At 44.2% G+C, this 70,521-nt stretch overlaps 7 protein-coding genes, 1 non-coding gene and 1 pseudogene across 8 annotated transcripts; 5 read left to right on the top strand and 4 right to left on the bottom strand.

Annotated features, from left to right (window-relative positions):
- Window positions 1-13,261: 13,261 nt before the first annotated feature.
- Window positions 13,262-14,422, bottom strand: LOC133904649 (uncharacterized). The gene is made up of 2 exons (XM_062346111.1): window positions 13,543-14,422; window positions 13,262-13,299 (listed from the first exon to the last, which is right to left on the bottom strand). Exons 1-2 carry the CDS (start codon window positions 14,420-14,422, stop codon window positions 13,262-13,264), a joined length of 918 nt encoding a protein of 305 aa, XP_062202095.1.
- Window positions 14,423-22,365: 7,943 nt separating this feature from the next.
- Window positions 22,366-22,504, bottom strand: LOC133905613 (small nucleolar RNA Z247). The gene has a single exon (XR_009907664.1). It is a non-coding gene; the product is annotated as a small nucleolar RNA Z247 (small nucleolar RNA).
- A 1,161-nt stretch (window positions 22,505-23,665) lies between these two features.
- Window positions 23,666-26,293, top strand: LOC133904931 (purple acid phosphatase 2-like). Its single transcript, XM_062346583.1, has 5 exons — window positions 23,666-23,809; window positions 23,892-24,133; window positions 24,262-24,462; window positions 24,551-24,662; window positions 25,199-26,293. The coding sequence occupies exons 1-5, from the start codon at window positions 23,806-23,808 to the stop codon at window positions 26,089-26,091; spliced, it is 1,452 nt and encodes a 483-aa protein (XP_062202567.1). The 5' UTR covers window positions 23,666-23,805; the 3' UTR covers window positions 26,092-26,293.
- Window positions 26,294-32,571: 6,278 nt separating this feature from the next.
- LOC133904844 (purple acid phosphatase 2-like) lies at window positions 32,572-34,586 on the top strand. The gene is made up of 3 exons (XM_062346436.1): window positions 32,572-33,018; window positions 33,121-33,456; window positions 33,567-34,586. Exons 1-3 carry the CDS (start codon window positions 32,626-32,628, stop codon window positions 34,272-34,274), a joined length of 1,437 nt encoding a protein of 478 aa, XP_062202420.1. The 5' UTR covers window positions 32,572-32,625; the 3' UTR covers window positions 34,275-34,586.
- A 452-nt stretch (window positions 34,587-35,038) lies between these two features.
- LOC133904647 (uncharacterized mitochondrial protein AtMg00810-like) lies at window positions 35,039-35,449 on the bottom strand. The gene has a single exon (XM_062346110.1). The coding sequence runs from the start codon at window positions 35,447-35,449 to the stop codon at window positions 35,039-35,041; it is 411 nt and encodes a 136-aa protein (XP_062202094.1).
- Window positions 35,450-40,208: 4,759 nt separating this feature from the next.
- On the top strand, window positions 40,209-41,701 carry LOC133904646 (purple acid phosphatase 2-like; annotated as a pseudogene).
- A 4,356-nt stretch (window positions 41,702-46,057) lies between these two features.
- On the top strand, window positions 46,058-51,499 carry LOC133904754 (ubiquitin-conjugating enzyme 15-like). Its single transcript, XM_062346278.1, has 6 exons — window positions 46,058-46,215; window positions 46,347-46,450; window positions 46,693-46,795; window positions 46,905-46,968; window positions 50,949-51,037; window positions 51,128-51,499. The coding sequence occupies exons 1-6, from the start codon at window positions 46,186-46,188 to the stop codon at window positions 51,221-51,223; spliced, it is 486 nt and encodes a 161-aa protein (XP_062202262.1). The 5' UTR covers window positions 46,058-46,185; the 3' UTR covers window positions 51,224-51,499.
- Window positions 51,500-53,022: 1,523 nt separating this feature from the next.
- On the top strand, window positions 53,023-55,127 carry LOC133905180 (uncharacterized). Its single transcript, XM_062346908.1, has 4 exons — window positions 53,023-53,402; window positions 53,506-53,682; window positions 54,404-54,642; window positions 54,721-55,127. The coding sequence occupies exons 1-4, from the start codon at window positions 53,118-53,120 to the stop codon at window positions 54,971-54,973; spliced, it is 954 nt and encodes a 317-aa protein (XP_062202892.1). The 5' UTR covers window positions 53,023-53,117; the 3' UTR covers window positions 54,974-55,127.
- A 7-nt stretch (window positions 55,128-55,134) lies between these two features.
- Window positions 55,135-56,702, bottom strand: LOC133905181 (uncharacterized). Its single transcript, XM_062346909.1, has one exon. The coding sequence runs from the start codon at window positions 55,906-55,908 to the stop codon at window positions 55,312-55,314; it is 597 nt and encodes a 198-aa protein (XP_062202893.1). The 5' UTR covers window positions 55,909-56,702; the 3' UTR covers window positions 55,135-55,311.
- Window positions 56,703-70,521: the final 13,819 nt, after the last annotated feature.

The raw sequence follows: 70,521 nt of genomic DNA, 5'->3' as shown, positions 1-70,521 counted from the left end.
GTGAACGACGCGCGGTGATGTTTTGCGCATCGGCAATGGCGCTCGGCGCATTTTGCAATGGGGTGAGGGAGAAAAGGAGGATGGCGGGGTGCTATAGAGGCCATTTTATAGCACGGGGAGGGAGCGGACCGCTGCAAAGATGTGGGATGCGAGGGTGAAGGTGTGCGTCAGCGGTTTCGGGCGAGCGATTGCTCACGTGACAGGAGGTGGAGGAAGGGCCTCGCGAGTGGGCCCGACGCGGCAGCGGGATGGAGAGAGGGAGGGAGTGGGTTGGGCTTCGGTTGGCATCAGCCCATGGCGCGCAAGATGAGCCGGCACGGTGGGAAAACAAAATGGGTGTAATAGAATATATCATAATAAAAGAAAGATGTGCATACATGAAATTCACAACAAGATCATATAATTTTAGGAGGTGGGATAATAATGAATACCTAGACATGAGGGTGGAGAGGATCGTATCGTTCAAAGTTGGTCATCCCTTGCAACGCTATAAGGAGGATCAAGATGTTGACTGATTTGTGATGAGATAAAAATAATTCTCATATAGTATCCTATGAAAAGATAGCGGGACAAATGTGTTCTCTGTGGTAGACAACGGTGGAGGTGACGTGAGGACCACGGCGCACCCTCTCCAGAAAGCCAACATTGTAGGCGAAGTGTGGGAGACGGTGCACCCTCTGGAGAAACCCAACGTTGTAAGCGAAGTACGGGAGGCAACGCACCCTCTGGAGAAATCCGACGGTGAATGTATAAAAGATAAATATTAGACATCTAAATATGTAAGACAAATAATAGGAGATTAAATATATTTTAAAATGTAGGAAGATAAATATTAGACGTCTATGTATGGAAGGTAAATAATAAGAGATTAAATGTATTTTTGGAAGGAGAAATTGGGCCCAATTTTACACGATAATGGTTTGATCAACTTAGATGGACGGTGAAGATCGATCAAATCTATCACAACTTATGTATTTTATGAGTATAGATATAGTTACAGACTGAGCAGTCTTATTATTAACTTGTAAATGGTCATCTTGTTGGCTCGTGTACTGTATGCTTTCTGTTGATACTAACAAAGTACTACGATGGTGAATTATGCACGATTGCAAGACCTGCAATGGTACCAAGTTCCAATAGTGAATTGCGGGGTCCTTTTCTAAAACACTTTTTAAGGGTGTTTGTTAAGAGATTAAGATAGCGAGGCATAACTTTCCTTATTTATTACATAGTAACAATCTCCTCCCCTCCTGTCTATTTATAAAACCCCAATAAAACTCTTGATATTATGAAAGTACCTTTTGACGCTAATAAACGCATATGATTTTGATGTATCCAATCGAAACATTAAAAGGATACTGATTTGCCATGGGGGAGGTTCTGTGGCCTGAACATACTGGTCTTAGGTTTACGAGAATCAGGAGGATAAACAAGTAAGGATAGAAGTATGTTTCTAGCTAGGATCATGCCTCTCTCTCTCATACATGAACAAGTTCATCCGGAAAACCTGGGAATACACAGGACTTGGAACAGGCTCGTCTCTATTGGCTGGCCGCGCTCGCCAACCAGAAACAGCCCTCCACCTCTTTACTGGCATCGACTCTCTGAAACCAACGGCATGGAAGAGTGGACCAGGAAACATAAAACATGAGTACTGTTCACCCTTGTTAGAGAAGATGTAATCCGTGCTGTTTTGTTTGATGCAGGTGAAGCAGCAACGCTGTTGAGAACCAGGGTCAGCAGCAGGAAGTAGAAAGGAAATTAAGAGGTGTGGCTGCTGTTGGGAAGAGTTTGATGGCCTGGAGTAGAGTGAGCCCTTGTTATGGATCATTTTGGTTGCCTCTAAATTCAGTTACATATGTTGAAGACAGTAACATTATCCCGTATCTGATTTTGGCAATCCTGCAGTGAAATTCATGTGTTTCTTGGTCCCCTCTCCAACATAACCCAATTGGTTATCTGTCTCCACTCCACTAATTTGTTTCTGGCGAGGCCTGATCTCTAACGTCTTCACTTGGATTCCAAACCGAGAACGATGTACTATACGGGTCCCAAGGGAGGTCCTGGATGCCAAGAAAATAATGATATCAGTGGCCTGTCTATTGACCTCGTGGACAAGTCGATCAAACAGTGTAAAAAGGCGAAACAACTGGTGTTCCTCAATTGCTGAGTGCAATTGCATCGTCGGATACCGAAGGCCTTAAGAATCTGGCCAGCCATCTACAGCTGATCCAGCAAGCCCCTAGAGATTGGTTCCATGAGAAGAGATGCGGTGCCGTGCAGGATAGTCAGCAAGTTTTTTATCATGTTACTCTAGAGCGGGACAATATCGATCTATATTTTGGTGATGAAAAGGCTGTGCCGAACAAAGCCGATGGTCCTGTCGATCCAAGTGCTCTTTTTAGTTGGCTATGCGGACCAGATCGGCATGAGGCACAACTGTATTGCTAACGATACTGAGGTCCTTGGGAGTACAGAAAAAATAGCAACTTCCCTGAAAGAATGACGATGCGATGTAGTTTGACGGAGAAAGATGACCATTATTTCTGTCGGAAGATTTATTCTGATTTACCTTGAACTTATTTCCTCGCTACACACTTCTAATGGTATTTCTGTCTTGTCGAATAGTGTTTAAATATGGCTGTGAAATATGCAGGCGCCTATTGATGTCGAGATCTTACGAATGACTGCCGGGGTGGAATATCTAAAAAAAAGCTTGTTAATGTTTACAGTTTTGATTATCATGCAATTATCGTACCAGTTGCGATCGCTTACCTAAATATTAGTGGTCAAGTTGGTGTATGTTGTATAACTAAGTACTTAATAAGAACTACTTTTTGTCTGAAAAAAAGCACTACTTCTTTAGCTCTCATGCCGGAGTTGCGGCACGCCAATTTTGTGGCAGAATTGAGCTATATGGTTGGCTGACATATCTAACTTTAGTTGTGACAAATTTGAATGGGGCTACTATTTGAATTGCTGCTGCAGAAACTGCCATAAGTTTGGTAAATATATATGGTAATTGTTTGGTTCACTAAGAGACTTTGCAATTACCTTCATAGTGACAAACGGCTCTTAGGCTGTGACGGCTTCTTACTAGGGGACTTAACTCCTATCCTCTTGGTCGCTTCATTTTAGATCAATGTGTGCTAGAAGAGATATTATCTCCACTTGCTACATAATTAGAACTAGTTTTGTTCCTTTTAGGTGATGGTATTGTGTCGAAGTCATCACCATCAAAATCAACAGGATGTGCATAGCCAGATATATCATTGATCCCTCCACTGTCGTCACTATCAGAATTCTTACCATCATCGAAACATGTTTCTTGGTCACGGCAAGAGAACCATCTGCATTACTACCGTGGAAGAGCTCTTGAATACAAGACAAAAATTAGGCTGTTACATGTGAATACAGGGCTGGTTTAATTTCAAGAAAAATTATGAGGCATACATGAGTTGCATTTTTTCAGATTCAGAAATAGTTATCTTGCATCTAGTGGTATCAAATTCATTTCCACTCTTATTTAAAGCTATCGCAATTATGTTTCATTTCTCTTTGTAGTCCTTATAGTGTCGATCAACTTGTGCAATTGTTACATCTATACCAAACTCTTTATTTAAGGTATCATCATACTTCATATAGTGTGGCTTTTTTCACACAAAGCCTACATGTTGGTTCTTCTTATACTCAATATACCGATTCAGCATGAACTTGATGTGTTCCTTGTCCCAAGTGATGGTTCTCTCACGTACATGCCCATCAACATATACCTTTCCCTTTCTCTTCACTATTTCTTCCCCAATTAAAAATCCATATTGTCAGCATAATAAATATTTAAATACAATCATGTAATCAGCATAAACATGTAGTAGAAGCATGGGAAAGGAACAAATATTAGAATTAACGGTTCTAGACAGAAATTTCAGTACATGGCATAAACGGCAAACACATGGGCAAACGACAAGGAATACTATGAATACAATCATGAGCAAAATTACTATATGCCATCTTCAATATTTATATTCTCGGTGGCCTAATTAGCTTTTGAACTGGATTCGCCTACTTTATCTCACAACATGCTATAAGCTAGCTGATCTCTTTTAAGAACCCAAGCCCGACTATCGATACATATGTCACGATAGGACTTATTACTCCTTGGAAGGACTCTGTACTAGAAATCATCATCATAGACATACTCATCATCACCATCCTCTAAGTATCCAATTAAGAAGTGCAAGCATACAACTACAATCTTTACTTGAATTTTCAAAGGAAAATTTGGTTAACTTTTAAGGATGTTAAACCAATACTTCGCTCCATCTAGAAATAATCTAAGCATAGCTGTTTTCTTCGCTCCATCTAGAAATAGAAAATATTATGCCAAAAAATAAATCAACATTGTTCTACATAGCAATTAAACAAAAAAGAGAAATGGAAAGCATTCCATAGCTTCTCTAAGCAACGGACACTTGCAATTTGTCCCCTAGCTATACACTTTTATGCATAAAAAACTGATGCTTCTATAAATAATTAAGAGAAAATAGAAAAAAGTTACAATTTATTTACCTCAGAGCCACAATGATTTGGCAATTGAAATAGATATGACAAAGAGGCAGCACTGACAACAGCAAATACAGGAATACATAGGCTGCACAGACCGTGATATAACATTCGACAACAAGCAATGAAAGAAAAAAAAATGATATTTGCAAGGATCGCCATCGTAGTAGCTAATTGACTTGTGGAACCACCATGGGGATTAGAAAGGGAGGTTAAGGAAACCAATCAGAAGTAGAAATTGTTTGTTTTACTTGTGCAAAATAGTAGGTGCTACGATGCTGCTACTCTATTCAGTTTGTTTCACTCACACCCAGTGTTTGGATCCACACATACGAGACGCTTAGCCCTAGCACGAGCTACGTACAGATGAGATCGTGGAGGTGTAAACCGGCAGATACGTGAGCCCTCCAATTCGGGACCGGTAGCACTTGCAGTATGCGTGGTGGGGTGAGCAGGATTCAGGACCGGCGATGTCTGCGGACTCCCGTAGAGTGGTGACACCCTTCAATGGAAAGCCTAAGCGGTGCGCCCTCTGATGGCAGGCCTCAGCGTTGCGCCCAACCGTGTGATGTGGAAGATAGGATAAGGTGGGGAAGGAAGACATGAGACGTTGAAGAGAGGTGGAGAAATATCCAGAGGGAAGTTTGCACCACTGAGATGTGTACGCGCCAAGAGTGCGCGCCTTTTCCCTTTTTTTTCCCAGACAGTGACCATAGCATGCTCGTGAACCATCTTGCCAAATGTTTGGCGAACGATTCGCTCGCCGCTCCTTAGAGCATCTCCAACCAACTCTCTAAATCTCACTTCCTATATCTCTACATAGGGAGCCTCTTCAAAAGATTCTCTCTACATTTCTCTACACACTCCAATCGACTCCCTAAATCTCGCTCTTTGAATTTCACTCACCATATAACTTAGGGTTAAAAATAATTTTAGAAATTAGTTCATTGCATAAGAATAATATTTGTGAATCTTTTCAGATTTTTGGAAATTATTTGTGACCCTAACAATTGTTACAAGTTATAAAAGTAGCTATTTTTGAAGAAATTTAGTTTAAATTTTACATAGGTTTTTTTAAGTGAATCTAATTAAATGGGTTGCACATGATTATGAAATATGAAAAAAGTTCTAGAATTTTTGAAGTAACAAGATCCCTGTTTTGAATTGGTCATAATCATCTACAGTGTCATAGCGAGCCCTCTCCCATTCCCTGGATGTGGCGAGGCATGCGGAGCGGATAGCAAGCTGCCAAAATGCCGAGTGCTATAGTGAGCTGATTGGAGTTTTTTTTTTTGCCTAAATTGCCAAATTTAGCTTTGCCGAGCTGGTTACCGAGTCCCTTGGAGATGCACATATTCTTAGGGCGGACTACATAGAAGCTGCCTAATTTTCTTTGAGCCTAATGTTTGGAAACGAAACAAACAAAATGCTAATGTAACAACTGACCATGGTTTCATGTTCTTTCCTGATTTAGAAGCAACAATAGTTGTGATCTAGTTTCATTCCACGCATCAAAGTATGAACAATAGAATGTTCCAACCCCCTCCTCCCCCCCCCCCCCCCCCCAAAAAAAACAAGTTGAGTTACACAGGTGAAGCAAGCACACAACCGTAAGCAAGCTTGCTCCCTTACACTGCTTGTTTATTGCATAAATGGTTTGGTATTGCCACTTAGTGTTTTCCTAGGATTTTCTCCAAATAATTAGAGACTAGCCTTTTGTCATCCTGTTGACCCGGTGCCTATTGGATGCTATATCTCATGGAAGGAAAGCCTCTCTGGAGCTAAAATAGACAAGTTTGGGATTCATTTTATTGACTCTCTTCCATTGGAATAAAATCTAATGTTATGTATCATATGAGTTACTCGAGACAATACTTTATCCGTTTGAATAGCCTCTCAACAGCCAAAATAGAAGTCATTCATTGGCTCCTTGTCCACGTGCAAGTGCACCTTTCAAACGATGAAGCATTATATATCAGTAAATAGTAAACTTTTAACATGTGATGCATACCTTTAATTGTTATTTTTTAAATACCAAGAAAAGTTATGTTGCAATTTTGCAGACGGTGAATCATTATGAGAATATTGGAGGAAATTTTCTTAAATTTCTTAAAGAGTAAGATCTTTCCTGTACTTGTATGGATATTTAGGTTGTGTGTTAGGTTTTTGACCTGTATAATTGGTCCAGGTTTAAAGTTACTCGCAATGATAGTCCATTCTATGTGTGTGAACTAAAGGCAATGATATCCCACAACTTGACAACTTTTGTGTTTACTATGATCATGTGACTGAACAAGATGAGAAGCTTAGCAACAGCATGTGCCGGTCTTATCTCAGTTCTGAAGCTTGCTATTTATTTGCATTAAGGCTTTCCGAAACTCGCTATTTGTCGTTTACACAAATTCTTGCTATTTTGGGGCAAGATTGAACATTTGTTACATATGACTTAAAAAGACATATAAAAATGAACAAAAGCTAGATAAGGAATATAAGAAACACACTTCAGCTTCCGAAGTTGCATATCGTGTGATGAGTCTATGGCTCTTTCGGATATAATCAATACCATCAATAATTCTCAAATCTTACAAGTTTTAATTACAAGAGCACATGTACGATAATTAGACCACTAGGTGAACTCGTTCATTACTGTTCATGCTTTTCTGAATGGATTACTACTAAATTCTTGTAATGTTTTATTGTTTCGGAACGTGTGAGAAGTACCACAACCTTACCCAAACATCACCTCTCGATGAACAAGTTTACTCGGACTCAAGGCTGAGCTCGAGGTTGTGGTCGTGATCGAGTCCCAAGATAGTACGTCAGTAAAACGGGCATAACTCTCTCATACGAAATCCGTTTTAAGCAATCTTGGACATTCTAAAAAGCTTACGACGAGCACTTTCCAATGGATATAAGCTTGACCAAATATTCCTTTTAGTTTAGTCAAGATCAAAGAAATAAGGTGTTACGCTACCGTATCGGACCCTATTGGACCTTATAATCGTGTCGGGGTCGGAGTCCAGGTTATGCACACATCTTTTCATAGCTGCACAACCCTAGATCGACCTCCTCACGTCCCTCCTATATATGCACAGTAGCTATCGTAGTTTAGGCTCGTGTTTAGCTTAGATTATTCTGTTTTAGACAGTTTCGTCGTTTATCAGTTTGTTGAATCCAACTCAAGTATTTCATTGATAATTAGCAATATTTAGATTGTATCTACTTGTTCTTACTTGTATTCTCGATTTACTTGCAGAAAAAGACTTTTTGGCGAGATCAACCATATCTTGTCACGGTTAATAACTACGGAGTAGTGGTGTAGTGGTTGCGATGTTTCTCGATCTAATCTGTTCGGAGCCTTTGGATCATCAACGTAGAAGCTCCACCAATCAACTTATCATATTACCTTTTAAAAGATTGGGCAAACGCACATAAAATGGTATCGGAAGAGAGAATGTTTCCCTTTTTCCTCCCTGAGCTATCAAAGAGCGGGAACGTATGTCATATTTTTATTTGGTATCGGTGAAAAACTAATTGTAGTAACAAACAAGTTCACCCAGTTTTTTTTGGCATTCGCTGTTTCAAAAATAAAATGAAAAACCGACTGAAATCAAACAAAATTGCAATTTTTTTTTTTTTTTTTTGCTAGGGGTAAAGATATTGACAACAATATAGATTAGAAGCAATCGATTTTCCGTGATTCACTAAAATGAGCTGCATTACGTGTCAGTTTCCTATTGGCCAAAAATCTGACTACAATGCAAAAGAAATTTAGCTAACTATCATGTAGACATTTAAAAAAAACATAGGCTTAGATATTGCCTGCCCATTGCTTGTTTGGATAATTTAGGGATCTTACAGAAATTTTACAGTAAACCATGTAAATCTGGCAACTAGAGGCGGAACTTCTCTATGACCAACAAGGGCCATGGCTAGTGACGAATTCAGAAAATTTACGTAGCTTAAAAGTCACATTCGCACTCTAAGTTGTTTGTGACTTAGGCTTTTGCTTTCTGTTGTGTCTTATTAGTTTTTTATTATGAATCTTAGTATTTAAGTATGAAGTTTAACTATAATACTACAAATGTTATACTGTGTATATCAGCTACTTGATTCAGGAACTGATACAGAGGAGACACAAGAGATTCCGGAATTCAATGTCTTACATCAGATTTTTATTTGGTCTGGGGGAAAACTAACCGAAGTAACAAACAAATTCAGCCAGTTTTTTACTTGGTATTTGTTGTTTCCAAAATGAAAGGAAAAAATGCTGCAATCAAACAAAATTTTAATCGTTTTTTATTTTGATGCTAGTGGTAAAAAAAAAAAATTTGACTGCAATATAGATTAGTAGCAATATATTTACTGTGATTCACTAAAACAAGCTGCATTACGTGTTAGTTTCCTATTGGCCGAAAATCTGACTGCGATGCAAAATAAAGTTAGCTAACTATCATATATACAATTAAACAAAAGCAATACACAGGCCCAGATATTGCCTACCCATTGAATGTTTGTATAATTCATGGATCTCACAGGAATTTTACAGTAAACCGTGTAGTTCTGCCAACAGGGGCCATGGCCCTTCCTGAATGCCCCGCTCCCCCCACCACCACTGCTGACAACATAAAAAAAAAACTCTCATTCTCTTGGCTGAGGCCTTTTTTATGCTTTTTCAAGATTTTTCTGATACCCTAAGAGCTCTCCGTCGAATTAAGCATGATTGCAATTGTGTTCTTGTAGGAACATTGGTGCGTTGACAAGCCACTCGCACTGTTATAAGCTACAAAACAATTGTCTGACACAGCTGTATTAGCTGGTCTATGTACAAAGGAAATAAGGAAAAATCACTAGAATTCTTGCCACGCTCGTGGTTTCCCTTGGAATTAATAGGGAGAATATCAGCTCAGACTTGATGTTGTTTCTTCCACAATTTTTTTTTATGTGCGAAGGCTTGATTCAAAAAAGTTTTATGTGTGCAGGAATTGTTAGAATATTTATGGGCTTGGCCCATTTTGTTTTATGAATAATTTTCAATAAATCTTAAAGGCCTAATAAGCAAATAAAGTGTGTAGTGTTTAGTCCCATATTATTAGTGGAGGTGGAGAGATATCAACTTAAAAATACCTGTGTCCCTAATCCCATTAGCACATATGGATAAAAGAACTAGAAAAATATGTGTGCTCGCTCATTGGCACCGGTGATCAAGAGAGCAGATATTTGAAATACATCGTCTTATGCATCGTCATCACGAGAGCATCTGTATCTTTGTTACCTTACGCTCAATCTTTTATTTAATCATGTTTGTAATGATGAGTAGTACTATGATACTCCTGTTATCGAGTATATTAGAAAGTTGTATATACTCTTGTTATATACATGTCTAGAATGTATTCTTGCTACATCATAATATTTATATTCATGTTTTATTAAGAATCTAATAAAATCTAAAAGTACATATTTATCTAACAATCCAAAAACTTTACTCTGACCAAAAGAAGAAGACAAGGCTTCAAGATTCCTTCCTCAACTGACAATATATACATGACGAACCTCCCATTTGGACAGGTTTAAAAGCGGCTTTTCTCTAAAAACTATCTAAGCGGGTGGCTTTTGGTCCCGTATTCTAGTAATTTTTAGCTAGCTGAGGAAGTAGTTGTGGCTAAAATGGACTAAAAACTAAGAAATAGACTGAGATGAGTTTTTCTAGTTTTTATTATGCTGAGAAACTAAATATTTATTATAAAAATTGAAACAAAGTGCACAACCACGCAGGTTCCATTCATTGAGCAGGCACGTATACATGTTCTCCAACAACCCCCCTCAGCCCGGACGTTCCCAAATGTGCAGGCTGTGCTTGAAATCATGAAATAGAACTGACGGATGGCCTTTAGTAAATATGTCGGCGAACTGCAGTGCAGATGGAACATGAAAAACCTTGACCTCACCAAGAGCCACCTTGTCTCGGACGAAATGAAGGTCAAGTTCCACATGTTTTGTTCGTTGATGCTGCACTGGATTTGTAGACATATACATGGCGCTCACATTATCACAAAACACGACAGTCGCTCAAGGAGGAGGCCGATGGAGTTCCTGCAGGAGCTGTCGTATCCAGCAGGCTTCTGAAACGGCATTGGCAATGCCCCTGTATTCCGCCTCAGCGCTTGAATGAGATACCGTGGCGTGTCGCTTAGACGACCATGAGACCAAATTGTCACTGTAGAAAACACAAAACCCCAAAGTCGAGCGCCTTGTGTCCGGGCAGCCGGCCCAATCAGCGTCCGAATAAGCCATGAGGTCTGAGGAAGCAGAGCGCAAGAGGTGCAGGCCATGCTGAGTGGTACCGCGAACATAACGCAAGATTCTTTTGATGAGCTGCAGGTGCGGTTCACGTGGAGCATGCATAAATAAGCACGCCTGTTGCACAGCGTAGGTGATGTCAGGGCGTGTCAAGGTCAAGTATTGTAATGTGCCGGCAATGCTATGGTATTCAGTTGGGTTGCTAAGAAGGGTTCCCTCGGTGGCTGACAGTTTGGCTCTGGTGTCAATGGGGGTGCTGACATGATTGCAGTTTGACATGTGAGCACGCTCAAGGATGTCATGGGCGTACTGTTCTTGGCAGAGGAATAAGCCATTGGCAGTCGGAGTGACATGAATGCCGAGGAAATGCTCTAACGTGCCAAGATCACTCATGGAGAATTCCTGACATAGACGAGAGATGATTGTGTGCAAGAAGGAGGTGGAGCTGGCTGTCAAAATGATATCATCCACATATAAGAGCAAGTAAGCTGTGTAAGTGGGTGTGTGAAGAATAAAAAGGGATGTATCAACTCGTGATGCGCAGAAGCCAAGTGTGTGAATGAAGTTTTTGAACCGCAAAAACCAGGTGCGAGGAGCCTATTTAAGGCCGTAAAGGGATTTATTCAGCTTGCACACATGGGTAGGATGCGAGGTGTCAACAAAACCAGAAGGTTGAACACAATAGATGGTTTTGGAAAGATTACCGTGGAGAAAAGCATTTTTGACGTCGAGTTGATGAATGGACCATGAAGAGGAGGTGGCAATGCTTAGAACAACTCGAATTGTGGCCGGCTTGATGACCGGACTTAAGGTTTCATCATAGTCGACTCCGTGTTCTTGTGTGAATCCACGTACTACCCAGCGAGCCTTGTAGCGTGCCAGTGAGCCATCAGGGTTGAATTTGTGTCAAAAAATCCATTTGCCGGTCACCACATTGACACCTGCAGGTGGGGGAACAAGACACCAAGTATTGTTCGACATCAATGCATTATATTCCTCGAACATTGCTTTGTGCCAATTGGGGTCTTTGAGGGCAACACGATAGGTGGAAGGAAGGGGAGAAATGGTTTCTATGGTGTGGAGGTTCATAAGATTGCGTGGACGCTTAATTCCCTGCTTGGCTCGAGTAATCATAGGATGCTGTGTAGGATTTTGGGGTTGCACGGAGCGTGATGGCGCGGGAACAGGTGCGAGTGAGACAGATGGTTTGTGCTGGAGCAGGTCCGCCGGTGCAGGACTACATGGCACAATGGGATGGGGGGAAACCGGATCGACCGGCGCGACAGGAGGGGGTGAGGCCAGTGCGACGGGCTCGGTGGAAGGCAATGCTGGCTCGACGGGATTGGCAGAGGCGTGATCAGAGGGGATCCCGGGGTACGAGGTTGGAAGAGGGGGCCCTGGAAGCAATCCCGAAGGGGATGCGCTGGTATCGCGTGTGGCGACAGGATCAGGAGGCCCAGCTGTGGCTAGCGGAAAGGAGTGTTTGTTGAAAACAACGTGACGTGAAATTATGATGCGTCGTGAGCTGAGATCCATACACTTGTATCCCTTGTGTTCAGGCGGATAACCCAAGAAGAGGCATGGTGTGGATCGGGGGGCAAGTTTGTGAGGTGTGGAAGAAGCAAGGTTTGGGTAACAGAGGCATCCAAAAACTTGGAGATGGGAGTAATCTGGAGGTTGGCCGAACAGCATGTGATAAGGCATTAAGAACTGGAGGGGTTTGCAAGGGCGACGGTTAATGAGGTAAGTGGCCGTATGCAGGGCGTCCACCCAAAATTTCGGAGGAAGGTGGGCTTGGAAGAGTAAGGTGCGGAGGACGTCGTTGATAGTTCGAATAGAGTGTTCGGCCTTCCCATTTTGGGAAGAGGTATAGGGGCAGGAAAGGCGGTAGGTGATGCCCTTAGTTGTGAAGAAAGAGCAGAGAGTAGAATTGTCAAATTCTTTCCCATTGTCGCATTGGAAGGACTGAATGCTAATGTGGAATTGGTTGAGAATGAGCGCATAGAAGGTTTGTAGTGTAGTGATGGCGTCTGACTTCTAGCGAAGGGGAAAGGTCCACAAATAATGGGAATAATCATCAAGAAGCACAAGATAATATTTAAAGCCAGTAAAACTCTCAATTGGAGAAGTCCAGAGGTCACAATGCATAATTTGGAAAGGAAAATAAGTGATTGAAGTAGAAGTGGAAAAGGGCAATCGCACATGACGCCCTTTTTGACAAGCATCACATACGTGACAGTCTTTATTGCGGCTAGAAACTGAAAATTGAGATAGAATGCTATCTAAGCAGTGGTGACCGGGATGCCCGAGACGACGATGCCACAGTGTGGAGGTAGAGGCGGTGAGTGCCGTCGAGGAAGGAAGCTGCCGAGGACTGAAAGGGTAGAGGTCACCATGGCTACTGGACCTCATAACCACTTTCCTGCTGTGAAGATCCTTGATAGAAAAGCCAAAAGGATCAAATTTCAATAGAACAAGAATTATCTTTAGTAAACTTGCGCACCGAAATAAGATTCTTGATTAATTGTGGTGTGTGGAGAACCCGAGAGAGGTTAAACGTGGCATGAGGTGTAGACAGATGAACAGAGCCGGTGCCAAGAATAGGAAGGGTAGACCCATTGCCAACGACAATATGAGAGGAATTAGGCACTGATGAGGGACAATAGTTGGGCATGTTACCTGCATCGCCGGATATGTGGGCACTGGCTCCGGTATCCATGTACCACTCCTGTTGAGAAGAGGTCTGAGGGAGAGCAGCAGCTTGCAGGGCCTGGAGAAGACCAGTCATGTCGAAGGAGGGAGCAGCTGGCGGCGCAAGCTGAGTCGTAGGCTGCACGAAGCCAGCGTTGTAGGCCTGCCCGACGGGAGGCCGGGATCCAAGGACACCGGGTCCAGTAGCACCGGTCCACGGCGAGCGCCACGCGGAGGCTGACGTGAGCCAGGACGCAACCCACGGCGGAATTTGATGCATCCAGGCCGGGTGGCCGTTCTGGCCACGACCGTTGACGGTGCCGCGGCCACCGCGTCCGCGCCCCCTACCGCGAGGCCCGCCGTGGCCGCGCGGAGACGAGTAGGACGAGCCGCGGTCAGGTGCTTGGCGCGGAGTGGGCGCGTTGGTGGAGGCGTTGGTTGTGTCGGTGTTGGTGAGCGTCGTCTCTTGCGTTGGGGCGGGCGAGGAGGCAAGAGTGTTCTCGGTGACGATGAGCTGATCCCGGGCCTCCATGAACGTGGGGAAGGAAGGCATGGCCGGCAGCAGCTGGCGAAGCACATGGTACTTCGGGTTGAGCCCACGGATCAGCTGGTGGACGAGGGCGCGATCCCGCACAGGTTGATCACAGTCTGCAAGGGCGTCTGCAAGGGTCTTCAGGCGGTGACAATAAGCATCAGCGGACATGTCACCTTGAGAGAGGTTGTGTAGCTCCTGTTCAAGTTGGACGGCACGACTGGACTTGTTGCCGAGGAAGAAAGCGCCGATCTTGGTCCAGACGCCGTGCGCGGTGATGTCGTCGTCCATCACCATGTCGAGGAGGTCATCGGTGAGGGTGGCATGCAACCACATGAGGACGGTTAAGTCCTCTTGGAGCTAGACTGGATCATCAAGGTGAGACTCGGAGCTGTCGACGTGGTGGCGAAGATTGAAGCGCCCGAGCACAACGAGGAATAGGCGCTTCCAGCGACGGTAAGAGGTGGACAGCATGTCAAGGCGAATATTGACAAGGCTCGTGATGTTCACGGACTGAGCAGCACTGGCAATGGAGGAGGAGACAGTGCTGGACGTCGTGGAGGAGGACATGGCGGCGACTGTGGCGCTCTCGGTGGAGGACATGGTGTCCGACATGAGGGAGGGAAGCGGTAGGCAGAAAAGAGGAAGGATCTCACGCCGCTCTGATTACCATGAAACAAAGTGCACAACCACACAGGTTCCATTCATTGAGCAGGCACGTATACATGTTCTCCAATAAAAATTAACAATTAAAATTTAACGGACACATCCGCTTACTAAACTTATCAGAAGCTCTGAACCATATCCTATTTAAACTGGGCCAAAGACAGATCTATCTAAACTGGGCCGAAGACAGATCGATGGATAGATAGATATTGCATATTGGGGGCAGGTGACACTTGAGGCTCAAATCACTGAATACATCGATGGCTGGTTCGCTGATACTTGCATATATACATCGTACTCGGTCGGTCCTACACCGGCCGGCCGTGTCGCTCACAAGCTCAGCAGGCTAGCTAGCTGCGGCGAGCTACCTGGTGGTCAGCATGCATTTGGCGGCGTCATGTGGCTGCTGCACTCGCGCTCGCCGTCGCCGAGGTGCACCCGTGCGGGGTGACGAGCAAGCTAGCTAGTACCGGCGGAAGCTGGGAGGCCTCCGAGGACATGTCGCTCGACGCAACGCGCCGCAGCAGGTGCACATCACGCTGGGGGACCAGGCAGGCACCGCCATGACCGTGTCCTTCCTGGGTCACCGTGGAGGACGTCGGGAACAGCACCGTCATGTACGGCCACGCCAAGGACAAGCTCGACCTCGCCGCCGTGGGCACCACACGCGCTACAAGTACGACAACTACACCTCCGGAGTCATCCACCACTGCACGCTCACCAATCTCGAGGTAGAGATTCTGTGCCTTGACTGGTGCTTTAATTTAATTTTCGCTCCTGCCTGATCGATGGGACCGAGTACAACGACGCGATGCGCTTGGGCGACACAGTGCGGACCTTGTGGTTCACGACGCCTCCCAAGCCTGGCTGGGCCTGATGTCTGGGCACTCCCACATCGGCGACCTGCGGGCTGGGGCAGACGCCCGACCGCCGGGACAAGTATCAATCATGTCCAAGCTCCACCTGAACCTATCACCCGTAAAAATGTGCAAATTTTCAAAATGGTCTGCAACCGGCCCAGCCCAGCTATGCATGGTGGTGTCTTTGCTCCAACGATCACTACCGAACTGATTCGATTGGATTCGATCTGAATGAATTCAACCTTTACGTCTCTCAACCCTGAACAGTACGTGAATCGAATCGATCCTTTTTCCATCATTGTTCAAGTGGAATTTCGCAGAGGAAGATAGAGGAAAAAGGGAACAAAGATACGCATGGACCCATCATAAAAAGATCCATCTTTTCGGCTCCATCGACCGGTGCTCTTTATCTCCTTTTTCAGCCGTGGAAATTGCCACAAGTCCACTCTCAAGATGCTTTGGTGGTGAAATTGGCGACATGGGAATCTCCTGCGGCTTGTCCGGCCAAAAACATTCATTCAGCGAGACAGACTTAGGATTTCTAAAAAAGAAATGAATTACAGTCCAGACTCGGCTCGTTCCTGAAAACATTCGTTCATCTAGTCAATGCCTGTGCTTCCAATTCATATCTAGCAAAGTATATATGCTCTAGTCAAGTCGATGGCGACATGACGTGAGGATGAGATGCGCGAGGAATATCAGAATATGCTTGCCAAAATGGTTTGGTTGGTCGCACAAGCTAGATAGACTCTCCATTGAATGGATCCATCAAATTATTGAAGCCAACTTGTGACCTCTCTGAGGTTGCCTCCTCCTCTTCTTGTTCTTCTTCTTTGCCATGCATGCATCATGTGACAGCCTGATGATGCCCGGTCAAGCACGACAAGGACTTCCATACAACCAGCCTCTGCATTCATTCACGACTCCTTGTCCTCGAGGTTGACAAGCTTGCCAATCGATCATTGGAGCCAAGAAACATGTAACAGATATCCTACTCCTACCTTTCGTTCAGAAAAAAAACGAAAAGATGAGAGCAAACAAGGTGATATGCCTCTTGTATCGTATGCATGGTTTACACGTCAATTCTTTTTTTTTAAAGGGTGACTTTATTAGATCAAGTGAAACACAAACATTATAAATACGAACATGGGATGAAAGAAAACATAAAGAAACAACACAAACCCTATTATCAACACCCCGAGCTTCATCTCCGATTCACCATCGCCAAACATGCTCGAAGGAACCAGAGCCGAACTCTGTACTAACGAGAAAGGGCCATTAAAGACCATTGGATTTTTCGCAACCACCAAGAGTAACATCCTGCAACTAGGATGCATTGAGAGCGGTGAATCCATCGGACAAGCTCGCCAGCTAGAAAGGAACTCGGCGCCGTCAAACACGCCGATGACTCGGAAAGGAGAACAGATGCCTCTGACGAGCATATCGTCGACTCGGACTTGAAGCTCGCATCCCTTTATAGAGATGCAGCACAACAAACATACATACATAAACACATACACATACCCTTCTTTCAAAACACAACAAACAGATACAAACACTTCAACTACGAACCTAACTACCAAGCTACATAGTAGATAAACTAACCTAACGGCCGGAGGGCCAGGCCACCCTCCAGCTCCAACGTCGGGAGACTATCGGAGGGGAGAGGGCCACCAAGTCACCGAATTGCCTCGAAGTTGCCTCGAGTCGCCTCTCTGAGTCGCTCCTAGTCTCTCGAGAGCTTTGTTTACATGTCAATTCCTAAATGATGGTCCAGAATTTGTAAGGCTAGCATGCATCTAGTATGATCTCAAATCTTTTTTTAAGCAAACTAGTAGTAGGGGGGAAAGCCAAAAAGCTGAAAAAGAACAGGTCTTTATGCCACCATTCCTTTGCCACAAGTTGTGATCTCCTTTTGTTCATGTCCACCGGTCCTTCAAGATCTATGCTATGAGTAGGTTAGGTCAGTATTTGCTAGCCTAAGTTGACGAGGCCGATTACGAGTATCTGTTGAGTTGTTGCATGTATGAGCCAGTTCATACGAAGCTTGAACTAACAAGAAAATATGGACAATATAGTTCGGTCATATTACCTCCTCACCCAACGGAAACATCTCAGTCATCTTATCACCATCACTGTTGTGGTTACTTTAGATTGGTCAAACTAGGGGCGGGCAAAAAAACTACAAACCAAACAGATAAACCAAAACCGAACCAATTTAATCATTTTGTGGTTTATTTTGTTTTTGGTTTATTGTTCGGTTTCTAAAATCATTTTGTTTGTTTTTTGGTTTATTGTTCGCTTTTTAGCTTTTAGAAAATGAATTAACCTAATAAATTGAACTTATAGTGACAATCATTGTCATTGAACTTCTTATTTCCTAAGTGTGAGGTTATTTGAGTTAGAGTGTTGAATTTATTGTGAATTTGTGATGTTGTACGTGTGTATCTGTATTATAATGCTCTGTGCTTTTGTGACTTTGCTCCTTTATATTATTAGACTATTTAAAATTGATGCGTAACAAAATATTGTGGTTAATTAGGTTTATTTTCTATGTTTTCTTCGGTTTGTTCAGTTTCCAATTTTCAAAAACTAAAATTAAAAAACAAACAAATTGGACCGAGATAACCGCATAATATTATAAATTCATGTATACGAGCGAATGGCTCACTGGCAGGATGCACGAGCACTGTAAAAGATAGGGAAAACGTGGTTACCAAACTCGGTTCACCACGGGTACATGTTATATAGTGGCAAAAGCCGATAGGATTACACCAAGGCTGTTGTGTTTGGTTGGTTTGTTGTACAACTTGGTTGAGAAGGAATCTATCTCTAACTCTATCTCTAGAACAATCCAACCGAACCACCAACAGCATTATCACATGTTACAAGGAGAATCTCAACTATTTCTAACAGCCCCTCTCAATCTAAACTTTTCTTGCCTTGAAGATTTAGATTGCCTCGAAAGTTTTCAAACTTGCGGACTGGTAATGCCTTTGTAAAACCGTCAGCTAGCTGATCTCCAGAAGGTATCAACCGTATCTGTAGTTGCTTGTTTGTGACTCTCTCACAAACAAAGTGGAAATCAATTTCTATATGCTTTGCTCTAGCATGAAACACTGGGTTGGCAGATAAATAAGTTGCTCCTAAATTATCACACCATAAACAAGGAGGCTGCTGCAAATGTATTCCAAGTTCCTTCAACAAAGATTCTAGCCAAATTACCTCAGCTGTTGCATTTGCCATAGATTTATATTCTGCTTCGGTACTTGACCGAGACACCGTTGCTTGTTTCCTAGCACTCCAAGAGATAAGATTAGCACCAAAGAAAATAGCAAAGCCTCCAGTGGATCTTCTATCATCAATACTTCCAGCCCAGTCAGCGTCAGAGAAAGCACTAATCAACATTGAACTAGATTTCTGCAGCTTTAAGCCTATACCAATCGTGTGCTTCACATACCTCAATATTATCTTAACAGCAGTCCAATGAACCGTGGTAGTAGAGTGTAAAAATTGACACACCTTGTTTACCGAATATGCCAGATCGGGTCTTGTGAGAGTAAGGTATTGGAGTGCACCAACTATACTCCCGTATCTCGTGTTGTCTTCAGAATCGAGCGCTGTTCCTTCATGACACGACAGCTTTTCTGTAGATGACAACGGTGTGGGAGATGGCTTACAATTCTTCATGCCAACACGAGAAAGAATTTCCCTTGCATATTTTTCTTGTGACAACAATATGCCATCCTTTTCTTTGCGCACTTCAATACCTAGAAAGTAGTGTAACTCTCCAAGATCCTTCAAGGCAAAGTCCTTCTTGAGATCTCTAAGTAAAGCTGCAATTGCATCTTGAGAGGAGCTAGTAACAATTATATCATCAACATATATTAACATAAATATTGTCACATGTCCCTTTTGATATATAAAGAGTGATGTATCTGACTTTGAAGTCTTAAAACCAAGATCAATGAGTTTAGAGCTCAACCTAGAATACCAGGCCCTTGGCGCTTGCTTCAATCCATATATGGCCTTGTCAAGCTTGCACACAAGAAGTGGTGCATCTGCACTCTCAAAACCTGGAGGTTGTCTCATATATACCTCTTCTTCCAGAACACCATGAAGGAACGTGTTCTGTACATCTAGTTGCCTAAGGCACCATCCTCTAGACACTGCAATAGACAAAACAAGCCTGACAGTAGCAATTTTCACTACAGGACTAAAGGTGTCCTCATAATCAATGTCATACCGTTGTTTAAAACCTTTCGCTACTAGCCGGGCTTTGTACCTGTCAATAGTCCCATCTGCCTTTCTTTTAATCTTAAATACCCATTTGCAATCAATGAGATTTTTACCTTCTTTCTCAGGAACAAGATGCCAAGTATGATTCTTTAACAAAGCTTGATATTCATCTTCCATGGCTTTCTTCCACTTTGGATCACCAAAAGCTTCTTGTATATTCTCCGGTTCTCCTGTCGCACAAAAGTTTCCATACCTAATTATCCCATCATGAAATTTTTTGGGCTTCACAATACCACCCTGCAGTCGTGTCCTCGGTCTCTGAATCTCAGGTGGAACCTGGACCTCAGCATCTGGATTGCTTGGACCAGGCGCTGGAGAAGACGGAGGAACAAGCGGAGTAGTCTGCGTGGCCGCACCCGATCCAGAACTCGGTGTAGAAGATCCGCCTGCCGCAGGAGACAATCGCCTGGTCGGCGCGCTGTGATTCGTCGAAGCAGGGCCAGGGGGCACTAGCGCGGTCGGGGGCGCAGGTCCATCCCCCCCACGCATCGAGTCGGGGCTGGTTCCCGTACGCCCGACAGACGCCGAGTCCGTGCGGCCGCCGTCAGGAGCCGTATCCTCCTGGGATCGCGCGCCTGACACCGCAGGGGAATCAGTAGGGCGATCTTCATCGGATCCACCACCGGGATTTGCTGCGGCCGGAGGGAAGAACATACCGCTAGAGCTGTGTGAACCATTTGAGGCCGAATTTTCTTGTAAATTTTCCTGCACATCATCAATCTCAACAGCAGGATTAGTAAATATTGGATTAGTACTATCTACACCCCCTGTAGCGAGGAGATTTTGTGGAAGAAGAAGAATCTCCTTGCGAAGAAGAGCTCCTGCATTAGGATGGAGTTGAGCGAAAGGAAAAATTGTTTCATCGAAAACAACATCACGAGAGATGTAGACTCAGCCTGTAGATGGTTCAAGACACTTGAAACCTTTGTGCATGGCGCTGTAGCCAAGAAAAACACATCGCGTGGACCTAAAAGCGAGCTTCCTATTGTTGTAGGGTCTCAAGTTTGGCCACACCGCACATCCAAACACTCTCAAGGAGTTATAATCTGGTTTCTCTTTGAGAAGGCGTTCAGCAGGAGTTTGATACTTGATCACACGGCTAGGGAGGAGATTAATAAGGTATGTTGCTGTGAGAAACGCCTCGTCCCAAAATTTTAGAGGCATGGAGGCATTTGCAAGGAGAGCCAAACCAACCTCTATTATATGGCGGTGTTTGCACTCGGCTGCTCCGTTTTGTTGGTGAGCATGAGGACAAGAGACTCTATGCGAGATGCCTATCTTTTGAAAGAAGGAATTTAACCCTTGATACTCACCCCCCCCCCCCCCCCCAATCCGTTTGCATAGAGAGAATTTTTCTATTGAACTTTCTTTCAACAAGGTTTTGAAAGTTATGAAAAACTTGGAAGACCTCTGATTTCTTTTTCAGAAGATATATTCAAGTGTATTTACTGTAGTCGTCAATAAAACTAACATAGTAAGAGTGACAACCTACAGATAAAGGAGCCGGACCCCAAACATCCGAAAAAATTAAATCAAGAGGACTTGTAGATATGTTGGTTGATATAGAATAAGGTAGCTGATGGCTCTTGGCCATTTGACAGGAATCACAAATAGACTCTTTATTCTCACTACTAATGAAAGAAAGTTTATTCTCTCTAAGAACACGATCTACGATAGGAGAGGCAGGGTGACCTAGACGGCTATGCCATCTTGAGGATGACGGTTTATTGACTCCATGGGCCTGCTTCCTTGCGTCCTCTTCTACTGGCCGGGACGTCAAGGGATACAAGCCACCTTTGCATCTACCCTGATGGAGGATTCTTCTCGTTTCCTGATCCTTGATAAGAAGGAAATTAGGATGGAATTCAAGAAACACGTTATTATCAGAGGTTACACGATGAACGGAAGCAAGATTTTTTGTTGCACTAGGAACATGAAGGACATTATCAAGGTGTAAATTTCTAACAGGGGTATGTAAAATAGTACTACCAATATTACTAATTTTCATACCTGCACCGCTTGCGGTGTGCACTTGATCACGTCCATTATAGCGGTCACGAACAGATAGCTTCTCTAGATCTCCAGTGATATTATCCGAAGCACCACTATCCATGTACCAATTGGTGTCTACTCCATAGCCCACGGTTGCTGCTCCTGCTGTCTTGTCATTTGGCTGCTCCTCATCTTCATCATATCTATACCAGCAGATTGACGCCTCATGACCGACCTTCTTGCAGATCTAACAAGTGGGCTTGGAATTGGACTTTTGGCCTCCTTGCTTGGAGGATCCTCCTCCACCAGAGTTGTTGCTGCGTTGTGGTCCGTCTCTACCACGACCGCGCCCCCGGTAACTGCCACGACCGCGAGAGCCACCGCGCCCACGATTTGCAGCATTAGCCGAGGAGTTGTACTGTCCTCCTCCTCCTTGATTATCCTGGTACAACTCCAAGCGCGCATCATATGCCAATAATTGGGCATAGAGCTCATCCAAGGAAGTCGGATCAGCTCGCCCAAGAACAGAAGACACAAAAGGGTTGTACTCGTAATCAAGGCCATTCAAGATCTGATTTACAACTTCCTCATCATCTATAATCTTACCAACTGCAGCAAGCTCGTCCTTGATCCCGATCATCTTGGTGAAGTAAGCCGATGTAGACATGGATCCCTTCTTGAGGTTGGCGAGTTGCATGCGCAGATTGGACACCCGCGCCCTGGAGTGCGCAGAGAACATGTTCTCAAGCGCCTTCCAGAGATCGGCCGACGACTCCAGTGTGGCGACTTGCGCCAGGACGTCTTTGGCGACCGAGTTGATCAGGTAGCCTAGAAGCTGCTGATCTTTGGCCAGCCATCTGTCGTACTCCGGATTGGGTACGACGACTTTCTTCTTTGCAGCATCTTCCTCTTCGATGGTCTTGAGAGGTGCTGGAGATTTTCCTTCAAGGATGCCCATGAGTTGGGCTCCACGGATGGCTGGGAGCACTTGCGCCTTCCAGAGGCGAAAGTTGTCCCTGGTCAATTTTTCAGAGACCGGGGGACCAAGGGTTGGCGGGGTGTAGCTGGATGATGACGCCATTGGCGACTAGGGATGGAAGGTAGATGTATTAGGAAGAAGATGCTCTGATTACCATGTAAAAGATAGGGAAAACGTGGTTACCAAACTCGGTTCACCACGGGTACATGTTATATAGTGGCAAAAGCCGATAGGATTACACCAAGGCTGTTGTGTTTGGTTGGTTTGTTGTACAACTTGGTTGAGAATAAATCTATCTCTAACTCTATCTCTAAAACAATCCAACCGAACCACCAACAGCATTATCACATGTTACAAGAAGAATCTCAACTATTTCTAACAAGCACAACCTTACCGATCCGGAGTTCAACCTGGAGCGCAACTCCACTTAAAACCTGCAATATAAACCTCGGAAAGTGGACCTGGCTGTAAAAATAATAACTGCACAAAATCACAAATTCATTCAACACTCTAACCGAGTGCCCATCCCTATGTCAAATTGGCCCACCCTATGCCGTGCGCGCCCACACGGCAGGACGGCGATGCATTTGTCCGGCCTCGTGAGAACCCGTCACGGACGCAATATTCTTCTTCCCAACGAGTCCAAAACTAATTTCAAAGTCAACCTCTAAGTCCTTAATCAAATGTATGCGCACACTGATCTCCACGTCAATTAAGTACGGAGTTTAAAAGTCTTGTAAGCACAGCACAATTCATGGAATATTCTGCGAACGCGCTCTCGCACCAGTGCTTGCTCTGTAAATAGATTTTTTCTGAAAAGCTTTGAGCATTTGTGGACTATAACAGGAGAACCAGAAACTTCATAATTATTTTCAATAGATATGTACATATAGATTATAGATCTAGCGTATGCTTTAGAGTATATGGGTATACATGTTTAAACCCAAAAAAGCAGTGTCTGTTTAACTCTGAAGGGATCTATTTAAACAACTCTGCATCTCCATTGCAGTGCAGACTGTGTTTCTGAAGTCGTTGGGGGAGAAAACAGAGAAGCAGAGTAGTGCAAGCAACATGTTGCGGGCTCGCCGGCGCCTGAGCCTCGTGGCGCTCGCCATGCTCCTGGCCGCCACGGTGACGAGCGCCGTTGCTGGGGTGACGAGTGAGTACCGGCGGAAGCTGGAGGCCACGGTGGATATGCCGCTGGACGCCGACGTCTTCCGCGTGCCGCTGGGGTACAATGCTCCTCAGCAGGTCCTGGCTTCCCGTCCAGCTCCGTCCGTCTCTGCTTCTCCATCGACGATCTTTACCCTGCTCTGCTAGTGCTGAAAAAAGGTTTCTTTTTTTTCTTCTTCTTTTTGCTTGCTCCTTGGGATCATCAGGTGCACATCACGGTGGGCGACCAGACGGGCAAGGCGATGATCGTGTCGTGGGTGACGGAGAACGAGCTGGGCAACAGCACGGTGATGTACGGCGGCGCGCCGGACAAACTGGAGTTCCATGCGCAGGGCACGCACACGCGCTACGACTACTTCAACTACACCTCGGGGTTCATCCACCACTGCACCCTCGGGAACCTCAAGGTACTACTCTACACTGATTCACAGGAAGCATTAAGCAGAGAAATCATGCTAATGGCCGGCATGGCACCATTCTTCTTCTTCTTCGCAGCATAGCACCAAGTACTACTACGCAATGGGGTTCGGGCACACGGTGAGGACGTTCTGGTTCACCACCCCTCCCAGGCCGGGGCCTGATGTGCCGTTCAAGTTCGGACTCATAGGTAGGAGATGAACAGGTTCCCCCTTTCCCTTGCATTCTACTGAAAAAAAATGTTTCTTCATGCGCCTCTTCTTCTTCTTTATTTTTTGAGCGATCCAATGCATCATTTCGCCTTCATTAGCATACTCTGCAGTGTACAGACAAACGGTTTGAGATAATCTAGGTTCTAGGAGAAGACAAGACAAGATTGTGGTTGTTAGCATCCGATGCCAATACCCCAATTATTTATTTTTTAATAATAAAAGTACAACTTAGGGCGGCATGTGCACCAACAAGAGTGCCCCCATTGTTATGCCCCGTGATGATTTTATCTGCAAAATAAATCAGGCACTGAACTAGTCATGCCAACTGTTGCCATCTGCTCGTCAACTTCAGAGTACTAACAAAGTCTGAAAGTCATAGCCCTGCCGTGTTGACCAGGGATCGATACAGAAAACTTTTTTGTTCAAAATTAAACTATGTTTTTTGGTTTCCCTAAAGAAAAAGAAGAAGAAGAAAAAGAATGTTCAAAATTGATAACGGAATAGAATGGTGCAGGTGACCTTGGGCAGACGTTCGACTCGAACAGCACCCTGTCGCACTACGAGGCGAACGGCGGCGACGCCGTGCTCTTCCTGGGCGACCTCTCCTACGCCGACAACCACCCGCTGCACGACAACAACCGGTGGGACACGTGGGCCCGCTTCGTCGAGCGTAGCGTCGCCTACCAGCCCTGGATCTGGACGGCCGGCAACCACGAGCTGGACTTCGCCCCGGAGCTCGGCGAGAACGCGCCCTTCAAGCCCTTCACCCACCGCTACCCGACCCCGTACCGCGCCGCCGGCAGCACCGAGCCGTTCTGGTACTCGGTCAAGATCGCCTCCGCGCACGTCATCGTGCTGGCCTCCTACTCCGCCTACGGCAAGTACACGCCGCAGTGGATGTGGCTGCAGGAGGAGCTCCAGCGCGTGGATCGGAAGGCCACGCCGTGGCTCGTCGTGCTCATGCACTCGCCCTGGTACAACAGCAACAGCTACCACTACATGGAGGGCGAGACGATGCGCGTGCAGTTCGAGAGCTGGCTGGTCGAAGCCAAGGCAGACCTCGTCCTCGCCGGCCACGTCCACGCCTACGAGCGCAGCCACCGTGTGTCCAACATCGAGTACGACATCGTCAACGGCAAGTCGACACCCGCCCGGAACACGAACGCGCCGGTCTACGTCACCATCGGCGACGGTGGGAACATCGAGGGCATCGCCAATAACTTCATGCGGCCGCAACCGAGCTACTCGGCGTTCCGGGAGGCCAGCTTCGGGCACGCCACCTTCGAGATCAAGAACCGGACGCACGCCTACTACGCGTGGCACCGCAACCACGACGGCGCCAAGGTCGTCGCCGACGGCGTCTGGTTCACCAACAGATACTGGATGTCCACCGACGACTCCAACTGATCGGACGGCGGTTCCTTTTTCTTCCCTGAGATCAACCAGTTGGTAACGATCTGTTTGGAAACCATTGACTCACCAAAATGGAACAAATAATCATGTGATGCATGGAGAGCCTCCCGACGACCACGTACGTGGATGCACGGCGAGAGCATAGCTCCCTTTTTTCCCAGAGTTGAAAGTATTTTGATGTCATTTGAAGCTCAAATTGAAAGTTTCTATGTGTCAAATTGAAAATTCCCACATTGAATGTTTAATCAAAAGTTTTACCCCCTAAACCTAAAGTTGTTTTGCATCAATCGGAAGTTTTCGGTGTCACACCCAGTTTTAAAGGAAACAACCAGATTTATTCCACATGTATGCCAGGATCAAGTTTTACATACATGCAGCGACATCATTAGTGATAACATAACTGTGTCTTAAATAACGTAAACATTCCTTACAAAAGGACCCGAAGGTCTGAAAGAAAATACTAATAAATCTTCAAATGGCAGCGGAACACCCATCCATCCACAGGCGTTGTCCGGGGGAAACACCAGCCTAGGACATGGTCTTCAATCAACGCCTTCTTCCTTCTAGAATTCAGCGTCCTCGCCCGAGACTTCCTCGAAGACTTCACCTTCTGAGCAGCATCCGAGGGTAGGGAAAAGGCAAGCGTGAGTACATAAAGTACTCAGCAAGTGGAGGAAAAATATGACATGCAGGCTATTGACAAGGAAAAGTCAACTTGGGGATTACTGCGACTATGCTCAGCTATACCAGACTCAAACAACCTAGCAACCTATTTACTATATTTTTATTCCAATAATTTAAGAACATAACTCATCGGATTTCATCCGACTACCAGACTCACCAGATATCCCATATCCGGCTACCGACTCATCGGGAGTACCACCACCCGACTACCCAAAACCAACCCTTAAGGTTCCCATCTAATCCTGAAGAAGTCCAAGCCGCTCTTGACCATGAGCACGGCTGATCGATCAGTTTATTTACTCTGCAGAGTTTGCATACTTTACCCACGAGTCATGATTCCTTTTTGCCTTACACTTCCGGGGTGTATGGCCGGGGTCTCACTACAAGGCTGTTACAAAGTATCTCCACATCTATAAGCACCCACTGAGGTTTCACCGCTAACAGGGATTCCATCCACTGCAAAGGCCCCCCTCTTGTGCCACTGAACCAACCATTGGTGCGTACTGAATGTGAAGAACACTAATTACTTAGCCAGGCCGTACCCATATAGGCCTCATGGTTGTGCTGTTTTGCCAGGTTACAGGCTCCAAGAACCGGTCCTTAGGATCCCACACAGGAACGTACACAAACCCTGCTGTGTAGCTCCACCACATACTAACCATCCAGTTGGGATCCCTAAATTCAAGTTACTACAAGATTATCAATTCTCCCAAGTCTTGTTTCATAGTTATTAATCAAAGTTCATAATAATTCTAATCCCTGACTGCAGTAGCATGACTACCCTTTTACATGACCCAAAAACCCCAAAAGAGGCTACAAGGAATGGTCACAAAAATTCTAGTAAACCCTATTCATGGGATTTCAAAACTAGACAAGCATGCAACTAAGGAAAAGTAAACTACAATGATCTATGGTGAAATCAAGGTGATCAAGGACACTTGCCTTCATAAGTTGGCTGCTCGGAATCTTGAAAAACTTGGTCCTGAAAGCTGGCACTCTGCTCTCCTCCTAAAGCCAAAGCACACACCGAAAAGCAATAACAAAACAGCTAAATACAACACACCAAATAGGAGAAACTAACTCTAAAAAGGCTATGAATGGAAAGTACACGCTGCTACGATCTCGGGAGCGCGAAAATCACCTAAATCGGAGTTCGTATGGAAAAGTTACACTAATTCTACTCTACAGGGACTTTTCTGAAAGATTGCATGGACTAAATTGTAAAAACAGAAAGTTCTAGGGGCTTATGTGCAAAGTTTAGGGACCTAAGCATAATTATCCTAAAATCCAGGGGCCTAATTGCAATTATCCTAAAGTCCAGGGGCCTAATTGCAATTTTTAGAACTATCTAAGGGCCTTTATGCAAAAATAGTGAAGCCTAGGGGTTTATCTGTAAATTTCCCTAATTTCAGAGAATAGGTGGAATTATTTTTATACTGAAAATCCTAATTAATGCGCAAGGCTGATGTCACAGGCTGACTGGGCAGCTGACTGGGCATCCAGGGCTGACTTGGCTCTGCCACGCAGGACAGGAACATCCACGTGGCGCGCTGACATGTCTTGACTGCTGACTGGATTAAAGAGGACACGTGGCGGCTTTCTACTGGTTTGCGAAAGGGTATTCTGTGATCTAATCGGGAGCGTTCAACAAAGATCCGACGGCTGAGGTTGATTGGGGGGGGGGGGGGGAACAGGCCGGCGGCGGTCGAAAAACGGCGGCGCCGCCTCGGACTTCGCCGGAAGATCGCTGGAGACCCGCTAACTAACGTTGCCGGCCGCCAAACTCTTCGGGAAAAAGTGCAACCGAATGGGGAGGGCACGGGGAAACTCACCGGAGGCTTGTCGACGGCCGAGGAGGTCTGGGCGGCGGTTGGCGACGACAATGGCGGACGGCGGCGCTCGAAACTCGACGGGGACCCGGCTGCGACGGCGGAGAGGCGAAATCGGCGGGCGCGGAAGCTTCCTGGGGGACATATGGTGCCGGAGGGGGGGTTAGTTGGCCGCGGGGAGCTTCGGGTGTTGCTAGCGACGGTGAAGGGCGGCGGCACTTACCGGCGAGCGGAGAGAACTCGGTTCCGATGGCGGAGGCACTTCGGCGAGTAGCAAAACGGGCTCCCCACATCTTGGCGAAGCTGGCGACGAGCTCAGACGCGAGGGGGACGGCTCAGGTGAGGCGAATTAGGCTCGGCGGCGGCTAGTGCTGCACGGGTTCTTCTCGGCAATGGGGCAGATGGAATCGAAACGACGGCGTTGCGGCTAAATAGGCGAGGGCGGGCGCGGGTGGTTGCGCAGGAGCAGCGCGGCGGATTCGGACTCGGCGCGCGGCAGCTGCGGGATTGGTTTGGATACGGGCGCGGGCGCGGCGCAGCGGGGAAGATAGCGCTGACAGGCGGGTCCCTCTGGTCAGCGGTGCGCGGGTGCGGCTGGGCCGAAAATCGGGCGGAGGCTTGGGTTGGGCCGGAGCAATTTAAGCGGGCGTCACATCGGGTCTAAACCAAAAGTTTTGAAAGCTTTGGGAGGTTGAGGAGGATGACACACAAAAGCTCTACGATGGATAGAGTTAGGTTGGGCAGGAGGAGGACGAAGAGCAAGTGAGGACGATGAAGATGGGAAGAGGTCTTGTGACAACCGCCAGTTTGAGCAGCAGAGGGTGACTCTCAAAAATCGAAATAGAGTCTCTCCAACACTATAAAAAATTATTTTTAAAGACGAGTGGTAACTCATTTTTATAGACGTTTAGCTCACTCGTCTGTGATCGAAGGTCTGTAAAAATGAATGATTTTCACAGATGCAAAAGAGATTGCCTGTGAAAATCTATTACCACATGCGATTCACTTAAGAAACCGTCTGTTTCTTAGCGAACCGTCTGTGAAAATTTTATTTCTACATGTGGTTTTTTAAGCAAACCGTCTGTGGTAATCGGTCCCCGAATCGATTTTTTTTTTACCCAAAAAAAAGCAATTTTTTTTTTTACCGACCAGGCACCCTCCGCGGTCACAAGTCACAAGTCACGCATTTTTTCACGTGAAACACGCGCGCTAAGCGGTTTTTGGCACTCAAACTCGAAACCTCTCAGCTCGCGCGAAACTTCCTCACTATCCCACCACAGAATTACTAATGATCTTACTGGTATATGTAATTCTTTTGATATCTTATATCTGAAACTTCAAACAATTATTTAAATCTTTAAATAACTTTAAATAAAAAAATACTAACTATAAATTTATAGATCTAGTTGAAGGCTACAATTTTCGTATAGAGTTTTACTCATCCGACTTATGAGGCGTCCACTCGAACGACACGCTGACGCATTATGAGGCGTCCAACGCCGACGCCGTGCTCTTCATCGGCGACCTCTCGTACGCCGACGACCACCCAGAACACGATAACACCTGCTGGGACACGTGGGGCCGCTTCACCGAGAGGGTCGTCGCGCACCAGCCGTGGATCTAGACCACCGGCAACCACGTGAACCAAAATAAACTTTCGAATGAGTTTATCTGATAATCATTGTCATCAATCTCTGCATCTTGAGGTTGTTATTTTTGCTTAAACGGCAACCGAATGCACGAAAAGTCTGCCTGCATGCATGCTGTGAGTTTGTTGCAAAACTCACTCTGGCTGTTATCACCCTCACGAGGTCCAGGGACTCCACAATTACGACAGACACAAATTTGAAACACAGTCGTAGCTCAGCACTTGTGATCTTCAGCTCCACAGGAGGTGGCCAGGGCTGTTGCCCAACTCTCTTCACTACAACACAGGACGAGCATTTCAACGATCCTCCTGCTTGAGGGTGATGAAGGGCTTCAACAGCAAGCATGGCAAGGACTCCGTAGGCACTAGAACACTCTTGGCTCCACACCCCAAGAACACGGACATGAGCATGACATGGTTGTTGCCCGGACTCCGATGAATTTCGTCAAACACCTAGAGTGCACACGGGTGGCATGCACCAGAGATGTCGGCCTTGAAGCTGTGGAGGTCCAGATGTTGACGACGAGTTGTGTACAGGCTGGTGATGATGTTGGCGCAGCGCCTGAAACATGCACGGACGCCGGAATGCCGATGTTGGAGTCAAGGCATTTCGACGAATACACTGATTCCTTACCTTTGTGTTGTACTGTGGATTCACTTCCGCAGATTTTTTTTTCTGTATAAAATTCAGTGTTCAGTTCTTTTCTCAGATCAGTTTTGTGCAATAGCAAGCAACACCAATAAAACAGTATGAAGTTGAAGTGCATTACCTGTTGTTCATAGCATTGGGAACTGTTTCTTGTATTTGCATTGGGAGATCCTCTTTGTTCTATGTTTAATTTTAGTGTTTCTGACTTTCTGTTATCCTTGCACTCTGTAACACAAGAACATTGTTTAACCCTAAACTTTCCGTCACCCGATAATCCTGTAAGATTAGCATGTAGACAAAGAAGTACAAGGGGATCAAGATTATCCGTTATCGATTCTGTTCATTCTTTTTTTCTGCAGTGGATAATGAGCTGGTGGCAATCAGGAATCTATGTTTTAGATCAAAAGAACTTGCTGCTGGGAACTGTAGTACTTAGATTTCAGATCATCTTCATCCGATATTGAAGCCGCCTGTTTCATTGCTCGTGCTTTTCCTTTAGTCCGAATCTTCTTTATTCGACCTCGATTGACCTGAGATCGAGATATCACGTTTCTCTCTTCTTTCTTAAGCGTCAAATCTCTTTCTGTAACGTCTTCAGATCGGTTTTGAGCCCAGTTGTTTCGTAAAAGTAAGTCAACGGATTTTCTCTACCGCACCCGTTATGAAATCGGCGCCTTTTTTTCTGACTGCAATGCAAAAGAAATTTAGCTAACTATAATGTAGACAATTCCCCCCCCCCCCACCCCGGCAAAAAAAAGCAATACACAGGCCCAAATATTGTCTGCCCATTGCCTATTTGGACAATTCATGGATCTCACAGAAATTTTACAGTAAATCTGACAACAGGGGAGAAGAGGAGCTCTCTATGGTCCCTCCTTTGGTAGAGAAGTTCTCAAGTAATTGATTGATTATCGGATCTCTTGATTATCATTCCAAGCTCCGCCGCCGCTGACAACATCAACAAAAAAAACTCTCATGCTCTTGGCGTGGCCTTATTTATGCTTTTTCAAGATTTTTCTGATACCCAAAGAGTTCACCGTGGAATTAAGCATGATTGCAATTGTGTTCTTGTAGGAACATTGGTGCGTTAACAAGGCACTCGCACTGTTATAAGGTACAAAACAACTGTCTGACACAGCCGTATTAGCTGGTCTATGTACAAAGGAAACAAAAAAAAAATCACTAGAAATCTTGCCACGCTCCTGGATTTCCCTTGGAATTAATAGGGAGAATATCATCAGCTCGGACTTGATGTTGTTTCTTCCACAATTTTTCTTTTATGTGTGAAGGTTTGATTCAAAAAGGTTTTATGTGTGCAGGAATGAATGGTTTCACGATGCTTCTTCCTCAACAAAGATCACATTAGCTAGCGCCAAGGACTGCGTCGGCCTCCATAGTATTAACTCCACGTGACAATAAGTGACGAAGACAGATCGATGGATGGATGGATAGATATTTGTCTGTACATTTTCACATTTAATTTTGAGGTGCATCAGTCGGAAGCTAGCAGCAAGGCAATGAACAAACGAGTCGTTCTCGAAGAGGTACGAAATCGACAAGGCGAATCCATTGTTCGATCCATTTCGAAAGCTAAGCTCCAAATAATTGATGGATCCACGCCGTTCACGCTAGCGTTGGCTGCCTCTATTTAAGGGATGGAGCCAGCAACGGCGGCATGCATACAAGGCTAACTGCGAACGGCGAGCTACCTGGTCACCATGCATATGGAGGCTCGCATTTGGCGGCGTCGTGTGGCCGCTGCACTCGCGCTCGCCGTGCTCCTCGCCGTCGCCGAGGCGCACCCGCGCGGGGTGACGAGCAAGTACCGGCGGAAGCTGGAGGCCTCCGAGGACATGCCGCTCGACGCGGACGTCTTCGCGGTGCCGCCGGGCCGCAACGCGCCGCAGCAGGTGCACATCACGCTGGGGGACCAGGCAGGCACTGCCATGACCGTGTCCTGGGTCACCATGGAGGACGTCGGGAACAGCACCGTCATGTACGGCTGTGCCATGGACAAGCTCGACCTCGCCGCCGTGGGCACCCACACGCGCTACAAGTACTACAACTACACCTCCGGATTCATCCACCACTGCACGCTCACCAATCTCGAGGTACAAATTCTGCGCCCTGACTGCGTGTGCTCACTGTTGACTGGTGCTGCTTTAATTTTCGCTCCTGCCCGATTGAAACTCTGATCGATGGACTGCATGCAGCATGGGACCAAGTACTACTACGCGATGGGGTTCGGCGACACGGTGCGGACGTTCTGCTTCACGACGCCTCCCAAGCCTGCGCCTGATGTGCCGCTCCGTCTGGGCCTCATCGGCGACCTGGGACAGACGGCGGACTCCAACAGCACGCTGACACACTACGAGCAGCACCCCGGCGACGCCGTGCTCTTCGTTGGCGACCTGTCCTACGCCGACAAGCACCCCTTCCACGACAACAATCGGTGGGACACGTGGGGCCGCTTCTCCGAGCGCATCATCGCCTACCAGCCATGGATCTGGACCACCGGCAACCACGAGATCGACTACGCGCCGGAGCTCGTAAGAAAGCACCAGTAATTATTCCTCCGCCTCCGCCTCTGCCTCTGCCTCTGCCTCTATTAATGAAAAGCTTCCATCCCATCCATGGATGGCTCACCATATGGATGCAGGGTGAGCTGATGCCGTTCAAGCCGTTCACCCACCGTTACCCGACGCCGTACCGGTCGAGCGAGTCGTCGGAGCCGTACTGGTACTCGGTGAAGCTGGCATCGGCACACATCATCGTGCTGTCCTCCTACTCCGGGTTCGGCAAGTACACGCCACAGTTCAAGTGGCTCGAGGCGGAGCTGAAGCGCGTCAACCGCAGCGAGACGCCGTGGCTCTTCATCGCCTCCCACGCGCCGTGGTACAACAGCAACAACTTCCACTACATGGAGGGTGAGCCCATGCGCGTGCAGTTCGAGAAGATGGCCATCGACGCCCGCGTCGACATCGTCTTCGCCGGCCACGTCCACGCCTACGAGCGCAGCCACCGCTTCTCCAACATCAGGTACAACATCACCGACGGCAAGTGCACGCCCGTCGCCGACCGCCGCGCGCCAGTCTACATCACCATCGGCGACGGCGGCAACATCGAGGGCCTCGCCGACGAGCTGACGTGGCCGCAGCCGGCCTACTCGGCGTTCCGGGAGTCCAGCTTTGGCCACGCCGTGCTCGACATCAAGAACCGCACCCACGCCTACTACGCCTGGTACCGCAACCACGACGGCAACAAGGTCGCCGCCGACACCATGTGGTTCACCAATCGCTACCACATGCCCAACCACGACGAGTCTCTCTCCGCCGCAACCGCCAGCGCCAAGGCCGCCAATGCATGATCAGATCCATCGTGTCCTCCTGCTAGGTTCCGCCCGAGTCATGCAGGATTGTGCTTGCTAATAAGGCCACTATATATTGTTGCCATGGACATGGATGTATTTAACTCTATGCGTGTGGCACATATCATGCATATACGAGCTGGCTAGTTCGGTATAATATGATACTGATACAGATAAATTAAAAATAAACAGTTAATGAGTGAACGAGGAGAGAAGCGAACGAGAGAGAGGAAGAGCTCGAGAGAATGCGAGAGCCAACTCAATTGTATTTGTATTGCTCATATGAATTTATACAAGTACAGTTCGTGTGAACGTTATCTAACTAAAGCTAACGAACTCCTACTCTTGTGGATCAGGTCATGGCTGTTGTGATCGTGGACTCAGTCGGGTGGTCTTTGTCACCACCACCCCGCTGCAGTCGTTGCTTCGTTGGAGATGATGCATAGACTGGTCGTGAACTCGTTGAACAACGAAGATAGAAGTTCTTTTGTTATCATGTCCGCAAACTGTGAGCTTGTAGGAACATGGAGAACACGAACCTCTCCGATGGTGACTTTTTCCCGGACAAAGTGAATGTCCAGTTCAATGTGCTTTGTATGCCAGTGATGAACGGGATTGGCGGCCATATAACACGCTGACACATTATCACAGTACACCACCATTGTCTTGGGCACACCACACTGGAGTTCACCTAGAAGCTGTCGTAGCCATGAACACTCTGTGATAGCATTCGCAACAGTGGGATACTCTGCTTCCGCGCTGGATCATGACACCATAGGCTGCTGCTTTGAGGACCAGGACACCAGTGAGTCACCTAGAAAGATGCAGTAGCCCGATGAGGACCGGTGCATGTCCAAGCACCCTGCCCAGTCCACGTCGGAGTACATCGTGATTGTTGTCGTCAGCAAAGCTCGAAGATAAAGTCCCAAATGCGTTGTGTCGCGAATGTAGCGGAGGATGTGCTTTACCATTGCCATATGACAATCTCTTGGATCGTGCATATGCAAACATACTTGTTGCACGGCGTAGGAGATGTCACGTCTTGTCATGGTGAGATATTGGAACGCGCCAGCAAGGCTACTGTAGCTGGTGGCGTCGGGAAGCTTGGTGCCGTGCTCGGAGGAGACCTTAGGCTTGGTGTTGACGGGCATCGACATGGCTTTACAGTTAGCCATTCCCACACATTCTAGCAAGTCTTCGGTGTACTGTTTTTGGGAGAGGAAGAAGCCAGATGCGGATCACTTGATGTCGATTCCAAGGAAGAATCAAAGAGGCCACATGTCTTTGATGGCAAACTCGCCTTGCAGTTAATGGATCAATGCTTGGAGGAGGTTGCATCTTGATGCAGTTAACACCATGTCGTCTATGTAAAGCAAGAGATAGGCCATCTCATTGCCTTGGCGTAGCATGAACAACGATGAATCAGAGCACGAGGAGATGAAGCCGAGGCTGATGATGAACTTGGCGAAGAGTAGATACCAGGTGCGAGGGGCTTGTTTGAATCCATACAAAGATTTGGACAACAAACATACCATATCTTTGGCGGAATCATCAACAAACCCCGTCGGCTGCTGAATGTAAACACGCTCTGCAAGGTTGTCATGCATAAACATATTTGACACATCGAGTTGGTGTGTCGGCCATTGTCTCGAAGCATACAGCAAGAACACACAATGAATCATTGCCGGCTTGACCACAAGTGAAAATGTTTCATTGAAGGCCGTTGTGAAAATCCGCGAATGACCCACCGGGCCTTGTAGCGGTCTAGTGTCCCATCCGGCTTCGGTTTTTGCCTGAAAACCCACTTGCTGGACATGACGTGGATGCTACGTGGTCGTGGTAACAATGACCAAGTGTTGTTGGCGCTTAGTGCATCGAACTCCACCTAAGCCTACCACCAATTAGGGTCTCGAAGCGCGGCTTAGATGGAGGTAGGAATGGGCGAGATTGGCACCACCGAAGCAACATGAGCATACCACGGGTTGGGCTTGAATATGCCTGCACGTCCATGAGTGACCATGGAGTGAGGCGATGTTGACGTGGGCCGGATAATCACTGGGATGGTTGGCGACATCGCTGGTGTGCTAAAGAAAGACAACGCGTTGGGTATGCTCGGTGGAGAGGAACCAGACGGTGTGCTTGGTGATGATGCCGAAGACGTGTGCGTCGGAGGTGATGGCGTGGTCGTGCACTTGTCCAGAGTAGATGTGGCACAAATGTTGCTAGAAGAGGAAGCCGTGCTTGGTGATCGCATGTCCATGCGCTTGTTTGGAATCTTCATAGCACAAACAGTGGTAGAGCGCGATGTCGTGTTTGGTGACCTGGTCAATGAAGAGGAGTGCATGGAATGCGAGGCACCTTGCGCTAACGTAGCTACTCGAGGTAGCGCCTGGGCCGTTAGTGGTGCAGAGCATGGCAGCATTTTACATGTGGATGTGGTTGCCAAAGGTGAAGCTAGGGCAACAAGCAGTGGCCTTGAGTTCTTGTCATCACGTGGTTGCAGTGTGCCCTAAAAAGGGTTAGATGACGATGCAGGATCGTTGTCCTAGAGGGTCGATGGTGGTGGCGTGGATGTGGCATCCTTCTTGTCATGAGCAAAAGGGAAGTAGTGCTCGTCAAAGATGACATGCTAGGAAGTGATGACGTGTCATGTGGATGGGTTGTAGCACATGTATCCCTTGTGGTTCAGTGGGTACCCGAGGAAGACGCATGGAACTGAGCACGAAGCTAACTTGTGTTTCACCGTTGCAGAGACGTTTGGGTAGCACAGACACCTGAACACCCATAGGTGGTCGTACGTAGGTGTAGCACCAAGAAGTAGCTCGTGCGGAGTGACAGACTGAGTGATAGTGCACGGTCGCCGGCTGATGAGGTACGTCGCGGTGGCAAGCGCTTCAGCACAGAATGCCAGTGGCATCAAGGCATGGAATAGCAAAGAGCTCACACTATTGTTTAATGTGCAGAGGATGTGTTCTGCTTTTCCATTTTGCGCTGAGGTATAAGGACAAGAGAACCGAAGAGCAGTGCCATGGGAGGAGAAAAATGAGCACAATGTGTGATTATACAAACTCTTTTTCGTTGTCAGTTTGAAATGTAAAAATGGGGCGCTGGAATTGAGTTCGTACATATGCATAAAATGACAGCAGTGTTGCAAGGACCTCAGATTTGTACTTTAAAGGAAAAGTCCACATAAAGTGAGAATAATCATCGAGAATAACCAAATAATACTGAAATCCTGAGTTGCTTACAATCGGTGATGTCCAAATGTCAGAACGCAACAGTTGGAAAAGGAAATAGCTAACTGGATTTGAGGAAGAAAACAACATTCTAACATGCTTCCCTAGCTGACAGGCATTGCAGAGATGTGGTGTAGATTTATTGCATGAAAAATTGAAAGATGCTAATGTGGTTGCAAGAGAATCACACCCTGGATGCCCTAGCCTTTCATGCCACAAATCAAAAGACAAGGGTATTCAAACCTCCGAGAACTACAGGTTCGATGCCATTTCGGTGAAATACCCTAAGATTAGCAACAAAGGTGAGACACTAGTGATGCAATTCTCTCTTAAGTACGAGCAGAAGCCAGGATCAGAGGTTGATCAAAGTCATGCATATCATGGTGTGAACATAGAAAAGGAATTTGATGAGATGTTAGGATCCGATGTCAATGAAGGGGTTGTAAGAACATGCCAGGACACAGTTGTTGGAACTGATATTATCCCAGAAAGGCAAGTTGATCCTGAGGTAAGGATATGGCTTGAGCTGAAACCATGGCCTGATTCGCCGACATGTCAGCGCAACAGAAGCGTGGTGGCAAGTTTTGGGTGCTACGAGGGCATCTGCACAGGGCATCAATTTCAGGGAGTTGTGGAGGAGGATATGATTATAGGAGGAAATTCCAATGAGCTGGGAAATTGCAATGATGATACGGTGGCATCTGATAACCATCTTGGTTCTGCTGTTCTATCAAGGTTGAAGCATTTTACAGCAATGAACAAGCTTAAGAAGATGGTGTTGGGGGTGGTTGTTGAAAGCAGGTATGAGGAAGAGATGATTACAAATATTATTGCTGCCATTTTTCACCTTGAGGATATGATTACAGAGGTCCTTGAGAAGTACTGGGAAAACCATCTGGTCTTTCATGACTATGTACAAGGAACAGCTGCAGTAGTGCTTGCTGGACTTGTGGTTGATCTAAGGTCTGTTGGTGGGACTCTACCTGACCATATATTCTTGTTCTTGGTTTCACCAAAGAGGGCTACAGTGAGATAAAAGGGGCTCATGTGGAATTGAAACCTTGGCCTAATTGGCATGGAACTTGGCACAGCAGATGCATGGTGGTTGTACAGAAAGTGAAGGGGGAGTGGTATGGTTCCCTATTGCATTGCTCAGTTGAGAAGATGGCACATCCAACCAGAGATCATGAGTAGCCAAGCAAATTTTCCATTGGTTCAGCACATCCATGTGAACCGATTTCCCTTGCTCTGGTGCTGATGTTGGGCTGTGGAACTTGCATGATGCTGCAGCTGAAGAGTGGCGGAGATGCAGCTGGTAATGCACCTTGCAATGGTGAACTTGGAATGGATTCGATACACATGCTGATCTTAGTGCAAGCACAAACTTGTGGTTTGCTAGGGTTGCTGGCTACTGAAATATCGGTAGCACATTACTTGTTGTCGGGTGTGCTTTGTCAGGGGCAACAATTGAAACAAAAGGTGACTCAGCTGATCTTTCCATCTGGACTGCAAATGTATATGATCATTTGGACAACGAGAAGATGCAACTGGTGATATTTGTAGCTTCTCTGGATGCATATGGAGAGGACTCAACTGAAAGAGTGAGTTTGGGGCAAGACACCCATCCTGCCGAGAAGTGCTAAATCTTCTACATGGGCATTAAGGTATGGCAAACTAAATGGAAGAATGGACCATGGGACCCCTGTGGAATGAAGCTCGATGATATGAGTTCAATTAGTCCCTGTTCATGGTGTCGGCTTGGGGACAAACCGAATCTCAAGGGGGAAGAATGTCACGGACTAGATATGGACCAAGCTTTTGGGATGGACTGCAAAGGGGAGACGTGGCCCGCTCGGCCGGGAGCCACTGATAAGAAGCAAGTGCACGCTCTGGAGGGGCATCGATGAAAAAATCGAACAGCTATCATCTTCTACTTCTGACTTGACCCTCCCTATGTGCTTCCTCTCCAATTTCCAACCTTCCTGCTCCTCTCCAAATCTCTAGCTACATCTCTGCTCTATACTCTCTTCCTCTTCAATTTGTATCCTATCCACCGCACTCGAGACACATTCGAGCTTGTTGTATACAATTGGTGGGATTTATCAGTGTGACTGGGGTGTTCTCATGCTATTTGAGTGCTTGATATATTGGAGAATGTGATCGTTCCTTTTTCTTTCCTCAGATGAACCAGTTTGTAATGATCTGTTTGGAAACTATATGTTAAATTAACTCATCAAAATGGAACAAATAATCGTGTGATGATTGTAACCGCTGATTTTGATGGGAAATAAATCCTCAGTGGTGTTATATATGCCTCCTCGTGCAGCACCATCTAAATAGCCACCACTTATCCTCAACGTGGATCTATAAGCGGTGGATCTCATATAAATAGAAAATTATTATACATGTTTATTATTTGACTATATGATTAGCGTTGATTGAATCTTACAACCACTTTGAGATTTAGGTTGAAGACAAATGATGGTCATCCAGTGATACTGAACGAGGATGTATCTAAGCATCGTTGCATAGAATTTACTTCTGTTTTGATACTTCTTTACCATTCTCTTCAGTTTGGCAGAATATTCTCTTGGACTCTTGGTGATCCATCCGCCGCATCTGCATATATATAAACGTACCCTATGTGACGTGCCTAGTGACCAGGAGTGAGTGAGGGCGTTAGTTTGTTTGTTACACGATGGTGGGGGCGGCACGTGTGCTCTTGCTCTTGGTGCTCGTGGTGGAGGCGGCGGCCACGTGCGATGCCGGCGCCACGAGCCGCTACCGGCAGAGCCTGCAGATGCTCCCCAACATGCCGCTGGACGTGGACGTCTTCCGCGGGCCGCCTGGATTCAACGCGCCGGAGCAGGTGCACATCACGCAGGGCGACCTCACGGGCCGCGTGATGATCGTGTCGTGGGTGACGCCCAAGCACGCCGGCAGCAACGTTGTGCGCTACGGCCTCACCGCCGACGACCTCAGCTTCGCTGCCGAGGGCACCGTCCAGCGCTACACCTTCGGCGGCTCGTACAAGTCGGGCTACATCCACCACGCCAACCTCACGGACCTCGAGTACGGAACCAGGTACCGCTATGCCGTCGGCTTCGAATACGCTGTCGTCAGGAGCTTCTCGTTCAAGACGCTGCCCAAGCCCGGCCCCGACGTGCCATTCAAGTTCGGCTTGATCGGTACGCATGCAGATGTGGCAGGATGCAACTTGACTTGGTCGATCGATGCATGCATTACGGCGTGCAGGTGACCTTGGACAGACGTTCCACTCGAACGACACGCTGACGCATTACGAGGCGTCCGACGCCGACGCCGACGCCGTCACCGTGCTCTTCATCGGCGACCTCTCGTACGCCGACGACCACCCAGAACACGATAACACCCGCTGGGACACGTGGGGCCGCTTCACCGAGAGGGTCGTCGTGCACCAGCCGTGGATCTAGACCACCGGCAACCACGAGATCGACTACGCGTCGGAGATCGGCGAGACAGAGCCCTTCAAGCTATTCACCAACCGGTACCCGACGCCGTTCGCGGCTTCCGGCAGCACGCGTCGGCGCACGTCATCGTTCGGGCCTCCTACTCGGCCTACGGCAAGTACACGCCGCAGTGGACGTGGCTGCAGGCGAAGCTGAAGCGCGTGATCGTCGTGTGCGTGCACTCGCCGTGGTACAACAGTAACGACTCCCACTACATGGAGGGCGAGACGATGCGCGTCCAGTTCGAGCGCTGGCTCGTCGACGCCAAGGCCGACCTTGTCCTCGCCGGCCACGTCCACTCGTACGAGCGCACGCACCGCGTCTCCAACGTCGCCTACGACATCGCCAACGGCAGGGCCACGCCGGCTTTCAACAGCTCCGCGCCCGTGTACGTCAACATCGGCGACGGCGGGAACATCAAGGGCCTCGCCAACCAGTTCCGGTGGCCGCAGCCGGACTACTCGGCGTTCCGGGAGGTGAGCTTCGGCCACGCCACGCTGGAGATCAAGAACCGCACGCACGCCTACTACGAGTGGCACCGCAACCACGACGGCGTCAATGTCGTCGCCGACAAGGCATGGTTCACCAACAGATACTGGCTGCCCACCGACACCAACTAGCTCGATTTTTTTTTTCTTCCATTGATGTTTCCTCGCTCTCTGAGTTGAATTGTTAGGCCAGATTCAGATTGGTTCTGAACTGAAAACTCACAAACTCGCTGCCAAATTTGCATTGTTAGGCCAGATTAATTCACTGTTTATTAGATGAGTCTGACTCAGTTTCAGTTTCACGTAGTACTGTTTGACCGGGAAGTCTTAACAGTTAGATACAGAATCGCCTTTCACTACCAGCTTATTAATTTTCCTGATCCTTAACCATTCGGGATCTGCACCAAAATTAACTTTCGAATGTGATCATCTGATAATCATTGTCATCGATCTCTGCATCTTGAGGTTGTTATTTTCGCTTAAACGGCAACCGAATGCATGAAAAGTCTGCCTGCATGCATGCAGTGAGTTTGTTGCAAAACTCACTCTGCCTGAAATCACATCATCGCCTACGAAATTCGCATATATATCAGTATATATATAACCATCGAAACATTTTGAATTGGCAACTAATCGTTGAATATATGTAGCACATGCCGATTAACAGAATAAGAATGTGGATCGAGTGGAATTTGGCATTGGATCAAATAATTGAGAGGAAAGGTGATTCCGTTCTGTTCCGCCCCTTCGCATGCAATTGGGTCGTCAATACACATGATGTTGACTCCATCTATGGCCCTTGGCCCTTTTCTGTTTTAATATTTTTTAGGGTCCTTCATGTTTTCTACTGCTCTTGAGGATTTTTTTTCGGAGCTGCCCTTGCGTATGACCGCAGTATGATAAGGTTTATGGTAACAATTTGGAGTTGTTTTTCTTTTTCAAAAAACTACAGTTTGGAGTTTTTCTTTTATTTCAAGTAATACACGTGAGTTTTTTTATAAAAAAATACAATTTGGAGTAGTTTGTTTGCTACTTAAATTTTTTCACTGGTACCAACAAATATTTCAGGTGTCTATTTCAGTCAGTGCAACTCTTGATTGACACCGGCTGCAGGTCATGTTTTGTTTGAACAAATGACAAGAGAATCGATGCTGAGGGAATAAAAAACCAATTTGGAAAGAAAACAAAGATAGGTAGCTGGTAGAGTTAGAAAATTGTATTCCCTTATTTTAAAAATAGTAGGTGTATTTTTTTTGGTTCGATCTTCGAAGTTAGATTTTAACTAAGATTTTCTCACAAAATGTATCATTTATAGCTACAAAACCTGTATAGTGTGAAATCATTTCAAATTGTGAACCTAGTCATATAATTTTTATATATTATAAATTCTTATAATTTGATTAAATGTTAGTCAAAATATATAAAATTTGATTTTTCTAAAAAAAATATACCTACTATTTCTGAACAAAAGGAGTAACTCCCTCCATTCCCTTTATTTGGGATAATTTTTTTATATTTTTGTGGTCTCTAATATGCCAATTTGACCGCTACCTTTTATAGCTTTGTATCAATAAATTCTTAATAAAAATATATTTATGAAAGCTTTTTATAGATAACTCTAATCAGTCATGTAGCTAATTATGATAGTTTAAAACATCTGATTGGTTGAATCCTAAAAAGTTGGATAGCACAAATTATAGGATTTCAAACTAAAAGAGCAAAGTGAGTATTTTATTAAACACTGTGACACACATCTTAGAATTGAAGAGGAACAAAATACTTAGCCTCTCTTCACTATTGCACATGCCCTCATGAGCATCAGCAATCAAGCTAGCTATTGATATCCCCCACTGATAACGCTTCCAATTCCATTGTAGTTGGGGCTTGTTAAATGGATGAACTAAAACCTAAAAATCATAAATGGTAGGGAGTTAAGGGTAATGTATTCCAGAATATATATATATTTTTAAAAAAGAGTACCTGTGAACAATAATAGCACCAAAACCTTGAAGAACAAAAAACTTAAGCTCTGTTTGAATACATAGTCTTTTTAACTTGTCGATGGTTAGTAAAGTCGATTTTGCAAATACTTATTTAAAGTAAGGATACATCATCATCAATTGTGCGTATCGAAGATGATGACATGAGACTTTATATAAGTCAGGACCTCTCTTTAAGATAATAACCCTACGTCATATGCCGTATTGATTAATCTCAGAAGAAGATAATTGTAATGGGGTGTGTCTAAATCTGCTCATATGAATCTCGACGGATTCTCTAATATTCTAAACCCTGAAGCTCTTATCAGATAAATCTAATCATGGTTTGAATCAGTTGTGGGTCTTAATAAGTTGTTTCTATTTCTATCTTAATCTCGCATTGCTTTTGTTTGACTATCTTTTCCGCTTGTTTTCTAGCTCACCTTCGCTTTGCCCCCTTTTTTCGTCCTACCTCCTCATCTTCTTATATAGTCAGCTTGAGGAGATGTACCATATTCAAAGTCTCGAGTGTAACCTTCTCAAATTATGTTATTTGAACGATTCTTTCTTGATCCGATGATAGTTTTCATGTAGAACACAATGAAATATCTGGAACATCCACGCATGACTTATTTACCTCATGATTATTATTAAATCTACCATTCAAGGTAATATATATATATATATATATATATATATATATATATATATATATATATATATATATATATATATATATATATATATATATAGACACACACATGATGATATTGTATCCTCAGGAGATACTGTACTTCTAGTAATTTCTTAATTATTATTATCAAATCCTCATCAAGAGTTTTTGATAAAACTATGATATTTGCAAATACTACAGTCTCAAATACTTTTGACTATTTGGATGCATCATATTTTGTTGGTTTGGAAACTATGGTATCTCTAAAACCGTAGTGTTTTTGGCAATATAAAAAAAATCCACTCCAGCTGGATTTTTCTAGAAACCGTGATTTTCTCTGTTGGCTTTGAAATGCTATGCTCCATCATCTACCTAGTCATCCTGCCTAGGGGTGGATAATGAACCAGCTCGGCTTATAATGCTAACAAGTTGGTTCGGCTTGTCTCTTTTTGAACCGAGTTAAAAGATAGGTTTAGCTCGTCTCGGTCCAGCTCGTGAGCCAGACATAGTTGCCGCTATCGTAGTTGTCCCCGGTGGTCACCAACACAGCTTTGCTTGACACAGTGAGCTGCAGGGGCCGTGGGGCGAGCCGGACTGCGACATGATGTGCTGTGATGTTGTGTACAAACACCATTTGTGAATCCATCCACCTTTATTAGCTCCCTAATATGCTTCAGAGTGGTAACTGCACCAACAACAATTGGATAGACACATATTCAGCACAAAAGATCAAGAAACAAATGTATAATTGCCCACAACATGTGACAGACGACACAATCAGATTATAGAACCTGATAATGTGATATACATCACAATCAGATCTCACGCTACCACGTCGAGCGTCAGGGGTCGGACGGTGCGACGTCGAGGGATGCGATGGCGGCTAGGGGAAAGGATGTTGCCGATGTGTCGAGTGACTCGCGTAGAGCAATGCTTAAGACTCAGGCCTCAAGTAGGCTAATTAACTAGGCATGGCTTGCTAAGCTCGCGAGCTGGCTTGAGCACCTCGTTAACAAAATAAGCTAAAATGACTCAGCTCATTACAAAATTCAACGAGCCAATTCAAACTAGAACGAGCTAATTCGCTCATGACAGCGGTGGGCAAGACCAGCCGCTCAGTTGGGCCTCTGTCTTTCTCCTCCATCCCACCAGTGGCATCTCTTGTGCCAACTCACCTTTCTCCTTTAGTAAACAGAGCTAATTCCAGTTTGTGCAACTGACGCCAATTTCAGGGGCCTGCAAAAAGTAAAGAGCAAGTTCAAGGACTTCCAGTGCAATTCTCTCAAAAAAAAATCTGTAAAATTCGCCATGCATAAACTTGATTTTCCATCGTAACATAGGCCTACACCTAAACATTTAGTAGAGCTAAACACACCTCCTTGTCTAAATTCGTAGATGGAGAAAAATCAGTCCCACTTATATAAAACGGATACATGCACGATCTGCAGTATACAAAACTCATATCAGAAGGAATATATGTGATAGCGTGCACAATCCGTATGCGTGTGAAAGCACACTCTCTTTGTAGGTTATACTTAGATTTGAAGTCATGAAATACGAATCTAGCTCACCCTCAAGGCATGAACAGGGTCAGACGAGGAAAACAACCAGCTAAGGTTCTTCATCTTCTTAAAGAACCAATGAATAAAAAAGAAAATGAAGCATCTCAATCCAAGAAAAGCAAATTTAGCGTAGTTCTATTAAAGATTCTATTCACTATGATAATATGTATCGACACACTCTTCTCTTTAATCCAACTATTAAATCACAAGATAGATAATATAGATAGAATTTTTAAAAAGATCTTTTTGAATGAGATCAAAAAAATCCTCTAAGATTTGCTTCATATCTTCTAATTCAACAGTTAAATAAAAAAGAAAATACATCTATCATCACAGAAAAAAATTTATAAACTTTTCTACAAAATTTACTTCCGAAATAAAGAAGGGCGAAGAGACCACTGCTCTGCCGTTTCTCTCCTCTTCCCCTTCGCCTCCTCCCCCTTCCATAATTCGATTCCCTTCCCCAAGAACCCAATCCCCCCACCATGACGAGCTCCTCCTCTCCTTCCCGAAAGGTACCGGACCCTAGTCCCTCCCTCCTCCAATCCATCGGATCCGCCGCCCGGGGAGCAGCAGGACGGTGGTTTTCGTTCTCGATTCGGCTAAAATTCGACCCCCCCCCCCCCCTTTTTTTTGCCTTGCACAGGCTCTGAGCAAGATCGCCTGCAATCGGCTGCAGAAGGAGCTCGCCGAGTGGCAGGTCAGCCCCCCCGCCGGGTTCAAGCACAAGGTCTCCGATAACCTCCAAAGGTGCCTCCTTTCTGACCGCGTCCCTTCAATTCCTCTCCTCGTCTCTTCCTTTTTTAATTTATTTAATTCTTTGGGTGGAGGAACAGCATGTTTCCATCTTGTAGATGGGTTTACGAATCCTTTTTTATGCAATCTTTGTTCTTGGTTTGTGGCAGTTCTTGTGTTTTATCACGATTGTTACTTGTGGAGGTGGATTTGTACTACTTGCCTAATAGGAGAATTCTCTTTGGATAAGTGAACAGGTGGGTAATTGAGGTCATCGGGGCGGCGGGCACCCTCTACGCCGGTGAGACATACCAGTTGCAGGTCGACTTCCCCGAGCATTATCCCATGGAGGCACCTCAGGTCAGGTTTTCACATAAAGAGTGCACCTTTAATTCTATCTACTCTTTTCTTCTGTTCCTTTCATTTCATTTTTCATTTGATTGGATAATAATTTTGTCTTTGCTTCCAGGTCATTTTTCTCAATCCGGCGCCCATGCATCCACACATTTACAGCAACGGGCACATCTGTTTAGGTAAAGCTGTTCCTTATGCATCTTCTCTCATGGAGAAGTTTTGTGTATGACTCCATGTTTGACGCTTTTGATTAACTGCATGGTTGTGGCCTTGTGAGAATGTTGTTTGCCTGACCTAATCTTTCATCTAGCTGTCAGTTAGGTGCTAAGATTCCATTTGTTAGCGGAAAGTTGCCAACTTAACCAATTGTGCCTTTATAGTTTTATAGTAGGCTCGCGACTGAGATTCCCCAACACACCTTTTCCTTCTATTACTAGAGGGTCTTGATGGGATTGCCAGATTCATGACATTGCTAATGCGCAGGTGTTTCGTATTCGCCCTTTGAAAGTTCTCTTAATGTCTGAATCTTGGTGGCTTGTCTGGTTGTTCTTTTTTCTTGCTAATGTTATAGCTACCATCAATGCATCTGTAACAGTTAGTCGGTACCATAATGTTTTAAGTCTTCTGTTCTCTGAAATTCAATATCTGAGCTGTCCAGATGCTGCACTTATGTAACCGTTTATGTATTTCTGTACGTGTATGTTAGTGTTCTGCCTATTGTATATGATAGGAAACTTGTTGCTGAACCTCCTTTTCCTTTCCCTTTTGAGTTGCGTAATTTTTTTCTTGGTTATTTGTTGAAAAAGTATTTCATCGTATGGTCGCATTAACTTGAAAAAAATATCTCAGGCTTGTTTAGTGGTCAGACAGTCTTACAGTTATGCATGTGTGCATAATTAAAACAGGTGTTATATTTTATGCCAATTGTGTTTGTCATATTTAAGTGTCTTTTTTTTTCTTGATTGCAATCAATGTTCACCTAGACGCTAGACGTAGACAGTCAGTCACCCCATGACTAACGACTCGGCTGTCTAGACAGCGACTAGACGGTCTAGATGATTTTGTACTGTAGCAGCAAAAATGCTAACAAATATATTTTCAAGAGATTTGAGGCATACCTTCCAAAGATAGAAATACAACTTCAAGCATCCATTGTCCTCTAGTTCATCAATCAATAATCAACATAACACAGGAGAAGCAGAGCAGAGCACACACCACACACACAAGGAGATGATGCCCAGGCTGCGGGTGCTGGACCATTGCCTGAGCTAGTCGTGGCGGCCGCAACGCGGGCTGCCGGAGCGCGCCGTCTGAGGGGAGTAGAGCTAGAACATAGATCCGGTGGAGTATACATAGATCTGGGGATTAGAGCTAGTACTTGTCCACAGCAGGGGATTTGCGGAGCGGAGGGGTGACGGTGTGGGCGCAGGCGATGGCATGGGCACGCCAGCGGGTGGCGGCTCAGTTGTGGTCGTGGTCGACGGCTCGGATGAGGCGCAGGCGCGTGGGGTTGCAATCGGCGGCGCCACCACAAATGAGCAGTGTTACCTGTACATGCGTGTCCGAAATTTTTTTGGCGAGTCGACGCGCATCCGCGCGTTGACTCGCGTCTGGCACAGCGTGATACACATCGGGCTCTTCTTTGCTGAGTCACCACCTTTAAGCCGACAATAACTCCACGTGAGGGTGACGGGACGGAAGCTCTTGCAGCTCCACCCTCCATCTGTGCACGAGAGAGGGAGGGATGGAGATAGGATAGCAGATCCAGTGAGCTACGGTGGTGGTGGCACTTGCTCCCGTGTGCGCGCGAGAGGTGGTTTAACTACAAATTCATGTGTCACTTTAAAAAATATTAATATTATTTACTAATAAAAATAAACATAATATATTTTTGATATAAAATTAAATTATATTAGATGAATCCCTGAATCCTATTTTTGCAAAGTTGTCGAATCGAACACCTGCATCCGAGTCGGACTCCAACACCTGCACTCGTGTCCTGGTAACACTACAAATGAGAGGAAAGAGTCGAGAGACGAATGGGGAATGGATGGATTGATTTAGGTTTTGTGTGGTGTGTGGGCTTGTGGGGAGTAGTTTCGGCGCCAAAATTTGGTCCCGCGTGTGCCCAAGGCAACCCTCTTGTGCGGACCCGCCAGGCGCCAAACTTTGCATCGCCAAGATGGCTGCCTAGTCACGTCCAACACCGTTTAGATTCACTGACTAGTCCGTCTTTGACCAAAGTTGACCGTCTACTCGTCTAGACGGTCTAGCCATCTAGAGTTGTGTCTAGGTCCTAGACTGAACATCGAAGCTTTGACTAGCGACTAGCGTCTAGACGATCGTCTACACGAACATTGATTGCAGTGAAGAGTTACAAAGATGAAGAGGATGCAAAGTTAATGAGAAATAAAAATTACTTTTTTAAAGGACATTTGAGCTCCTGGAAGTACCTAAATAATGATTAGAGTTATGAACTTGGATATGAATGCCTCTCTTACTATGCAGAATAGCCGAGTATTGCATTGCAGGTGATAATGGCTTAGGCAGGGAAGCATGATAGGTTCGTTGGCACATGCAAAACTGTTTTTTTTTTGGCAAATAATCCTCTTGGAAAGTTGATGAGGGATTACACATCTTAATATGAAGATATAATTAGAATGAAAGCTTGCTTCTTCAGTTTAACTTCTAAAGTATTCTATGACTAGAATGCTGGTTCTCATGTTTATTGGATATTCTCATTACTTACATTCTATGAAAGCAAGTGCGAATACATTGGGGAAATAAATATATAATTATTCGTAGCTTAGGAAATGAAACACTTCAAGCAGCTATGTGAAAAGTTTTTTTTGGCATTATCCTTCACATGTAATCATAATATATTCACATGGGTTGTGTCCTTGCTCTATTTATATATGATTTTAAAGAATAGCAAGTCAAAGGGAACAAGCTATGATATATGCATATACTATTTCAAACCATCAGATGTAATGGAATAGGCTACTTGTGAAATTAGATATAGGAGTTCACTGATGGACTTGTTTATATGTAACAGTGTAAGTAGGACATTCTCCCTCAGTTTTTTCTGTGCCGAATGTGCCATTTGCTATCTCATTTCTTATACAAGTTGCAACTAAAATCTAATACTAAAATTAGATGTTGATAGCCTTAAATACAAACTCGAATCTTGAGTCTCCATCTTAATGGTATGTCCTGTATAGCTTCAGGTTACTTTTCCCCCCATCTTTCCCATCATTGCAGTCATTGATGCAATTTTATGTGGTTATGCCATTTACTTTCACTGCCTTCTATACTTCATAGTCTTGATTGCCCTTGAAAACCATGTCTATTTAATGTGGTAGCATTGCTATTGCAACAATTGAGAATTATGAGATTATTAATTGGAGCTAGCCCTCTCTACAACACCTCCAGGCTCTAAACTCAACCACCATGATGTGAACCGAATCTTGAATTCTTGTACAGAGAGCTTTATTCCCAATGACCTCTTGTACAATATATTTATTCTTAACCTACCTGATCACCTAGACAACTTTGCGAAATGCTCCAAACCTCTGATTTGATTGTTTTTGAGAGCTATACCTAGTGCCTTGTCTGAAATGAGGTGCAAACTTCAAAAGAATTTGTGGGCCATAAAAGTTATGGATGGGGCATTGAGTTGTGGACGTAAAATTTTTGTGGACTGTAGAAGCTATTTCTAGTGCCTTGTCTGAAATGATTATGAGTTCATTGAACTAGTCCTGATATATTTCACGATTTATAGAAGTACTGAATATATAGTCTGCCAGGGACCAAATTTAGGTAGACGTGACCGCTTGGTCTGGAATTTGTTTAGCTGAAAAATGTTCATACAACGGGACCAATTTTCATCTGACTCTTCTGCGTTAGAAAATCCGAGGTAAGAGTAAAGGAAGCATCTAGACCATTGCATTTGCATTTACTCTCTTGTTTTCAGAAGTCCTTTTGTCCACAAAATAGATGTAATTCTCGACCTTCTACTATGATTTTTCTGAGATTATGAATGGAAGTAAAATAATGTTGCTGGAGCACTGATGGCTGTGGACTACAATTTTCTGCATGGTTTGTGTGATGTAATGACTGTAAGGAATGACAGCTTGATGTTGCTACTCTTTATCTGCAGATATATTGTACGACTCGTGGTCACCAGCGATGACTGTGAGCTCCGTCTGTATCAGTATCCTGTCTATGTTGTCTAGTTCGCCAGCAAAGGTTACACTTGCTCATCTTGATCTATGAAAAACTCATTCCCTCATTCAGTACTTGGCATCTAACTATCTATCTACATTCTATTGGTTGCAGCAACGTCCAGCTGACAACGATCGCTATGTTAGGAACTGCCGCAACGGGAGGTCGCCGAAGGAGACCAGATGGTGGTTCCATGATGACAAAGTGTAACCGGGCATCGGCTGTGTCTCCTGCCAGCCTCCCTTACTTTGATATCTCTTCCAAGGGGAGATGAGATGATTTAGGCTTATTTTTAAGCACCCATCTATTGGACTGGAAAACTTACCTTGCTGTGGTGGTATGTAAATGAGTTGCACACGTGTCGAGTCTGAGAATATATTATCTCCGTCAGTGATATGATATATATATAGAATAAGCAAGAGTGTACCGTGTCAAATCACTGAAAACGAGCTCAAAAGGAATGCAGATTTAACTATGATTTGCTCAGTTTCTGCCTTCCTACCTGTCTGCAGTCTGATTATGGATTTGCTGATGATCATTATAGTGCTGCTACTGTGATAGTTCCTCACACCAGTTATCCATGTGCTCATGGTTTTGTTAGACTCCAGTTTCTGTCTGTGTGCTTATAGATGTTCTGAAATCAGAGTGAAATGTGCCAATCTGAGACCGAGTTTGAGTGTTGCAATGGTGTCTGTCTCAAGATATCGACTGAATGCTACAATGGAAGTTGTTCGTTGTACGATACTCCTACAATTCATGGCTGGGTCGTCGTTGAGGCCTGCTAATACGTCCAGACAACAAGACCTAATACTTCCAGGTCCTTTGTCTCTAGTCTCCAGGCTATCTGTTTGGTAGCATCAACAATTCCACATGACATCATCATGTACATAACGTTTTTTTTTTGGTCACACGCACCTAATCAGCCTGTGAGCTTAATCCAATAGGAAAACTCCATCGTCCTCTAAAAATATTAATTTTAATTGCACCACAAGCTGAGATCCAAATCAACACCAACGCTAGAGTTGACTTGGTGAAAAGGATGATTTGATTCTCCGTTACAGAACAAATAAATTTCACAAAACAATTTATATATTTATTTACTAGTAAAGTGCACGTGCTTTGCACGTGACGGCTTAATGCATGGTTTGACTGTGCTCCAACATCATTTTTTTCTTTTGCTCCTATAGAACATTGCTCAAGGTCATGAACCGAGTAGCCACACAGGCCCAGATTGCTGATCTCATCCCTGGATTCTCCCGTGTGAGGGTTTCCTCACGGTAAGATAGGGGTGGCGACGCACGCCATGGCCGCCCCAGTCCCTCGCGTGCTCGCACGTCGTGTGATCGGAAGATGCAAGCTCGGCTGGTGCAGCTCTCCTCTCCAATTTAGAGGTCTCAAGTGCTCTCCCCTACGGTTCGCACAGAACTCGACTCGCAGCTCCATCTCCTCCACCTCTTCTCCCCGCGTCGTGAGCATCCTCTCTGACGAACAGTTGCGCGATTCTAGCATTCCCATCTTGCTCTCCTCATCCTCTCGGCCTCATGCTACTCATGTACGCGAATCCCTTGTGGATTTGCCCCCTGTGGCAGATGCTAGGGTTTGAGTGTTGCGCGGCTCGTGGTGGTCGATTTGAGGCGGCACGTGCGAGTTGGAGATGGTCGACGCGTGGTGGGAGACAATGGTGCGATGCTTCGTGAACGTTCCCGGTTCCCCTCAAGCGCTTAGGCTCAAGGCGATACGGTAGGAGAGAATCACAAGAGCGAGATCGGGGGTGAGGAGAAGGGCGATGCTTGGTCGGGAAGAGGTCGAACGGGTGAAGAGGGAATAAAATCGAGTATTTATCGAGTAATATGAGGTGTGTAATTTCTACGAATTTTAGTATAGTCTGTAAGACGTGGAGACAGAACGTCCTGTCTGATACGAGAACTATTATATATTTTTAAGTAGTAAATATTTCTCTAGAAGAAAGGAATTCAAATCTCTGACATTTCTTTGTTCCAACTTGAGCCATGTGCTTGTCTTCTTCTCATCTCTTCTTGTCTCCTCTGTTCTCTTGTTGGACTGGTGAGGCACTCAAGTCGCACATCGAAGCAAGCAACCGAGCATGGAGGTGCGGCACTGGACTGCGGACGTCAACGGCATCTCCCTCCACGTCGCGGAGCGGGGCCCCGCCGCCGGGCCGGCGGTCCTCCTCCTCCACGGCTTCCCGGAGCTCTGGCTCTCCTGGCGCCACCAGATGACCGCGCTCGCCGCGCGCGGGTTCCGCGCGCTCGCCCCTGACCTCCGCGGCTACGGCGACTCCAGCGCCCCCGCCGACCCCGCAGCCTACTCCATCTTCCACATCGTCGGCGACATCGTCGCGCTCCTCGACCACCTCCGCCTCCCAAAGGTGCCGCCTTTTTACAACTGTTGCTTTCTTTTTCTTGGCCACATCACCCCACCTCACCACCCTGAGCGATTGACCTCTTGGGCGGTGCGCTATCGATCCGTAGGTGTTCGTCGTGGGGCACGACTGGGGCGCGCAGGTGGCATGGCACCTCTGCCTGTTCCGGCCGGACAGGGTACGCGCCGTCGTCAACCTGGGGTTGCCGTACTTTCCCCGCAGCCCTCGCCCGGTGATGGAGTCCTTTGCGGCGCTTGGCGATGGACTCTACATAGTGCAGTTCCAGGTGGTGATCTTCCTTGGCCGCCTCAGTCACTTAGCTCCTTTGATTTTTGCACCCATTATTCATCGTATCACAGGGTTCTGTCATCTGTGGAACGGGAATTCTTATACATTAGTTCAAAGAAACCGCATACAAGTTGAGGCAAATGAAGATTTGAGTGGCACTGGCTAGTTTCGTGGTTTGCATCATGCCAGTAAAGACATGAATTAGTAGTGAAATGCAACGACTTGGCTGTTTGCATCATTACCATGTCTTTTTAGTTCGAAAAGAAAGGGTCTTCCACCAGTGGAATTAGATTTGCAACTACTTTTGTAAAACATATTTACAAGATCACATAAAAGTTTGTGGACATCCTTTTTCCTGCTTAAATAGGTTTGAGGTATAAATTACATAGAAAGGTTTGCTTGAATCGCCCTATTCTCTAAGCTCAGTCAATGGGGGAGCATCAAATTTCAGGTGACATTTTTAATTCGAATGACAATCTAGCTTGTCTTCTTAAGATTGAAGCAGCTATTCATGTTCTCTTTATCGTAGCTATAAAAATTAGGAGCAAGTATTCGATCTTGTCATAAACTCCAAGTTGGTCTGTTTTGCTTCAAATTTGTAATTTCTGGTCCAGGGTGCGGGGTGCCACTGACATGAGTATGCAGCTAAGATGCTACAGCTTGTAGTGGTGGTCTATATTTAGCACTGTATCTTATTCGGAAAAAATACATGTCTGCAGGAGCCTGGAAGAGCTGAAAGGGCATTTGGTCGCTATGATGTTGCTACCGTCCTAAAGAAGTTCTACTCCATTGAAATTGATGAATTCGTTGCTCCTCCTGGAGTAGAGATCATAGACTTTCTCGAGGCACCTTCGTCACCACTTCCCTGGATCACCGAGGAAGAACTTGGCCAGTATGCTGAAAAGTTTCAGAAGTCTGGGTTCACCGGACCCCTCAACTACTACCGCATGTTCGACACGTAAGTTCCTCACCTTCTGTCTTGTTGACGCCTTCTGTTCGATTTATTTAGTTCTGCAGTAATGTATGGTAAATGCAGGAACTGGAGACTTACTGCGCCTTGGAATGGAGCGAAAATCACAGTGCCTGCAAAGTTCATTCTGGGCGATAAGGACATCGGTCTCCAGTCCTACGGAATTGAGCACTACGTCAAGAGTGGGGGTTTAAAGTCAAGTGTTCCAGATCTTGAGGTTGTGATCATCGAAGGCCACCATTTCCTCCAGCAAGAGCAGGCCGAGAGAGTGAATTCTGAGATACTTTCCTACCTCGACAAGTTTACTAGTGAGGTATAAGATTAGACATGTTTGTGCCTGAGAATAAGATGGTATAAGATTAGACATGTTTGTGCACATGCAACTGGGCACATATTTGATAGCAACTGAACAAGAAAGGAATTGAACATTTATAGTTTCTTGGTATTAAAGTTATTTGTCGCGGGTTGTAACACTTGCAGTTGTGTCACATGACATGTTATCAACTTGCTTTACATGCTGTCTTACAATTAACAACTCGTCAACAACACATTCTTTTTGAAACAGAAAATTGTACAAGATCAACCATACATTTAGTCTTTTACCCAGCTCATTGATTTTTTTCGCTGACCTCAACCAATTCGTATGCCTCTGCATCATCAACATATCGGCCCCACATTCTTCTCCGGTGCATGCTTGGGCTTGATGGGTCGGACTCTCACGTACCGGCGCATCATTCCGATCACCCTCCTTCCCGCCACATGCTCAGGCTCCTTTTTTGCACCTGCTGGTTCTGCAACTTCATGGACAGCAGCAGCTTTCTCTTCCTGATTTCCGGTGGCCACGCCCTTCTCGCCGTCAAGGGACTCGTCTTCAATCAGCTCCTGCAGCGAAAGGCGGCGTGGGCTGTTACCTTGGCATTGCTGCTGCTGCGTCTTCTCCGTCCCCTCCACACATTTTTGTGGTGGTGTCTGCTCCTGGGTGTGTCCAGACTCTTCTGACGTCTTGTGCGCCTCAGTATCTTCAGAATGCTGTGATCGCAGATGATCTGATGTGTATGGACACTGCGCTGGCGCTGTCTTCAGCTCGGCGTCTGCGTCTTGGACTTGATCATGCGGCTGTAACATCATCTGGGGTCCCTCGATGCCTTGGCCTTGATGGCCATCGGCAATCAAGCTCGCTGGTCGTCTTGTCCTCCTTGACATGGTAAGATCAAACCGCCGAGGCTTGGCTGCATCGCATAGTCCGCTCGCCATTTCTGAACTTTGAACGAGATCACATAAAAAGAGTTGCTTGTTGCTCCCCCAGAATTGTGGGGTGAGGTGTGGTTTATATACAGGCCAGCAGCTAGCTTCTTTAGGCGTTTGCGTGCACGTCTGACATCTGAAAGCTTGTGGATGCTGAATTGAGGTCAGTGTTAAGTTGGAGTGAAGTGAGCATGCATGGTACACACAAGAGGAGCAATCCTTCTTGATTTAATCTGAATGGCAGGTACACATATAGGGCAATGCAAAGCACTTGTCAGACTGTACTAGGATGACTTTGGGATGAAGTTGAATGGCACGCCATGAATTAACTCTAGTCCTGGATGTGCAGCCGGAGAATCCGATCAAGAATGAGTACGATGTGAGATCCCTTGATAGCTGAAGGCTTGCAGGGGAAGAAAAATTCTAAAGTTTCTTCAGTAAAATAAAACAGAAAACTTTCTTCAGCATCCAATCACGCACAACGCGACGCTCATGGATGGATGAGCCCGAGGCTGCAGTGATAGTCCAGCGTCGCGGTGGGGAAGCAACGGAACACCCGGCCCGCCGGAAGGATCGATCCACCTTGACGAATCGGCCGCTTGATCTTTGCCGTCGGCGACGGGACGAGCGGCGTGAGCACCGTCTCCTTTCCGTTCTTGTGGTGGGGGTAGAGGCCGGACGAATTGGTCTCCATGGCCGTGAGGAGTCCGGGACGTGGCCGGCGGAGCTACGGCGAGCGGCGGCCGGGAGGGAGAGCCGCTGTTTGACGTCCGATCACAGTTGTGCGTCTCAGATCGAGTAGGAGAACGCCCTAGCTTGAGGTCCTTGTCGAACCGTTGTAGAGGTCGATACTATCCTGGGGAAAACCTGCAAAGACTTACAAATAATTATAGCCCAGACGATAACATGGAAAGTACGATAAGATAAAAAAGAATTACCTAGATTTTCACCGCTCTTACTTCGGTGGCTTGTCGCATAGACTTCTCAGGACTTTGTCATAGTTATCTGCTGAGAGCAACTTCAACAGCACATCTATATTTCATTTCATATATTTCTATATAAATTATTATTTATAAATATTTTTCTTCTATATTACTTCACCACTTCAACAGCACATCCATATTTCATCCTTCATATTCTTCCTCTTATTTTTAATAGTATTCTATAACTAACCATATATTCGTAACGACTATATTTTATAAGTCAGTACATTAGTTTATATGAATATTCATGAATTTTTCCTATTTTTTGGAATTAAATTTCTGCCCTAAAAATTCAAGCAATGTGAAAAATAGTTAAATTTGGAGAATTTTCATTTAAAATTTGTAAGATATTTTTAGTGGGAACCATTTAAAATGGATTCTTTGTTATTTATTCTATTAGTAAAAAATCTTTGTGATTTTAGCAGCTTTACAAAGTCACTTTTTGAATTTATGAAAGAGGAGAGAAGAAATAAATTTTTGAAGCAAAAGCTAATTAACTGCTGCTGGCCTCTCTCGGCCCTCTACAGAGTCTACGGTTGCTAGATAGCAGCCCAGGCAGGACACGCTAGATTTAGCGTGCAGGCAAAGCGATTTGGAGGGCATCCATAAACAACGTATGCGTTACCGTGTTTGTTGGAGGTTGATTTTGGAGTTGCACACGCTACTTTGAAGATAGAGGGCATGATAACGTGAGTGTTGGAGTTGCTCTAAGATCATGTTAAGAAGATACACACTCTTTTATTAGTGGTACTCTAGAGCAGCTCTATAATAAGATAAGAGCTCTAAGAATTTGTATATGTACAATAGAGGCAATAAGAAGGCGACATGCTTACATTCATCATTATCCCTTGTCGGGACCTGGTGTCCTCAATAGAGCCACGCTAGGTAATCCTGAGACTCTAATGGACTGCTAGATTTCACCTCGCACCAAGTCCCAAGCCATCAGACTATGAGCCTTAAGGTCCTTGATGTGGTTGACGAGTACCTATAATTGTTTGCTCGAGGTTATCGTTGGTTTGCACTCGGTTTTGCCCAAACCCCTTGTAGTCGAACGCGCCCAGGGCAGGGCACTCGTAGCAGAACAACTACTTATGCTATCTCGACCATGATGATTTCATCGTGATGTCAATGTAACTCGTCGACGAGGCCCTTGCGAAAGTGGAAGCCGGTAGAACCTTTCGCTCCTATAGCTAAAATTTGCTTCAACCAGCAGAAGGAGTAGAAGAGAAGCATGAGTGACTTTACCCTCACAAAGGATTCGTAGATGTGAGCCAAGATGCTCAACATTGTGATGGAGTTGAAGTTAAGATTGTTGAGCTTCAGACTATATAAATTGAGGATTTCTTTGAAGAAATCCGAGGTGGGGAGACAAAAGTGGTAGTGAAAAAAGGCCTTGAACATGACGACTCTCCAATGTCCGGGGTCGAAACTTCTCCATTTACTTGCCTCTAAGGTATCAGAATCTTAAGAGATCAGTTCTTTCTTATCTAGCTTTTGGATACGAGCATACGATGTCTCTGAGATGATTCACGCGTTGCTGTAAAATGCCATTAGAGGCTTGTGGCTAGAGATTGAAGAAAGGGAAAACGATTTGCTCAAAGACGTAAAATATGAAAATGTGAGCATAGGATGCAGATAACGCCGGGATGCTCTCCTATTTATAAGGGATAATGGTATAGCTTTTGTTTCATAACAGATGTCGCTAACATCACCTCGATTAACTATGTCCCCAGCATTTCAAATTCCCAAGTAATATTTATACACGATATGATTATTTCAACTCTCCTTATAAATTACGTGTATTTAATGTGATATTATCTGAGGATAAAAGAGAGAGAAGGTAACTTTTGGGTTTCTGTGGTCGGATGCAATTTCTGACTAGAAATGCATTTACGAGTAGAACTCAATTCAGTTGGAGAAGGTTTTTGACTAGAAAAAAATTCTATTCAGTCGGAGATGATTTCTAATTAGGAAGAATATTTTTTTTCAAGAACCATTCCTTAGATGAGTTTAGTACAGTCGGATTCCTAACTATGTATAATCCAGTCATGCTCTTCTGAGCAGAGTTGGGGGCTAGTTGATAAGGATTTGATAATTAATCATTAAAGATTTACTGGAAATACAGTATATATTGAAAATAGAGTACTATCGTGTGTGTGTGTGTGTGTATATATATATATATATATATATATATATATATATATATATATATATATATATATATATATATATATATATATATATATATATATATATATAGGAAAACTAGTATGTACTCCTGGGTGTATGTACTCCCACCTCTCATATACCATTTTTACACGTGTGTTATACTTCTTTATCACTTTAAATATACTTCATTAGTAATTATAAGATACTACAATACAAATCCCACGAATTTTTTTATGAAATTCCATGATTTTTATCTTAATTTGCGTATATACTTCTTTTATGTATAAAAAAGAGTATATAGCAAAAATGAAAGACTAACATTGAATTTTTTTTCATACAACTCATATTGGAGTATCTTAGAATTAGTATTAGAGTATACTAAAAATGATAAAAGAGTATAAAGTGTTTGTTTAGGTGGTATATTGCATATGGGAGTACATACTCCTAGGAGTATAGAATAGTATATATATATATATATATATATATATATATATATGCTACCTTGTATGGTAGGTTTAATACTTACCATAAGGTAAATATAGCATGTGCGGATATTTCATACAATTTATTGTGTTCTATATGAAAACTATCTCCGTATTAGAAAATAATCTCATAGAAAATATAATCTAAAAAGGTTATGCTTAAGACTCTGAGTACGATACACTTCTTTGACTCGACTATATGAGGGGAGGGGGTACATGGAGGAAAAAAGCGAAAGAAGGCTGATACAAGCCGGGACAAGTCCGAAAGATAGCCAATCAGAAGCAATACGAGGTAGGATAAAAGTAAAAACAACCCATTAAAACTCACAATAAACTTAAATTACGATCAAATTTATCTGACAAGAGTTTCATAATTTAAAATCGGAGAGAGCTCACTGAAATTCATAGGAATAGATGTGGACACATCTCTAGTGTAATTATGTTCTCTTGAGGTTAGTCAACATAGTCCAAGACGTAAAATCATTATCGAGAGATTCGAACTGGTGTAAAATCTCCCTCCTCTTCGACATGCATAACAGGTGATTATGAATCACTATTTTAAATAAGTATTTAAATAATCCATTTTACCCATCTTCGACAATTCCAATCTTCCGGAATCCTGACAGAGCGCCCTCATTTGATTCGCTTCGCTTCGCCTCGCGGTTAGGACTCGTTACAGATGCCGCTGCAAATGCAATGATAATGGTACTCTAAAGTGTTGTTACGATTCAATCCATGTTTCTGTTTTTTTTCGCCGTTGATTGATTGGTATCCTGCAACCAATTGACAACCCATGCACGGTCTTCTGGAGTACACCTGTTTTAATTTGCATGCTTCGGAATTCATGTGCTGAAAGTTCTGAGCAAACAAATGTAATCTTGGTTTGATTTTGTAATATGTGACACGAATATCTTGATAATACTTCTGTTGATTCCATCACCCCTGAGATGATCTCTACCAATTGTGATTACCTGATGCGTCAACACATAGATTCTGATCAACTCGGAGATTTAACAGGAACATCTCTTGTCTGCAGGTGGAATTAGCTGGTCAGAAACATAGAAATAATCTGCAGGTGGAATTAGCTGGTCAGAAACATAGAAATAATTCCTTGTGCATTTCGCGTGGAAACTCGCTCAAGGGCTTACCTTTTCATGTGGAGCCGATCACTCAAGGTGTCATTGTTCATTGATGCAACTTGCAAGTGCAAGTGTGCAGCTCCATGGCAAGATTTACTGCTCTTGTTGGTTGTCCATGCGCGAGAATGGCTTGGCAGCTATGGCAGGCCTCTGCTGCCCACGGAGAATTTCCATCAGACTTGTTTTTTCTACGTAAGGGATTTTTATCAGACGAAGGTACAGAAAAGAGCTTCAGTCTTTTCTTCTTGGACTTTTTTGAAATAATATTATTTTATTAAAAAATTATAAAAATAGTACTAAAAATATGATATTTGTATAAATAGATACCAGTCATACCGACATGTTACGTGTTAGTGGACCCTAGAGTCTGTCTGCACTCCGCAGATGATATTTAAATAAAAATCCATAACTTTTTTATATGATCTCGAATGAAAATAATCTTTATATTAAAATTATACTATTGACGATATCTATAAATTTGTAATTAAATACTTTTCCATTTAAATCTGTTTAGATACCAAAAAGTGGTTAGAAATTTTAGGTCTAGTTTTTCAAATCTGAAATCTATAACTATTTTTTGGACATCTAAACGGATTTAAATGGAAAAGTATTCAACTACAAAGTTGTATATATCATTGATAGGTATAATTTTTATATAAATATCATCTCTATCGGAAATCATATGAAAAAGTTAAGAATTTTTTTAATATCATTTACAGGACATGAGACCTGTCGGCACGTGAAGTGTTGATAGACTCTAAGACCCACTGTCACGTAGCATGTCGCACGCTCCGTGCTGACATGTAACTATTTATACAAATATCGGATTTTAAATATTATTTTTGCAAATTTTCAATAAAATAATATTATTTAAAACAATCTTCTTAGGTCGTGTTTGTTTGAGCTTCTGCTTTTGAGTTTCTCTGAAAAGCAGTGCTTTTGGCTTTTCTGAAAAGCTGCTTTTGGAAATAGGTTGTTGGCTTCTACAATAAATTTTTAGCTTCTCGGCACATAGCTTCTCAGAGAAGCACATCTCAGCGAGCTTCTCAGCTTTAGTTCATTTTCCTCAGAAACAGGCTTCTGGTTTCTCCAGAAGCCACTTCTCCAGAACCTCGTTTGTTCTAGCTTCTGACTTCTAGCTTCTGCCAGTAGCAGAAGCAGTTTCAGAAGCAGCAAACAAACACAGCCTTAGAATCAGTCCCCGAAGATGACCTGACACTGTTCATCACTCTTTTTTGGGATGTGGGTTATCTGAAAAGATCGTGACTATGCTAAACTATGAAGGCCAGCATCAATCTTCTGAAGATGAGGCGTTCCATTTCACTACAACCTACGCAATTACACTCGGGACTACTACAGCGTGTCATAAAACTGAGCATGAAGCGGATTACAGTCATCATAAGCTAAGGTGCCACAGAAAGCAGAAAGCAGGATTTCCTGATATGTTCTGCAATGATCCCGTATGCTTTTATCTTTCAGCTTTTGCAAGTCCCTGGAGCTGAATCACTCCCACAACCGCTTTATAAGCTAAGGTGCAGGCTTTGCAGTGAAAGCTATGTGCATTCCGCAGTGAAGAGCAGAAAAAACAACCTCATGATTCCTCACTTTGCTGATACAACACAAGGTACTGCTCCCTTCCATCTTGAATACTCCCTCGGTTATAAATACTGGACATTTTGGACAATATCATATAGCCAAAATTTTCAAACTTTGATCATTAATAACTTTTAAAATATTTATTTTAGAAACATAAAAATCATACGTGTAGATTTATTTTGAGAAATACTTTCATAATCTTATAAATTTACTGGATTCCATAATATATTCTTATAAAAAATAGTGATCAAAAGTACATATTGGAGATCGTGTCATGTCTAAAACGTCATGCATTTTTTACATGAGAGAGTATTATTTATTTCAATAGGGAAGCAATGATTTTGTCTCAGCTGCAAACAGAACCAAACATAGAATAGTTAATCTGCGAAAGAAACCAGTTACAGACCGAAAGGATGTGATCATTCCAGGTTTAGTGGACCAGATGGGCTGTAAGGCTTGCCCACCATGATCCAAGCTTGACCAATGCCTCTTCTTCTTGCTTTCCCTTTCCTTTTCCATTGAGAAAGAAAGATGAGACTTATCTTCTCGTGCAGCTAGATTAGATTCTTATGAATTATTGTGGGGGCAATCACGGACCACACAATATTTTCCACGCACTGATCAGTTCCCTCACGCCAAGGGGCCGGCTATGGTCCATGGCTCATGGCTGCAATAATGTTATCATCATAAACTAAATTCATTCGTAATCATCTCATGGCCAGCTTATATTATCAGAAATCATAAGGCTCCTAAGGAAGTTGACAATAATGAAACCGACAACTGAAAAGCATGGGCAAATCAGGATTGGCTAATCGATCGCCATGTCCAGACCGATCGAGCTGTATGCATGGCCTTTTCTCTAACTTTATCCTGCAGTACTAGTTTTCTTTCTAGTTTCTAGTTGGTGTGCTTGCGATTGGGTTCGTACTGTTTTCCTCACAAATGGTAGACACTCACTGTACCCTGTCCTAGAAAAAGTGCAAGAGCTCTTTTTTTTTTGTGTGTGTGGCCCATGCATGCATATAGCATCTATCATGAAAATATTCATGTACCATGTATTGATCGAGCTCATAAATTTGTACTACTTGACTTCAACCTTAACACCGTTTAGTTCTGGTGTCAATAGCTATACCAATAGCACTAAGAAATTGAGCATATTTTTCACGAGAAAATAGTTAATCCTCGTCCTCCAACCTCTAACTAACTACCTGAGCAAAGCAGTGATGCCCTTTAATTTGCATTCCAAACTAAAATGACATTAGTGTACAAGTGAGAGGTCATTATCCTGCAGTCCACGGTGCTAGATGCATTTGTTATTTAGTCCCCTGTAGGCAGCAACATAATGCTGACGAGCGTGCAGTACTATAGTACTGCCTGCTTATCTTGAAATAAAAGGCAGTTTGAGAATGGTGCTTATCCTGAAATCATACACAGGTTAGAAAAGTACAAGTACAAACTTTTTATCCAGAAATCATCACACACATGTAGCGTACAGAATCACGATACAAACTTCCTCCAGATTCTTCCAAATTAATACTTATGAATTCGTTATGATATATTTCGTGATCGGACTTGTATCTGATATCTTCGATCATGGGATCGAGGATTTATCCACTTTGTGGTACAATTTGTTTCTGCTCCATTGTTAAGTACTCAAAAGTCTAGAGCTTTAAAGCATTAGGAGCTGTGTTTAGCAAAAATGGTAGCTGCGTTCCTCGCGAAATATGTAAATCATATTTGATATGTTAAAAGATGACGCATGGATTGGCAGTTGGTAATCACATACTTTTGGTCAAAACCAAATCATCCACACTGTTAGAATATATAAACTTAGCTTATTATATTTGTATAATTCTAAATAAATTTTAAAGGTTTAACCATACGAGTGATGTGTGTTTTTTTAGTCCCCCATTGCTAGTGGATGTGGTTGAAGACCAATTTAAAGAGGTTTATGTCTTCTACCCATTTAGCATGTGTGGATGAGAGAACTAAAAGAATATGCATGTTTGCTCGCTTCGCCTCGTTGAGCCAGGCTGTGGCTAGAGCGTAAGGTGTAGGTATATGGCACATGCGTGAATGGTCCACCGAAATCGGGTCCAGTTACTTGTGCAAGCATGATCTCTTTTTGCAGCCTTATTATTTTTTTGCTACGTGGGCAAACAGATAAATATATAGAAAACATGTGCGTCAAGACTCCGATCGTGGTGGCGTAACCGACTCCGATCGTGGTGCGTCTAAACCCCACGACTTTCCCTCTATATATATCTGTCAGCCGCTGCACAAAATATAGACACGAGTCGCATACATGCAATTAGGATTTTGCCAATTTCTCTTTGCTGCACCGTCGTATATAGTCTACTCCATCCCGCTGCGCCGACGTGCATCGACAAATGGGAGAACAGGTCTCTGGAACCCGTCGCCATTGGGATCCTGCACCGGGAGAGGGCGAATAAGGTTTTTGAGAAACGCTCGTCGTGACTGGTCACGATCTGCTTCCTCTGCATCATCGTGATCTACTTTGACTACTTCGTCTTTATCATCGCCTACTGGATCGATATCACGGTGGCCTCTGCATCGACTACTTCATCTTCATCATTGTCTACTGTATCATGTATCGACATCACGGGGGCGTATGCATCTCACGTCACCATCAGGTACGTACGTAAATCCTACTCAAGTACATAGTCGAGTAAATCTGCTAGTTGAGTATCTAGTCGAATATCTTGTCGAGTATATATATGCTCTAGTCATGCTTATTGGGACTTATCGAATCCTACTCGAGGCTAGTCGAATTCAATCAGGACTAGTTGGAGCTAGTCGGAACATAGTGGATATTGATTTTTTTTATATGTTCTTGTTCATGCTATATTAGGAATTGAATTAAATCTAAAAGTGTTATTATTTTCAACAATCCAAAAACCTTACTGTATGCCATTTGATTTAACGATGGTTGGTTTTACCGATGCAGTGAGGTCAGATAAGTTTACCAGTGTGCACTTTAATAGATGGCAGGTCAAAGCCACTCTATGACTTATGACTATGAATTGCTACTGGGTTGTGTATGGCATGTGTGAAGGAACTCTTTCCTCAGATGAGGAGAAGAAGTTCGAGAAAGCAAACACACTCTTTTTAGGATGTGTTCTTAGCACTATTGTCGATCATCTATGTGATGTATACATGCACATAAAAGGACGCAAAGGAGTTGTAGGATGCAATGAATGCAAAATTTGGTGCATCAGATGCAAACAGTAAACTATATACTATAAAGCAATATCATGATTACAAGATGGTTGATAATCGATCGGTAGTTGAGCAGGCTCATGAGATTCAGTGCATTGTAAAAGAATTTGAGCTCCTAGAGTGTACCTTACCTGACAAGTTTGTGGCTGGGTGCATCATTGCAAAATTGCCTCCCTCATAGAGGAATTTTACCACTGCTCTAAAACACAAGAGACAAGAGATTTCTGTTGAAAGTCTAATCGCGTCTCTTGATATTAAGGAGAAAGCTCAAGTTAAGGATGTACATAACAAAAAAGGCAGTGGACAGCCCAACGCAAATATGATGCAACAATCCTTCAACGACAAGTACAAAGGAAAAATTAACAAGGCCAAATAAACCACCAACTTTAAGAAGAAGAAGATGAATAAAGATGATAAACCTTGCTTCATATACGGCGAGATTATCCATTGGGCCAAAGATTGCCGAGATCGCAAAGGAAGAAAGGTTAATCAAAGGAAGAACACCAAGTCTATCAACGTGACCATTGGCAACACTGGAGAGGGAACTAGTGAGTATGATAATCTACCTATTGTTCTTTCAGCGAATCAGTCTACTAGTTGATGGATTCATACTAAGGCTAATGTACACGTGTGTGCTAACAGTTCAATGTTCTCTTCTTACCAGGCCGCTCAAGATTCTTCCGTCTTAATAGGGAGTGGGTCTCATGCTTCTGTTTATGGTGTTGGTACGGTAGATCTGAAGTTTACTTCGAGAAAGATCGTACAGCTGAGGAATGTACAACATATCCCTTTAATAAATAAGAATCTAGTTATCGGTTCCCTTCTCTGTAGAAATGAGTTTAAGGTGGTACTCAAGTCTAATAAAGTAGTTATATCGAAACATGGACTTTTTATTGGTAAAGGCTATGAGTACGGAGGCTTGTTCCGCTTTTCTCTTTCTGGTTTCTGCAATAAATCTGTGAATCATATTTATGGCAATATTAATGGAGATGAGGCTAGTGTTTGACACTCACGGTTATATCACATAAACTTTGGTTGTATGACTCGGCTTTCCAGTTTGAATTTAATTCTGAATTTTTTTTATTATCAAAGGTTCTAAGTGCTAAAGTTATGTGTAATCTAAGCAACCTTGGAACCCTAACAAGGCAGTCGATGAGAGAAATTTGGTAACATTAGAACTCATACATTTAGATCTTTACGAGATGAATGGTGTGTTGAATAAGGGTGGAAAAAGATATTTCATGACTTTAATCGATGATGCATCTAGATTTTGTTATGTGTATTTGTTGAAATCTAAAGATGATGCTCTAGACTACTTTAAGATCTATAAGACAGAAGTTGAAAATAAATTGGAAAGAGAAATCAAAAGACTTAGGTCAGATCGTGGTGGAGAGTACTCCTCGAGTGATTTTGACTTATTCTGTAACGAACATATAATTATTCATAAGAGAACGCTTTCCTATTCACCCCAATCAAATGGGGTAGCCATGAGGAAGAACCGCACCCTGCCTAACCAGGTTAATGCTATGTTAGACACTGCGGGTTTATCTAAGGCATGGTGGAGGAGGCTTTGTTGACTTCATATCATATTCTAAATAGAGTTCCAACCAAGAATAAGAAGAAAACACCATATGGAGAATGTGAAGCGAGAAAATTATCAATTTCTTATTTATGCACTTAGGGATGCTTGGCAAAAATCAATGTACCAGTAACTAAAAAGTGCAAGTTAGGATTAAAATAGCAGATTGTGTCTTTCTGGAATATGCTCATCGGAGTATTGCCTATAGGTTTTTAGTAGTTAAATATGAGGTATTTGACATGCTAGTCAATACAAGTATGGAGTCTAGAGATGCCACTTTCTTTGAGAGGATATTTCCTATGAAGGATATACATAACACTTTTAGTCAAACATCTGAGATAATGCGTGAACCTATCACATCACTCGAGTATTCTAAACAACCATTCAAGCTAGTGCCTGAGGAGGATGACAGTGAAGCTCTGAGAAGGAGTAAGAGATAAAGGACAATAAAATTATTTAGTGATCATTTCACTATTTGTCTTGTGGATGATACTTCCAAGTCAATTTCAGAAGCTTATGTATCTCCATATGTAGACTATTGTAAGTAGGCAATTCATAGCGAGATGGATTCTATTCTCGCCAACGGGATTTGGGAAGTCACAGATCGACCTTATAATTGTAAACCTATAGGTTGTAAGTAGGTGTTCAAAAAGAAGCTTAGGCTTGATGGTATTATCGAAAAGTATAAGGCTCGGCTTGTGACAAGGGTTATACCCAAAAAGAAAGCGAATATTTCTTTGATACTTACTCATCTATCACTAGACTGACCATGATAAGAGTACTACTCTTCTTGGCTGCCTCGCATGGTCTTCTCGTTCATCAAATAGATGTTAAGGTAGTTTTCCTTAATGGAGAGTTGGATGAGGAAATATATATATGGATCAGCCTAATGAGTTTGTAGTAGAAGGTCAGAAGGATAAGGTATGTAAGTTGCTAAAATCTTTATATAGCCTCAAACAAGCTTCTAAGCAATGACATGAGAAGTTTGATAGAACATAAACATTTGCAGGCTTTGTTGTTAACGAAGATGATAGATGTGTGTATTATCGTCATGGTAAGGGTGATGGAGTTATTATGTGCCTGCATATTGATGACAACTTGATTTTTGGGACAAATCTTGATATGATTAACAAGTCATATATGCCTAGAAATTTCGATATGAAAGATCTGAGAGAGGCTAATGTGATCTTAAATATCAAGTTGATTAAAGGTGAGAATATAATTACACTTATGCAATCCCATTATGTGGAAAAGATCTTGAGCCGTTTTGGCTACATGGACAACAAAATTGCTCTAGCACCTTATTATCCTAGCTTAATACTTCGAAAGAATAAAATTATTGCTAAGTATCAACTGAAATACTCCTAGATAATTGATCACTCATGTATTTAGCTAGTGCTATAAGGCCTGACATCTCACTTGTAGTGAGCAAATTGAGTTGGTTTACTTCTAACCTGAGTGATGATCATTAGCATGCGCTTGATCGAGTTATGCACTACTTGCTCGGTACTATGAATTTTAGACTTCATTATACTGGGTACCCATCTGTACTGGAGGGTTATAGTGATTCAAATTGGATATCCGATATTGATGAGATCAAAGCCACAAGTGGATATATATTCACTCTTAGCGGTGATGTTGTTTCATGGAGGTCTTGCAAACATACCATATTGACGAGGTCAACTATAGAAGCAGAACTTATAGTGCTAGACACAAGTATTGTTGAGGCAGAATGGCTACGTTAGCTCTTGATGGATTTTTGTGAGTGGTTGAAAAACCGATATTGGCTATCCTTATGAACTGTAATAATCAAATAGTTATTATCAAAGTGAACAGTTATAAGGACAACATGAAATTCTCAAAACATGTAAAGAGAAGATTAAAATATGTCAGAAAATTGAGAAACTCCAGAGTGATAACATTATATTATATCCAAACGGTTAAAAATCTGGCAGATCAATTTACAAAGTAACTATCATGGGATGTGATAGATAATGTATCGAAGGAGATGGATATGAGACCCATGTGAATTATACAATAGTGGTAACCCAACCTATGTGATCGGAGATCCTGTGAATTTAGACCTGGGAAGAATGAGCTATTGGTTAACTGAAGGAGAGTATCGCACAACCCACTCGAGTGAATATGCAATACTCTCAAAATCTGTAATGCAGGTTGGTTATTGCCTTAATGTGTTCCGTTGGCTTTAATTAGCGAAGATATTAACCTACAGGGCATTCTTGAAAGAACATAACTATATGAGTTTGACTGTTGGTCGCAGTCTATGAGACTTAGATGATCTCTAATAAACTTATGAAGAGACAATGCAGGATGACCTATATGCTCTACCAACAGGGTAGCCTACTGGCAGCCAAGTATCAGTTATGGCTTCAAGTGAAACTTGTTTGCACAAGACATGCAATTCAATGCTCAGTCCATTGTCCAAGTTGTGAATGAGTGTAGCTTAATGTTCTAAGTGGACGTTCAACTTTGCAGTCTCTATTGAAACATTGGTATATCAAACAATATTGAGAAAAAAAAAGCAAATCTTCGTAGGACTTTGAGATCAGGTGGGAGATTATTGGAATATACGGGCTTAGCTAATTATATTTGTATAATTCTAAATAAATCTCAAATGTCCAACCAAGTGAGAGAGTGGTGTGTTTCTTTAGTCCTACATTGCCAGTGAATGTGAATGGAGACCAATTTAAAAGGGTTTCTCTCTTCTACCCACTTAGAACACGCGTGGATGAGAAAACATGTGTGGATGAGAGGACTAGAAGAACACGCACGCTCACTCGCCTCATTGGGCCGGGTCGTGGCAAGGGCGAAGGGTGCAGGCACGCGACACCTGCGTGAATGCTCCGTCGAAATCAGATCCAGTTGCTTGCGTAGGTGCGGTCTCATTTTGTCGTCTTATTCTTTTTTGTTGTGTGGGCAAACAAATAAATATATGAAAATCATGTGGGTCAAAACTTCGATCGTGATGGCGTAACCGACTCCAAGCATGGTGCGTTACAACCACGTGACTCTCCCTCTATATATATATCTGTCAGCCGCCGCACAAAATATAGATGCGGGTTGCATACACACAATTAGGGTTTTACCATTTTCTCTCTGCTGCACCATCGCACGTAGTTTACTCCATCCCGCTGCATCGACGTGCACCGATGAACAGGAGAGCGGGTCTTCGGAACCCATTGCCTTTGAGTTTCTGCACCGGGAGATGGTGAATAAGGTTTTTGAGAAGCACTCATCGTAGCTGCTCATGATCTGCTTCCTCTACATCATCGTAATCTACTTTGACTACTTCGTCTTTGTCATCGCCTACTGGATCAACATCACAGTGGCCTCTATATCGACTACTTCATCTTCGTTATCGTCTCCTGTATCGTGCATCGACATCACGAGGGCATTTGTATCTCACATTGTCA

This window comes from Phragmites australis, chromosome 22 (assembly GCF_958298935.1).
Source record: "Phragmites australis chromosome 22, lpPhrAust1.1, whole genome shotgun sequence".
Lineage (NCBI taxonomy): Eukaryota > Viridiplantae > Streptophyta > Magnoliopsida > Poales > Poaceae > Phragmites > Phragmites australis.
This window is presented reverse-complemented; position numbering and strand designations above follow the sequence as displayed.

Bases quoted from the DNA above. Each gene is read 5' to 3' on its own strand.
- LOC133905181 (XM_062346909.1), bottom strand. From the start codon at position 55,908: ATGGCGAGCGGACTATGCGATGCAGCCAAGCCTCGGCGGTTTGATCTT.
- LOC133904931 (XM_062346583.1), top strand. The intron at 24,134-24,261 runs GTCCTGGCTTCC...TGGGATCATCAG, and splicing joins GGTACAATGCTCCTCAGCAG to GTGCACATCACGGTGGGCGA. The intron at 24,463-24,550 runs GTACTACTCTAC...TCTTCTTCGCAG, and splicing joins GCACCCTCGGGAACCTCAAG to CATAGCACCAAGTACTACTA.
- LOC133905180 (XM_062346908.1), top strand. From the start codon at position 53,118: ATGGAGGTGCGGCACTGGACTGCGGACGTCAACGGCATCTCCCTCCAC. The intron at 53,403-53,505 runs GTGCCGCCTTTT...ATCGATCCGTAG, and splicing joins ACCACCTCCGCCTCCCAAAG to GTGTTCGTCGTGGGGCACGA. The intron at 53,683-54,403 runs GTGGTGATCTTC...ACATGTCTGCAG, and splicing joins TCTACATAGTGCAGTTCCAG to GAGCCTGGAAGAGCTGAAAG.
- LOC133904754 (XM_062346278.1), top strand. From the start codon at position 46,186: ATGACGAGCTCCTCCTCTCCTTCCCGAAAG. The intron at 46,216-46,346 runs GTACCGGACCCT...TGCCTTGCACAG, and splicing joins CCTCCTCTCCTTCCCGAAAG to GCTCTGAGCAAGATCGCCTG. The intron at 51,038-51,127 runs GTTACACTTGCT...TATTGGTTGCAG, and splicing joins TGTCTAGTTCGCCAGCAAAG to CAACGTCCAGCTGACAACGA.
- LOC133904649 (XM_062346111.1), bottom strand. From the start codon at position 14,422: ATGTGGTTGCATGCCACCCTCACCGATGACCTCCTCGACATGGTGATG. The intron at 13,300-13,542 runs GTAACATGCCCA...TTTTCTATCAAG, and splicing joins CCACATATCCGGCGATGCAG to GATCTTCACAGCAGGAAAGT.
- LOC133904844 (XM_062346436.1), top strand. From the start codon at position 32,626: ATGCATATGGAGGCTCGCATTTGGCGGCGTCGTGTGGCCGCTGCACTC. The intron at 33,019-33,120 runs GTACAAATTCTG...GACTGCATGCAG, and splicing joins GCACGCTCACCAATCTCGAG to CATGGGACCAAGTACTACTA. The intron at 33,457-33,566 runs GTAAGAAAGCAC...ATATGGATGCAG, and splicing joins TCGACTACGCGCCGGAGCTC to GGTGAGCTGATGCCGTTCAA.
- LOC133904647 (XM_062346110.1), bottom strand. From the start codon at position 35,449: ATGGCTAACTGTAAAGCCATGTCGATGCCCGTCAACACCAAGCCTAAG.